The 72,089-nt window shown below is 48.8% G+C and overlaps 2 protein-coding genes across 3 annotated transcripts; both read left to right on the top strand.

Annotated features, from left to right (window-relative positions):
• Positions 1–30,710: 30,710 nt before the first annotated feature.
• Positions 30,711–36,838, top strand: LOC127333160 (putative FBD-associated F-box protein At5g56440). Of its 2 annotated transcripts, none has more exons than XM_051359489.2 (3): positions 30,711–31,706; positions 36,122–36,304; positions 36,479–36,838. In XM_051359489.2, exons 1-3 carry the CDS (start codon positions 30,771–30,773, stop codon positions 36,794–36,796), a joined length of 1,437 nt encoding a protein of 478 aa, XP_051215449.1. In that variant the 5' UTR covers positions 30,711–30,770; the 3' UTR covers positions 36,797–36,838. The 2 variants fall into 2 exon arrangements, with proteins under 2 accessions (XP_051215449.1, XP_051215448.1); XM_051359488.2 differs by having other exon boundaries at positions 36,476–36,838.
• Positions 36,839–71,115: 34,277 nt separating this feature from the next.
• Positions 71,116–72,063, top strand: LOC127328702 (putative FBD-associated F-box protein At5g56390). Its single transcript, XM_051355281.1, has one exon. The coding sequence runs from the start codon at positions 71,116–71,118 to the stop codon at positions 72,061–72,063; it is 948 nt and encodes a 315-aa protein (XP_051211241.1).
• Positions 72,064–72,089: the final 26 nt, after the last annotated feature.

Here is a 72,089-nt window from a genome sequence, read left to right as displayed (position 1 = left end):
TCTCTAGTCCACAGGCCAACGCTTGACGTCGGAAGGCGCTTAGTTGTCGTAGGCGTCCTGCTGGTCATCTCCTTGGTCGTCTTCATACTCTGGCCATTTGAATAGCCAGGGACAAAGCCGTGAGTACGTTGAGTACTCGCAAAGTAATACTAATGTAAGGGCTAGACATTCTAGTATGGTTTGCTAAGCTCTAGTTTATTTGCATAAAGCTAGTTTTATTTCACAAAGTTTTGAGAAAAAAGCTTACTCAAGTGCTAACTAACTCAAGGGGGAACATTAGTGTCATTCCCACCATTCAAGTGGTGATTTCAATTCAAACCACCACAAGTCATTGCACCATCACCTTTCAACATCATTTTCAAAGATATGACATCGGAAACTGTATGGCCTTTCCAACCGTCCGTAACCGTGGACGCGGCTATTCGAATAGGTTTACACTCTGCAGAGGTTGCACACTTGTGCCACAACATTTGATTTCATCCGTCGGGATTTCCCGAATCATCGTAACACGTACGCGGATCATCAACCATAACCTTTCACTTACGAATCCTAGTATGAGCACCTCTCCCCATGAGCTTGGCCTCCCAGTGAAGACAGACAGTCAGCCTGGGAACTGCACAGGGCTTGGGCCGGACATTCACCTCATTTCGCATCATATCATATCGTTCCTTTTGTGGTAGAGGCAGCTTTCGGTGTAACCCCGATGACGCTTGTTTAGAGGGAACCCATACTAAGACGCATAAACTTCCAGTTAAGCCCTACCCATAATCAGGTATTGTGGGGGTACTTAATAATTGGAAAGGTATCGCATTCAAACCAACATCATGTTTTATCAAAAATCACCATCTTCTCTTGGTCATATTCACCTTCAAAAAACCATTCAATGGAATGCATCTTCATTCCAAGGTTTCAAAATCCTTTCAAAATCACAAGGTTCCCATCTAGAGTAGTCAAGTTTAGTTCATTAGCACTAGCTCTAATTCATGAGGGGTGCTCCTTGCTTTGCTTGGAAGAGACTAACTCACTACTCTAAGATCCAAATTGTATTTTGACCAAAGTTAACTATAAAAGTAACTCTTTTAGAAAACAAGTAAAAACTTGTAGAGTAAAAACTTGGGATGGGTTCTCATAATCAAAGATAAGAAACATGGTGCCTTGCCCCAAGGGGCTTTGCACCTTGCAAGAATATTAGCTTGCCTTGGTAGTTCTCAAACTGTTCCTCCTCCTCCTCCTGGTAGCAACCTTCTTCTTCGGCGTACTCTCCGGTGCTACCGTCTAAATTTGAATACGAGTATAATTACTCACTAATTCAATGGCTATTCCATGCATCACAAATAAACACACAAACTACTCTATGCACACCAAATAAATAAACTAGGGTGCATGGGTTGTGGGGTTTAAAATAGAATTTGTATTCCATAAGTAAAAGATAGTTTCCATAGGGTTCTTGAGAAATCATTTCCTCTCATTGAAATCTTCTTAAGATTTAATTTCTCCAACAATCATGGATGAACTCATATTGACCTAAGTCCAATGTTCATCATCATCATTTGGGGAAAATGATTTAAATGAGGTAGGCCACCTCATACCATTTAAATAGCACTACCTTTGATTTAAATCTCAAGTAATTCATATAAGAGAGTTTGGGACCAGGGGTCCAAACATCCCATGAATTCATGTGAGACAGGTTTAAATGAAGTATAAGACTTCACACAATTTAATTTTAATAGTTTTGGATAATATCAACTAGTTAAACTAGTCAAAATATCCATTCATTAAACCATGGCATGATCATGCAAAGTGACCACACCATTTTATTGCATAAACAATTAGTGTAAGTCAAATGTGAGCTATTAGAGTTGGAATTAACTTAATATCTATTTTGGTTGATTTTTAAGAATTATTTTAATAGGGAAAAGTCCCTGGCTTGTTATTTTTGTCCAATTAATTCTACAAAGAAAATGACCATGAGGCCAGTGGCATGTTGTAGAGAATTTCAGTGGCTTTCTAACCCTATAAAATTCACTAGATTTGGTTTAGCCAATTTGAAAAGGTGGAATTTCAAAGTTTGGGCAGTATTGGATTTCATTTGAATTAATTAAACTGGTTTTGAATTAAACAGGCCGGCGGGAAACTAACTGGGCCGAAACGGTTTGAAAATGGCCCAAGCCAGCCCACCACGCGTCTGTGCCCGTGTGGGCTGCCTGACAGGGGGTCCCGCATGTCAGCGGCTTTTAAACGCCGAAGCGGTACGAGCAACGTGGCGCGTTGGATTAGAAGGCGATCCAACGGCGCACGGTCGTCGTCTTCTCCGACGAGAAGCAGAGGGTCTGGCGGCGAGCCTAGGGGGTCGGAGCGCTCACCGTGGCTCCAGCTAGGGTGGGCAGTGTGCTTGGGGACGATGTCGACGACGGCGAAGCTCCTGGTACCGTCGGCTCGTCCTGGGGCGGCTCCAATCAACGGCGAGCTTCGGCGGCGATCACGGGCAGTGAGGCTGCGATTGGGTGGCGTCAGTGGGCAATGTCGAGGGTGGAGTGGCTCTGGTGGTCGAGTGAGGAGAGGGGAAAGCGATGGTGTGCTTGGATTGACGCAGGGAGGTCTCCTTTTATAGGGACGCGAGGGTGCTGCGGGGCCGTGAAGAAGTTGACCATGGCGCGGCTTCTCCGGCGAGCGGTCGAGCTAGGCGAGGTGGTGGCAGTGTTCTACGGCTCCTGGCGATGCTATTGGCGGCGACAATGGGGTCGGGCGGTGGCTAGGTTGGTCGCGTTGCTTCCACGACGGCCGCGGCGCGTACGGGAGCAAGTCATCGTCTCCGGCGCCGGCGGTCACGGGTCTGGGCTGGGCGCATGTCTGGTGGCGTCGCGGTGTCACGGCGGTGCTCAACGTGTTGCAAGCGGGGCCAGGGCGTGCTTGAGGTCGTGGCGCGGCGCGTGTCCAGTGCGTGTCCGCGTCGTGCATCCTTGCGACGTGAGCGGCGTCCAGGGCGTGTGCGGGCGCGCGTCGTCCAGCGTCTGGTCACCGTTCCTTCGACCATGGCGGTGCTAGGGCTTGCTAGGGGGCGCGTTGGCGCACGGTGGCGAGGGGGCCAGGGCGGTGAAGCAATGGAGAGAGGGGGAGGTGGTCGGGCTCGGGCGACATGGCCGGCATGGCCATGTCTAGCCTTGCTCCTCCTCTCCCTAGGGTTTTAATGTTGCCATTCAGGGAAAAAGGAGGCAGGGGAACCATTTGGTGCAAGTTGGGGTAGGGTAGTTAGGGTAGAATCACTATTTGCAATAGTGTGCAAATAGTGCCATATTTTGGAATTTGCAAAATATCCAAAATGGAAAAAGTTCAAATGGTGAATGTTTTTGAAAAGTGAGTGTTGAGATAAGTTGAAATTGACCAGAGGTGAATTGAGGTGGTGGTGGAAAAATTAGAATTCAAAATTTGGCCCAAAATGGCTAAGTGGAGATTGTTGCACTTGTTAAAAAGTTGCAACTTTGGATGAGCATAGCTATGGATCAAGGATGAATTTGGCAGGGTGATCTTCATCAAAGTTGTTCACCTTGATGTTGACTTTGAAATGGTGCCAAGAGTTAGCAAGAATTGGTTTGGGAAAATTGAATTGCAGGGGCTCAAAGTGGTGATCAGACTAAAATTGGCAGATTTGGCCATCATCACATGTGAGTGAGAAATGTGTTTGAAAATCATTTGAATTGTGAACCCTTGATTCCAAAAGTTGTAATAAGTGTTTAATAACATTATTCAACTAATGGTGAAGACCAAATAGGTCTAGGGTCAAAATTTAAAAAAATGCCATAGGGCATATGTGAGGGTTTTTAGGGTTTTTCAATTATTGGAAATTCTTCCTCTTTGATTTATTTGGTTGGGGATCTTCATATGATCACTCTAGGGTTTTTGAGCATATAAAAATACAAGTAATAACAATCATCATGGCATATCACTCAAATGCACAAGTCCTATGCATGGTACTATATGCAAAAGAAAAGTTTTTTTTTTGTTGGTTTGAAATTTTGCTTTCTGGAATCCTCTAACTTTCTTTTCATTGAAATTTGGGGTGTTACAGTGTGAGTGTGGCTGAGCTCAAGAAGTGTTGGGCGCAATGGGGGATTTTTGCAGAGGAGAGGAGATGTGCGGCGTGAGCGAAGGGGCGAACAGAGGAAGAAGATGACCTTAAATAGAGAATCGGCGAATCGACGCACCGTTGGATGGAAAAATTGTGATATGGATGTTGTACACGTGGATGAGGGGTAAAAGCGTATTTTCACTGTGAAGAAAAGGAACAGTCGCTACAGTGCGTGTGCCAGGAAAGGTGGAGGACGTGTGTCCCCCACTCGCACGATGTGTCAACTTGATAAGGATTTTGGGCCCGCAAGACAGAGAGAGAGCGTTGCTCGCATCTTCCCTATACAATGGTCGTGGCTATCGTCAGCACTGACGTCACTTTACCAATGGAAAAAGATCGGCTTTGGTAATTTGAACATTGGCGACAAAGAGTGCTGACTGGTAATTTCGAGAGCTTTTTATCAAATACATGTTTTTGATCAAATGCTCGGGGGCTACTTTTGAATAAGGAAATTTCGGGTATGACAAAATAGAAATGGCGAGAGCCTATGATCAAATACAAGCATTTGTTCATAGCCCCAGCGCCCCCGATGGATATGAAAAGCTCGAGAAAGAATAACAATATAGCGACATGAGGTACTAATTTGTTGAGCCTACAACCAAGTACAAGTCCTTGGCTGTAGCCTCGGGGGCTACTCCCATCGGGAATGCTGTTCGCGTGCCCGATGAAATTATAGAAAAAAAAGAAGTGAGCATATTTCAAGTTATACAAATAACTCTACATATACTCCCATCGGGAAGGCAAGATAAGTCATCCGTTGACTCAATAAAATGTGCTATTCCAACAGCCGAAAAAGCACTCGACAATATATTCTCAGAGCGCCAAAGTCGCGAATAATCTCTGAATGCCGCAAAACTTTGCGAAGGTAAGACCCCAGATCCGTTCTGAGCGGCGTGGCACCGTCTCTGACGTCGGTTTGCTACTTTTTTCCGTATCAACAGATACGAAGAAAAATCCTAACGGACGCGTTAGGTACCCGATAAAATATGACTGGGACTCGATAGAATGGTAAGACCTTAAGCGGCACCTGTCGAAGTTAACACCAGTATCCCGAGATCATGTCTAGGGACGTGATCTTGAAGTAGGTTTTTGCGGATTGCCACTAGCCCCAACTACCATTATCCCTGTACAATATATAATTATGTGTCTAAAGATATGCAATAAAATCGACAAAGTTATTGGATGATTGTAAAGTTGGAGATTTTCCCTGATTCTTCGATTCAAACAAAATCTCGGGGGCTACTGACATAGGCATCCCCAATGGGCCTACCGAAGATGGTACCCGGGGTTTACTGAAGGCCCACAAGTCGAAGAATATGAAGTTCGGAAGCCCAGTTAGTATTAAGGAAAGTTAGAATTGTATTAGAAAATATAGAAACTTGTAATTTTACGGGACGGGTTAGAAACCCTCCCGGACTCTGTAACTTGTGTATTATGAATCCCCCGGCTCCGCCTCCTATATAAGGGGGAGTCGAGGGACAAAGAGAGCATCGAATCCATTGTCAACATAACCCTAGTTTCTTAATCGTCGAGTACTTTTCGGCTGAAACCTTCGAGATCTACTTGCCCTCTACTTCCAACGAAACCCTAGTCTACAATACGTAGGCATTGATAAGTTGATACCTTGTCACAAAGTCTTGTATTTTGATACGTCTCCAACGTATCTATAATTTCTGATATTCCATGCTAGTTTTATGACAATACCTACATGTTTTGCTCACACTTTATAATGATTTTATGCATTTTCCGGAACTAACCTATTAACAAGATGCCGAGGTGCCAGTTCCTGTTTTCTGCTGTTTTTGGTTCCAGAAAGACTGTTCGGGCAATATTCTCGGAATTCGATGAAACAAAAGCCAAAGATCTTATTTCACCGAGGCGGACCAGAACACCGAAGGGGAGCCGGAGAGGAGGCCCAGGGCCCCCACACCATATGGCGGCGCGGGTGGCCCCCTGGCCGCGCCGCCCTATGGGGTGGGCCCCCCAGGCACCCCCTTGTGCCGCCTCTTCGCCTATATAATCTCTCGTGACGTGAAAACCCTACAAAAATTGACAAAACTCCAGAAAGACTCCACGGCCGCCGCCGCCATCGCGAAACTCCGTTTCGGGGGACAGAAGTCTCTGTTCCGGCACGCCGCCGGGACGGGGAATTTCCCCCGGAGTCATCTCCATCGACACCACCGCCATCTTCATCGCCGTTGCTGTCTCCCATGATGAGGAGGGAGTAGTTCTCCCCCGAGGCTGAGGACTCTACCGGTAGCTATGTGGTTCATCTCTCTCTCCCATGGTGTGATCTTTATGTGATCATGAGCTTTGTATCACTATTAATCTATGTGCTACTCTAGTGATGTTATTAAAGTAGTCTATTCCTCCTCCATGATGTAAAGTTGACAGTGTGTGCATCATGTAGTACTTGGCGTAGGTTATGATTGTAATCTCTTGTAGATTATGAAGTTAACTATTACTATGATAGTATTGATGTGATCTATTCCCCCTTTCATAGCTATTGTTGACAGTGTGTATGCTATGTTAGTACTCGGTCTAAATTGCAACGGTCTATTATGCACTCTAGAGGTTACTTTAATATGAACTCCGGATGTTGTGGAGCTTGTTTACTCCGGCTTGAGGGTGCTCTTGTAGCCCTACACAATGAATGGTGTTTGTTATCCAACAAGAGAGTGTAGAAAGTAGCATTTATTTATTCAGTTATGTGATCAATGTTGAGAGTGTCCACTAGTGAAAGTATGATCCCTAGGCCTTGTTTCTAAGCATTGAAACACCGTTTCCAACAAGTTCTGCTACATGTTCGCTTGCTGCCATTTTTATTTCAGATTGCAATTACTACTTATAATCATCCATATTACTTGTATTTCACTATCTCTTCGCCGAACTAGTGCACCTATACATCTGACAAGTGTATTAGGTGTGTTGGGGACACAAGAGACTTCTTGTGTCTTAATTGCAGGATTGCTTGAGAGGAATATCTTTGACCTCTACCTCCCTGAGTTCGATAAACCTTGGGTGATATCCACTTAAGGGAAACTTGCTGCTGTTCTACAAACCTCTGCTCTTGGAGGCCCAACTCTGTCTACAGGAATAGAAGCGTGCGTAGACATCAAGCTATTTTCTGGCGCCGTTGCCGGGGAGGTAAGGTAAAAGGTATTCACATCCTCTGACTACTAAGCTATTTCCTAGCACTGTTGCCGGTGTGTGAGTGCTCGAAGCTATTTCCTTTAGATCCTGCAATTGCATCTTTTTGTTTCTTGTTTTTATTTTTCACTAGTTAGGCATAATGGAAAACAACAGTGAGCTTTTTAATCTATTTCCTGAAATAAGACATGAATTATGTGATGCAAAAATTAAAAAACCTATGGAACCTTATTTGCATGCTAGTAGCAATGTTATTAGTATGAACGCAATTACTGCTAATGCTATGGAGAAGTCTAAGCTTGGGGAAGCTAGTTTTTATGATCTTTGTAGCTTTCCAGTTTTAGGGGAGAAAATTTGCTCTGATAATACTTTATCTCCCATATGTGATGACTCTAATGATGCTTGTGATATTTTAAATCCACCTACTGAAAATATTCCTTTCAAGATACCTATGAAAATTATTGAACTTGTTGTGGATAACCGCTATGAAGGGGATGGAACTGTTCATCCTGGAGATCATTTACTATTTCTACATGAATTATGCGGGTTATTCAAGTGTGCAGGTATTTCTATGGATGAAGTTAGGAAGAAATTATTCTCTATGTCGTTGTCTGGTAAAGCGGCGCATTGGTATAAACTGCTGAAGGATGGGCATTCTCTTGATTGGAAGGATATTGTGCCTCTATTTTATTCTAAATTCTATCCTCCAAGTGAAATTCACAAAGACCGAAACCGCATATATAATTTCTGGCCTCATGATGGAGAGAGTATTGCCCAAGCATGGGAGAGATTGAAGTCTTTAATGCTCAAATGCCCCATTCATGAGCTTCCTGGTAATATCATCATTGATAATTTCTATGCAAGACTTTCTTTTCAAGATAAAACCTTGCTGGATACTGCTTGTTCTGGATCATTCACACACAACAAAGAAGAGTTTAAATGGGACCTTCTTGATCGGATTCAGGAGAATACTGAAGGATGGGAGAACGACAAAGGTAGAGAGTCAGGTATAAATTATGATTATGAATGCATTGAAACTTTTATGGATACTGATAAATTTCGAAATATGAGTGCTACTTATGGTCTTGACTCTCAAGTTGTTGCAAATCTTTATAAAGCTTTTGCCTCTCATTTTGAATTGCCTAGGAATAATTTTGATAAGTATCATGAACCTTTTAAAGACACTTGCATGAAGGATGAAACTGTTATTAATGATTGCAATGAACATGTTCAAACTTCTGAAAATGCTATTTCCTATAAGCATGTTAATTTTTGTGGAGTTCATAGATCTTGTGAAAAGAATAAAACTGAAGAAGAATATTGTATCCATCACAGGAATGAAAAAACTAGAAAGTGGTCTAGGGCTCTAGATGATCTTGGTGAAAAAGTTTGTGCCCTCTATCCTTTTATTTGTGAACTTTGCCATAGAGTGGGTCATTTTAATTTTCAATGCTCCTCCAATGATAATTCGAACATCATGAGTGCTGCAAATTTGTATTGTGATGATGAAATTACTCCTAATCAGCATGTAGAACTTACTTTATTTTTGTGGTGTGAAGAGTTATCAAGAAAAATTTCTTTGTTAGATATGAATGATCTTGATATTAATAGTGTCCTGCATGGGTGTCTTTCTTATTGCATTGATAATTTCCATACAAATACTTACATACAAAATATTTTAGAAGATGACACTTTGCCAAAATATGATAGGACCGCTGTGTGTTTTGAACTTATTAATGAAAAGGAGGAATCCTCCCAAGTTTCTTCTATTGTTTCTGGAAATAAATCAGGTTATGTGGAGAAGCCTCCCATCAAGCCTCTCCCTCCTAAAGAAGGGAATGAGGAGAAGGAGAAGAAGAAGAAGGGAATGAAGAAGAAGAAGAGGGGGAATAAAAAGAAAGAGGTAACGGCATATCCCCGCGTGTATGAGATAACGATAGGTAACCGTAAGTATGTTGCTCCTAATGATTATTATGATAATGAATCTGAGTACAATGATCTTCCTATGCCCTTTACCTACATTAGTGATCATGATTTGAAAGAGCACACTACTTTTGATATTGAAAATCTCTGGGAAACTAATTCTGAAAATGATGATGTTAATAATTGCCATAGTATTAGTACTTTCCATGCTTCTTCCCATAATGATATAGAAAGCTCTAAGCTTGGGGATGAGGTGTTTGAAAATCCTTTTTCTACTGATGATTATATGTTTGATACATCTCCTTCTAGTAACAATGATGGTATGGTTACAGATGAACATACTGTGGAAGATAACTATTCTATTTCTTATGATGACACTATGCCTCCAATCTTTGACAATTATTATAAAGAATGCTATGACACAGGTTAAAATTATCCTTATGAAACTTGTAATAGTTATGTTGGGATTGCCAAAAACCATTCCCTTAGTATGCAACTTGTTTACCATGTTCAAATTCTTGATAATGATCCTGTTTCAATTATTATTAATGAGAAGAGTTTTTCTTATGCCAAAATTAATGATACTTTTATGCATATGAACCATGATAAGAATGTTTTAAGTGATGGGTATATTGTGGATTTCATCAATGATGCTACTGAAAGTTATTATGAGAGAGGGAAACATGGTTATATGCATCTTAATAATATTAAGTTTCCCCTCTTTATGTTGAGAATCTTGAAGTTACTCGTGTTTTATCTTCCTATGCTTGTCACTTTGCTCCTCATGAACTTGTTTATGTACAAGATTCCTTTTCATAGGAAGTGGGTTAGGCTTAAATTTGTTTCATACTTGCTTTTTGATGCTCTCTTTTTGCTTCAACTCTCATCCTTATGTGAGCATCATTAAAATTGCTGAGCCCATCTTAATGGCTATAAAGAAAGAACTTCTTGGGAGATAACCCATGTGTTTATTTTGCTACTGTTTTGTTGTGTCTTGGAAGTTGCTTACTACTGTAGCAACCTCTCCTTATCTTTATTTTATTGCATTGTTGTGCCAAGTAAAGTCTTTGATAGTAAGGTTGATACTAGATTTGGATTACTGCGCAGAAACAGATTTCTTGCTGTCACGAATTTGAGTAGTTCTCTCTGTAGGTAACTCAGAAAAATCAGCGAAAATTCATGAGTGATCCTCAGATATGTACGCAACTTTCATTAGTTTTGAGCTTTTTCATCTGAGCCTGTTAAGTGCCTCTGAAAAATCCGTCTTTACGGACTGTTCTGTTTTGACAGATTCTGCCTTTTATTTCGCATTGCCTCTTTTGCTATGAATGGATTTCTTTGTTCCATTAACTTTCAGTAGCTTTGGGCAATGTCCAGAAGTGTTAAGAATGATTATGTCACCTCTGAATATGTGAATTTTTGATTATGCACTAACCCTCTAATGAGTTTATTTTGAGTTTGGTAAGGAGGAGGTTTTCAAGGATCAAGAGAGGAGGATGATACAATATGATCAAGAAGAGTGAAAAGTCTAAGCTTGGGGATGCCCCCGTGGTTCATCCCTGCATATTTCAAGAAGACTCAAGCATCTAAGCTTGGGGATGCCCAAGGCATCCCCTTCTTCATCGACAACTTATCAGGTCACCTCTAGTGAAACTATATTTTTATTCCGTCACATTTTATGTGCTTTACTTGGAGCGTCTGTTTGCTTTTATTTTTGTTTTTGTTTGAATAAAATCAGATCCTAGCATTCCTTGTATTGGAGAGAGACACGCTCCGCTCGTTCATATGAACACTGGTGTTCTTAGCGTTACTTTTAATGTTCATGGCGAAGGTTGAAACTGCTTCGTTCATTGTTATTTGGTTGGAAACAGAAAATGCTTCATGTGGTAATTGGTATATTGTCTTGAATAATTTGATACTTGGCAATTGTTTTGCTCAAATAGATCAGGTTTAAGCTCTTTCATCATGTACTTTGCACCTATTAATGAAGAACTACCATAGAGCTTGTTGAAATTTGGTTTGCATGATTGGTCTCTCTAAAAGTCTAGATATTTTCTGGTGAAGTGTTTGAACAACAAGGAAGACAGTGTAGAGTCTTATAATGCTTGCAATATGTTCTTATGTAAGTTTTGCCGTACCGGTTCATACTTGTGTTTGCTTCAAACAACCTTGCTAGCCAAAGCCTTGTACTGAGAGGGAATTCTTCTCATGCATCCAAAACCTTGAGCCAAAACCTATGCCATTTGTGTCCACCATACCTACCTACTATGTGGTATTTCTCTGCCATTCCAAAGTAAATTACTTGAGTGCTACCTTTAAAATTTCATTCCTTGTCTTTGCAATACATAGCTCATGGGAAAATAGCCTTAAAAACTATTGTGGTAAAGAATATGTAGCTTATGTATCTTATTTCTTATAAGTTGCTTGTTGAGCGGTAACCATGTTTCCGGGGACGCCATCAACTATTACACTTTTGTTGAATATCATGTGAGTTGCTATGCATGTTCGTCTTGTCTGAAGTAAGGGTGATTTATCATGATCAAATGGTTTGAGTATGCATATTGTTAGAGAAGAACATTGGGCCGCTAACTAAAGCCATGAATCATGGTGGAAGTTTCAGTTTGGACATTAATCCTCAATCTCTTATGAGAATATTATCTGTTGTTGAATGCTTATGCATTAAAGAGGAGTCCATTATCTGTTTTCTATGTTGTCCCGGTATGGATATCCTTAGTTGAGATCTATCAAAAACGAGAAATCAAATGTGATCTATCTCCTTGGACCTTTGTACAGGCGGCATAGAGGTACCCCTTTGTGACACTTGGTTGAAACATATGTTATGCAATGATAATCCATGTAAATACAAGCTAATTAGGACAAGGTGCGAGCACTATTGGTATTCTATGCATGAGGCTTGCAACTTATAGGATGTCTTATGCATAACACATATGAATTATTACTACCGTTGACAAAATTGTTTCTATGTTTTCAAAATAAAAGCTCTAGCACAAAAATAGTAATCCATGCTTCCCTCTGTGAAGGGCATTTCTTTTACTTTATGTTGAGTCAGTTTACCTACTTCTTTCTATCTTAGAAGCAAACACTTGTGTCAACTGTGTGCATTGATTCTTACATGTTTACTTATTGCACTTGTTATATTGCTTTATGTTGACAACTATCCATGAGATATACATGTTACAAGTTGAAAGCAATTGTTGAAACTTAATCATCCTTTGTGTTGCTTCAAAACCTTCTATTAAGAAACTATTGCTTTATGAGTTAACTCTTATGCAAGACTTATTGATGCTTGTCTTGAAAGTACTATTCATGAAAAGTCTTTGCTATATGATTTAGTTGTTTAGTCATTATCTTTACCATTGCTTTGTATCACTTCATTCACTTCATGTGCTTTACAATAGTATTGGTCAAGATCATGTTGGTAGCATGTCACTTCAGAAATTATCCTTGTTATCGTTTACCTACTCGAGGGCGAGTAGGAACTAAGCTTGGGGATGCTTGATACGTCTCCAACGTATCTATAATTTCTGATGTTCCATGCTAGTTTTATGACAATACCTACATGTTTTGCACACACTTTATAATGATTTTATGCATTTTCCGGAACTAACCTATTAACAAGATGCTGAGGTGCCAGTTCCTGTTTTCTGCTGTTTTTGGTTCCAGAAAGGCTGTTCGGGCAATATTCTCGGAATTCGACGAAACAAAAGCCAAACATCTTATTTCACCGAGGCGGACCAGAACACCGAAGGGGAGCTGGAGAGGAGGCCCAGGGCCCCCACACCATATGGCGGCGCGGGTGGCCCCCTGGCCACGCCGCCCTATGGGGTGGGCCCCCCAGGCACCCCCTTGCGCCGCCTCTTCGCCTATATAATCTCTCGTGACGTGAAAACCCTACAACAATTGACGAAACTCCAGAAAGACTCCAGGGACGCCGTCGCCATCGCGAAACTGCGTTTCGGGGGACAAAAGTCTCTGTTCCGGCACGCCGCCGGGACGGGGAATTGCCCCCGGAGTCATCTCCATCGACACCACTGCCATCTTCATCGCCGTTGCTGTCTCCCATGATGAGGAGGGAGTAGTTCTCCCCCGAGGCTGAGGGCTTTACCGGTAGCTATGTGGTTCATCTCTCTCCCATGGTGTGATCTTTATGTGATTGTCGTCGTGGTGAACAGACAGATGCCATAGGATGGCTTGAGTTGGGGCCGAATGGACGCTAGAGGATTCGGGGGAGGGTTTGTGATTAGATGGGATGAACTTCCGGATGGTTTCCTCAAGAACTTAGCCAAGGCTAGAGGTTGAAGAAGAAAGACACAAGGAAGAACTCGCTCTAGATCATTTTCTTTATTGATCTCCACAGGTTACAAGTTTTTGCATACAGGATCTCTCTCTCTCTATCTATCTTCCGCGCCCGTGAAGGAGGCTGCCCCCTCTCCTTATATAGGGGAGAGGGTGGCTTACAGGGCAAGAAACCCTAATGGCATCTTTGACTAGACAAACTACTTTACAAAGTTACTTTAATCATAGGTGACACCGGGGTCTTCTTTAATCAGGGAGGCTGACGTCCTCCGGCTTCTTTGATCGTCACCCTCCTCTTTATCGTCAACCCTTCGTTTAAAGCTACTTTGATTAGCTCATCTTTGTCTTCTAGTTCTGGAAAGAATCTTTGACCACTCCTGCCGACGTGCTACAGCGCGCTTCTTACCGGTGACCCGGTGTCTTTTCTACCCGGTTCCGGTATACTTCTCCTGGGGATATCGGCTTAGCTTCACTTAGCCAGATCCTTATCTGTGTGCTCCGGTATAAACATTAAACCGGTATCCGGATGGTTCAAACCATCCGGTTTGGCATGCCTTTGGCATACCGGGGGTTATCCCCCCAACATTAGTCCCCGAAGCTGGTATAGTCTGGCGGATTCTATCCAACAGACCATGCCAGGTTCCCACATTTTGAATACCGGTTTAATCTATCCGGCGCTTAGCTTAGATCCGGCATCTTTGCCCAGACTCACGTTTTTTCTCTTGCAAGGCATTCTCCGGTATCTTATCCTCCGGCATCTTAGTCATTAAATACCTCCTCGGCGAAGTCGAGAATATCTCGGGACTCGCGCCTGTCAGAGACATGCGCCCTGTGACTGACGCGTCAGTGTCAGGGGTCACTTCCCTTCGGCTTCCGCGCGCGTATTAAATGCTTCACAGCAGAACCCAACCACCTCTCTGGATCCGTGTGTGCCTCCCTGTGGCTTCCCGTTGTTACGCGTGTATCGCCGCGCCACGCGGCGGCTCGTGGAGCGAACCGTCGCGGCCCAGCGGTTTTCGGCCCATTTCTCTCTCTTTCTTTATAAGGGGAAATCGCCCCTTCTTCTTCCTCTTCTCGCATTCCCCACTTCTTCGCGCACAGTGCCGTTGCTCTCTGCGCCTCCGCCGCTTCGTTCACTGCTCGAGCTCCGCTGCCCGGCGAACTTCCGCTACTGCTCCGCCGCACGTCGCCGAACCTCGCCGCGTGAAGTACTTCCGTGGTGCTCCTCTCGTGGTCGCAGCATTGGTGTTTCCTCGAGCTCCTTTCCACCTCGCCGTCGACGGACTTCCTCGCCCACGGCAAGCTCATCAATCCACCGGCGAACCTCTTCCTCCGCGACTCCGCCGCCTCAGGTTAGGCTTAAACTGGACTTACCCTTGTTTTGCTTGCTTTCTAGATCTTGAGTTGGTTGCGTATTTACTTCTTCTTTTCTTCTGCTTTTTCTCTTACTCGTAGATCTTCACGCGGGGGTAGATCGTGGGATTCTTGTTTCTTTGCACCGGATTTTATGTCTAGTGAGGAATCTTCCTCTGCCTCTTCTTCCGCCTCTTCTTTAGCTAGCCGGCGTAGCAGATCCTCCGATGGATTAACCGCTGATCTTGCCCAGATGGATACTGGTTCCGGCAGCAGCCACGATACCGGTAGCTCTAGCGAAGCTTCCGGCGCAGATTCCTCCGGTATCACGCGCGGGGCCTGGATGGGCTCCAACGTTAGCTCGTATGAAATCGACTGGCTTTACCGGTCCAGGAGGATTCCGGAAGGAGTATCTTGCCGGCTCCCTCACGACGAGATTGAACCGGCGCCTGAACCCGGTGAACGCGTTGTCTTTCTCGCTCACTTTGAGCGCGGCTTCGGCCTTCCCGTCTCTGATTTTTTCCGGCGTTTCCTTGATTTTTATCAACTACAACCTCACCATCTTCCCGGCAACGCCATCTTCTACCTCTCTTGCTATGCCACCTTCATGGAGGCTTACATCGGCATTCGTCCCACTCGCGAGACGTTTGCCCGTTTCTTTGCTCTTCGGATCAATTCCGTTCAGGGCAAGGAAATCCCTAAACCCAAACCCCCCGTACAATGCGGGTCTTGCATCATTGGCTCCCGCCAAGGGAGCCCTTTCTTCTATGTGAAGAACAACGGCGCCGCAGATCTCATCGATTTGCCGCCTTTTAATCCGACGCCGCCCAGGAGGGTCAACTGGAGCTACAATCCGAAGGACTCTCACATAGAGACCAACCGGATTATACGCTTCATGAAGCAGTTGATGAAGGACACCAACATCTGCTCCGACGATATTATCCGCACCTTTATCTCGCGGCGGGTGCTTCCTCTTAAGCTCCGCATGCATAAGATGAGCGAGATGTACGGTCCCGGTGATCCTACCAAGATCACCGGAATCCCTCTCAGCAAGAAAGACATCGTCCTCAAGGCTAAGCAGATCTGCCAGACTGCCATGCCGGAAGACTGGGATTGGGGCCTTCGGCCTCTCAGTTCCACTAACCCCCCGACCCAAGAAGTAAGAAATTACGCAACTCGGGTCGGTATACCGGTAACTATTGCATTGTGACTAATCCTTTTTTCTCTTTTGCTTTTCAGGCCAAGGACCGCTTCCCCGGCATCGACTCAGACCGGCGAGGTCCTTGCCGGAAGCGGGCTCTGGACAAATTCGACCCGGACCCTTTCATCCATTGGCAGGACCTGAAGATGGGCCGGACTCCAGCCTCGCGCCTCGGCAGATCTCCACCGGAACCAGCCGGTTCGTCTGACGACCTGACCTTACTCGAGGTAGCTCTTCTTTTTGATCTCTCATATTCTTCTGTTATTGTTCTTCTGTAGATGTTCCCTTAGCCAACATCAACCCACAGGTCCATGAGCATGTCACCCCCCTGCAGGCCGAGGTTGGCCAGGAGTTCTTGGACAAACTCACCGCTGGGAGCAAGAAGAACAAGGCCCTGGCGACAGATGCCGGTTCAAGCCAAGCCCCTCCTGCCAAACGCCCTCGGACTGAGGTCCTTGGGGGAAAGCAAGTTGGCACGAAGCGCTACAAGCATAAGAAGATGCCGGTTTCTTCCGGGTAAGTTCTTTACTTCTCTCTTTGTTTGTTTTGTTTTTGCCAAGTTCTTTTCCGGTTACATTTTTCCAACCCTTTCTTTTTCTCTCTTCCAGCCCCACGCTTAAGCTTGGGTCCAAGCCCGAAGGCTCTGCCGGCTCCGCAAGGACCTCAACTCCTCCTCCTCAGACAAGCCCGGCACCATCTGGTGCCGGCAACGCCTCTGCCTCCTCTCCGGGAGGCATTACAAGTTCGGGGCGCGCGGCCCCTACACCTCCTGATCACCGCGCGGAGGAGGATCTCACCTCCCCTCCTGAAACCCAAGACACCAGCGCCAGCAACACCGGCGCCGACGACAAAGCCACCGGGCGGGCGGAACCTCTGGTTCCTCCTGCCCAGAAGAAGAAGGAGAAGAAGCAGCCAAGCTCTTCCCCCACCAAGGCCGCACCGGATACTTCCGCGCCGGCCTCCTCTGCACCGCACCCGGAAGCTCTTACTCTTGAGCCTACCGGGACTACTCCAACACCGCCACCAAGCCAAGGACCTCCCGCGGCCAAACCACAGCCGCCGCCGGCGACCCCCAAGATCACCCAGTTCCTCAAGCCGGGGGCGTCCCGCGGAAAGGCCGTGGATGGCAGCGCATCAAGCGGCTCGCAGTCTCTAGTGCTGCATGTCGGGCCTGCCGCTGCTGCGGTCCCAGAAAAACCTTCCGGCCTCCTGGGCCGGATTGTTGAGCTGAGGCGCGAGGGCAAGGACCTGGGGCACCTTCTCCCCTATGCCCAAAAATGGAACGATGCGGACATCTCTGCGTCCACCCGCGGCCTGGGGAAGGACCGCCTTCCAGCGCCAGATCCTGCTGGGCCCCGGTCCACTGAAGAACACTTCATGCGGCTCAAGCGTGCCGTGAAGGAGTTTGACAGTGCGTGGTACGACGCCACCAGCAATGTGGTGGTAGGTTTCGCCAACCTTCTTGTAATTTTTGTTGATGCCGGTTTCTTTCTTTCCGGGTCTTGTCTATCCTCCCAGTCCCTGAGTTTTGTGTTGAGAGCGTAGTTCTTAGCGTGAAACTTAACTAGAAATGCGCGAAACTGGCATAGCCAGTCCCCAAGTTTCGTGTTGAGAGCGTAGTTCTTAGCGCGGAACTTAACTAGAAACGCGCGAAACCGGCATAGCCAGTCCCCGAGTTTCGGGTTGAGAACATGGTTTCTTTCTTTCTCACAACTGTCTTGTTTGAACAGAGTACCGCTGATGCCCGGAAGTAGCTCTTCGAGGAGCTCCTCTGGGAGCATCGGGACCTTGCCGAGGCCCACAGCCACTGCCAAGGTTTGTTTCCTTTCTTTTCCTCCGGCATCTTTTTACCGGAATGTTTTCCTCTTTAATACTCGCGAATTTTTGTTCAACAGCTGTCCCGGAAGCTACCCTTGAGGTCCTCAAGGCCCAGATTGCCGCTCTCCAAGGTGTTACTTTTTCTTTTCCGGTTAACTCGTTCTCTCTTCATTTACCAACTGCCACTTTGCTAACACCTTTCTTTCCGGTGCCTAGGTGAAAAAGAGCAGCTCATCAAGGAGCACCAGGAGGCGCTGGACGCCCAGAAGACTGCCTCCAGGGAGCTTAAGGAACAGGCGATGCAGGCCGCGCTCCAGCATAAACAAGCTCTAAAGGACGCCAAGGCTGCAGCCGAGGCCAGGCTGGCGGAGGTTGTGGATGACTCCACGAACTCCAGCACGGTGCTGAGGGCAGAGCTGGAGGAGGAAAGGAAGGCACGGAAAGCGGCGGAGCACCACATCGAGGTTATGACCACTGATCATAAAGAATACGATCGGCTGGTCATGCAAATTGATGCGCTGGCTTTCCGTACGTCCTTGCCTTGACCTTTCTTTTGCTTATAGCTTTCTCTTTTTGAGACTGTGTTCATGTTCCTGTTCTTTCCGGTAGACTGATCTCTGGTATCTTATGCTTATGCTGTTCTCTTCTTCCTGTAGAACACTTCCCAGATTCCCAGGCACACGCCTTGAGAAAGGTGATGGAGGATCGGGTGGCGCGGGAATTTCCCAACATGGACGCGCAATGGGACGGGTACGACTATCTGGTCGCCCTCTCCGCTCGAGTCCAACACATGCGCTCAGTGGACCGGACCCTTGTCGATCTACCGGATGCTGCCATCCAGATCTTCAAGGTGCTGTGGCCTGAAGAGCCCATGCCAGCCAACATCACCCTCACCGCCAACCGACTGAAGGAGGCAGGACGCCGGATTCGTGAGTGGCAGTGCTCCGCGGCTCGTGCTGGAGCTGACACCGCGCTGCGCTCCGCGTGCTCCTGGTATCCGGACTTGGACTTGGACGCGCTCCAAGGCGTACACCAAGATGCTCCGACCGATGTGGACCCGGTTCTTACCGCGAAGCGGCAGGATCGGGCCTACCGGCTCGCTGAGTATGCCGAGGTCCGCACCTTCATCCCTCCCCCTCCTGATGTCAAGGACTACCTCAGCGATGAAGAAGAAGAAGAGGGAGATGAAGATGAGGGTGCCGATGATGTGCCGCCGGAAACTCCTAAGGCCAGCGCTGCTCCCCCTGAAGCCCCTGCTCCTTGAATGTTTGTTGTGACAAGAAGTTTACCTGCTCCTGCTTGCTTCATAGCAGAACTTGTTAAATTCTACCCCGGTATGCCGGGGTTTATGATGTAAGCTAAAACTCATCCTTTTGGTTTGTGGTACTACAATCTATGCCGGTGTCTTGCACACCGGTAACTTATTAAGTTATGTTGATTTGCTACTTAGCACTTTGCTTATCGTTTCGATTTTTGTTTTGCATTGCAATGATTCCGAAATTGTTTCCGCATCCAATTCGATGCACACTTGGCTCTTTTGCTTTGGCTCTGCCTACCTTCTCTGGGCATTTTTGGCGTATGAGCACAAAGTTCTTTTACCAAGCAAGCACTTCTTCGAATTTAGAAATAACTCGAAATTTTTGCAAAAAACCGGTATAACCGGGGTTAGTTAAATTTTCCGGATTGTTCTTTCCCGCTCTCCCTCTCCGCAGTTCATGTGCTTATCCCCTACCGGTTTATCTTGCTTGCCATGAAGCCGAGTTACGGACGACAGCAGAGTCGAAGACTCCGGTAGGGTTTAGCACACTACTAAACCGGAAAGAAAAAACATTCAATAAGCAACCGGTAAACTGAAAAAATAAACATGTTACATACAACCTTAGTAGGGGTAGTCCCCGAGACTCATTCAAGGTTCCGACATCTTTTATTCATAGCAAATAAGGTACAAAAAGGAACTTCTTACACCATAGCTTCAAGAGTAGAAAGGACGTAATAGGGCTACATTCCATGGACGCTTGGTTTCCTCTCCGGACCTGTCCGCCTTTCCTTTCTTCCATTCCTGTGCATCAATCAGGTAGTAGGCATCATTGTGGAGAGCCTTGCTCACAATGAAAGGTCCTTCCCATGGAGGGGAAAGCTTGTGCCGGCCTTCAGTGCGCTACACTAGGCGTAGCACTAGGTCTCCTTCCCGGAACACCCTCGGGTTAACCTTCCGGCTGTGATAGCGTCTGAGGTTTTGCTGGTAAATGGCTGTTCTTGCCAAAGCTTGTTCTCTTGCTTTCCACATCGTTTTCTCGGGCCTCTTTTACCTCTTCTTCGGTATAGAGTTGCACCCTTGGTGAATCATGGAGAATGTCGGTTGGTATGACCGCTTCTGCTCCATAAACCATGAAGAATGGAGTGTATCCGGTAGACCGGTTTGGAGTTGTTCTTATACTCCACAGCACGGATGGTAGCTCATCGAGCCAACACCCCGGCGATTTTTCCACCGCATCAATGAGTCTTGGTTTGATACCGGAGAGTACCAAAGCTTTTGTTCTTTCAACTTGGCCATTGCCTTGTGGGTGTGCGACTGAGCACAAATCCAACCGGATGTTGTTGTCTTCACAAAATATTTTGAACTCACCTTGAGCAAAATTTGTGCCATTGTCAGTGATAATGCTATGCGGGTAGCCGTACCGTAAGATAACGTCTTTTAAAAACTTCACCGTTGTGCGCCCATCACACTTTGCAATGGGTTTCACTTCTAGCCACTTGGTGAATTTATCCACCATGACCAAGATGTGGGTCATGTTTCCCCTTGCGGTTTTGAATGGGCCGACCATGTCTAGGCACCAAACGGCAAACGGCCAAGTTAGCGGTATTGTCTTTAAACCGGATGCTGGGGTATGGTTTTGCTTGGCGTACCTCTGGCACCCATTGCATTTTCTTACCATATCCTCCGCATTTTGCAAAGCCATTGGCCAATAGAACCCATGCCGGAATACTTTTGCCACCAGCGCCCTTGACGACGCGTGATGCCCACATTCTCCTCGGTGAATTTCCTCGAGCATTTCTTTTCCCTCTTCCGGTTACACACACCTTTGGAGAACACCGGTAACACTTCTCTTGTACACCTCGCCATTGATGATGGTGTAAGCTTTGGACCTCCTCTGGATCCTTCTAGACTCATTTTCGTCAACCGGCAAGGTGCCGTTGATCAGGAATTCCTTAATAGGTTTAACCCATGATGGTGCCTCCCGAACCAGGAACACCGGTACGTCTATGTCCATGTTATCCACCACCATTGCTTCTTCCGGTACAGGCACAGCAGCCCCCGAGCTTACCGGAGCAGTCCCCGAGCTTACCGAGACAGTCCCCGGGTTTCCTTCGTCGATATCCATTGGTACAACATGTGATTCCGGTACAAAAATTGATTCCGACTCCGGACTCGGTTTGATCGATGGTGCTTTTAAGTGAGCTAAGGCTATTCCAGGGGGAATTTCTTGCCTGGATGAGCCCAGCTTGGACAAAGCATCCGCGGCTTCATTTTCTGCGCGCGGCACATGGTGAAACTCACACCCTTCGAAGAACCCGACAATCTTCTGTACGTGAAACCGGTACGAGGCCATGTTGGCATCTTTTGCGTCCCAATCTCCTGAACACTGTTGTACCACAAGATCTGAATCTCCATAGCAAATGATCCGGTGTGCATCGATTTCTTTTGCGACCTTAAGCCCATGGATCAAAGCCTCATATTCAGCGACATTGTTTGATGCCCTGAAATGTACCTGTAAAACATACCGAAGATGATCTCCCTTTGGTGAGGTGAGCACCACACCGGCACCTAGACCCTCTTTGAGTTTGGATCCGTCAAAGTGCATCTTCCAGTACTCTACCCTCTGGTCTGGGGGCTTGTATTGCATTTCTGCCCAATCAACCAAGAAATCAGCTAAAGCTTGCAATTTTATGGCATCTCTTCTTTCATATACCGGCACGTATGGTGATATCTGAATCGCCCATTTTGCGATCCTACCGCTAGCATCTTTATTGCACATGATATCGGAGATGGGTGCCTCGCTCACCACCTTCATGGGGTGCTCCTCAAAGTAGTGCTTAAGCTTCGTGGCGGCCATGAACACGCCATAAGTCATTTTCTGGAAGTGTGGGTAGTTTTGCTTTGAGAGGGAGAGCACCTCGCTCAGGTAGTATACCGGCCTCTGGACGGTTTTTCCTTCCTCTTCTCTTTCTACTACCACAACCACACTCACAACCCGGTTAGTTGCTGCTATATATAACAACATGGGCTCTCTTTCCAGCGGCGAAGCCAGTATTGGTGCAGTGGCTAGCGTCATTTTCAGCTCTTTAAACGCCGCGTCTGCCTGAGGGGTCCAGACGAACGTATCTGATTTTTTCATCAGAGCGTATAGCGGCAAGGCCTTTTCTCCTAGCCTGCTTATGAACCGGCTTAGCGATGCCAAGCTTCCGGTAAACTTTTGTACATCTTTGAGCTCTCGCGGTATCGTCATTCTCTCGATTGCCCGGATCTTAACCGGATTCACTTCAATGCCTCGGCTTGACACAAGAAAGCCAAGCAGCTTACCGGCAGGGACACCGAAGGTACATTTGGCCGGATTGAGTTTCATCCGGAATCTTCTTAAGTTATCAAATGTTTGCCGGATGTCATCGATTAAGGTGTTTTTTACCTTAGTTTTTATCACAATGTCGTCCACATAGACTTGCACATTCTTTCCAATTTGATCAAACAAGCATTTTTGCATACAGCGCTGGTACGTTGCACCAGCGTTGCGCAACCCAAAAGGCATAGTGACATAGCAATAAGCCCCGTGTGGGGTAATGAACGCAGTTTTTATTTGATCTTCCTTTTTCAAGGGGATTTGGTGGAAACCGGAATACGCATCCAGAAAGGACAACAACTCACACCCAGCAGTTGAATCAATCACTTGATCGATCCGTGGCAGAGGGAAAGGATCTCTTGGGGAAGCCTTGTTGAGGTTGGTGTAGTCGATGCACATGCGCCATACCTTTGGAGCTTTTGCCTCCAGGTTCTCATCTTTTTTCTTTTCGACCATTACCGGATTGGCCAGCCACTCTGTGTGCGTGACCTCTACAATGAATCCGGCAACCAGCAGTTTTGTCACTTCTTCTCCTATAATCTTCCTCCTATCTTCAGCGAACCGGCGCAAAGGTTGCCGCACCGGCTTGGCATCTTTCCGGACGTTTAGAGAGTGCTCAGCCAGCTCCCTCGGAACACCCACCAAGTCATCTGTGGACCAGGCAAAGATATTCTGATTCTCACAGAGGAAGCTGACGAGCGCGCTTTCCTATGCTTGATCGAGGCCGGCACCTATACGAACGGTGCGCTCTGGGTAAGCCGGATCCAGCACAATGTCCTTTGTTTCATTTGTTGGCTTGAATGCCGGTGAACCCAAGTCTCCACTCATTGCTGCTAAACTCAACTGTGAGGACTGAGCCAGCGCAACCGCAGTTTGCATCCTTCTTTTTTCCTCCGCGATCACCAGTGATTCCGCTAGGTTGGATCCGGCAGATGCTGTTTCCAGTGAGACTTTATAGTTTCCCACCACAGTTAATGGTCCACGAGGTGCCGGCATCTTCATCTTGAGGTAAGCTGTGTGGGTCGAGGCCATGAAGGCCGCCAATGCCGGTCTCCCCAGCAGTGCATGGTACGGACTGTCTAGGTCCACCACTTCAAACTCAACGTTCTCAACCCGGCAATTGTCACGTCCTCCAAACGACACATCCACTCGGACTTTTCCAACCGGTGCGCAGGACAAACCCGGAACGATTCCGTGGAACGTCGTACGAATTGGCTGTAGCATGTTTTCCGTTATGCCCAGCGTATGCATGGTGTGCCGGTACATTATGTTTATGCTGCTCCCATTGTCTATCAGCACCTTGCTGAACTTGACGCGAGTCATTGGCCCTTTCATGATTGGGTCCACCACGAGAGCGTAACCACCCGGATTCGGCATGATTTTAGGGTGATCCTTGAACGACCAGGTGATTTCCTGATCTGACCACAGCATGTATTTTGGTACTGCCGGCATCACCGCGTTCACTTCCATGGAACGGCGACGTAGGCTTTGCTTGTCTGTCGGCTCAGTGACGAACACGACACAGCACACATCTGGATCCTCATAAACATTCCGGCCCAAAGGTGCCGGTGGAGGTGGTTGGCCATAACCTTCTCCCACCTGATTGACTTGCTGGTACTGCTGCCTGTTTGGCTGAGGCTGTACCGGTAAAGCATTTGGTCCCGTAAGTGGCGGTGGTGGCGGTAGCTGTTGCTGGCGCAGCATATCCTGTGACGGCGGCAACATTGTGGTGCACCCTTGTGCTTGCGCGTCCTTTACTGCTCCCTTTTGCATCAAGTACTTGGTCCAAGAACAATCCTTTGTCAGGTGGTTTGATGGGTGAGCCGGGTTTGGCGTGTGCCACCGGCAAGGTTGATCCATGGCGGCTTCCATGGTGTATTTCACGGGTTCTTGCCAATTCTTTTTCTGGCCCCAGGGTTTCTTTTCGACCCATTGCTTCTAAGGACCTGCCCATGGCTGCGATCTGGTTTTCTGCCTCTGGCTGCCGCTGGCATCAGAGTTTTCTTGCACAGCAGCAACTTGCTGCGGAGCGTACCTTCGATCCGGGAAATCTTCCCTTCTCTTGTTGCTCCGGTTGTCCCGGTATTGTTCCTGGCGCTGCTGAGGCAGGTTTATCTGTTCCGACTCAGCTTGCACTGCCGGTTGCATTGGGTCTCCCAACGCATAGTTATCCGCCACACGTATCATTTCCGCCAAAGTTGTTGGCATGTTTCGCTGCAGCTTTTGCCACAAAGGCGAACCTCGCCGGCATCCCTGGCTAAACCAAGCAATGGCTTGTGCCTCTATCATTCCTTCACAAGAGTTTCTAATGGAGCTCCATCGGGTCAGGTAATCCCGGTCTGTTTCCTGCGGGCGTTGCACGCACAAAGCGAGCTGCTGAGGCCTGTTGGGCCTTCGGTAGGTGCTACTGAAGTTACTGACAAAGGCTTCCTCAAAGTCCAGCCAGCCATTTATGCTTCCTGCCGGCAAGTTGTTTAACCAGATTCTTGCCGGTCCCACTAAAAATGTTGGCACAATTCTCACGGCCCAACGCCGGTTTCCTCCTCCGGCTACACATCCTCCACCGCCAGCGACGTATACCGCTGTCACGTAATCCGCGAGCCAATCTTCTGGCTTAGTGGTGCCATCGTATGTTTTGGTGTCACGGGGCAACTGGAAGTTGCGAACCGGTGGTGGTTCTTTCATGATCCTTGGGCCAAAACACTTTGGACCCGGAGGACCTTCCGCCTCTATCATCTCAGATAGGTACACTCTCTCCAGACGGTGCCTCGCATCCCGTTCTGGCAGGTGTCTTTCTCCCACGCGCTCTCCCAAGGGATTCCGGTAAGCGGTGAATCTTGTCGAGTCAGCTTCATCGTAACGTTCCGGTGCCGCGGCCCTTGCCTGCCGGTACCTTGGCGGAGGCATTTCCTCCTCATCATGCACTGCCCTTGCAGCCGGATAGTTTTGCCCGGTTTCATATCTACCGGCATGATTGTTTCCGGCATAGCCTCCTTTGGCGTAGCCTTGATCTGCCCCTCGGCTTTTCCTACCGGCAACGTGTTGCCCGGCTTATTGTTTTCCGGCAAGAACCGGATCGTACACAGTCATCTGCTGTGCGTTCATTTCTTTTTCTCTTCTTCTGTCCGGATGGGGGGACGAAGCCTTCCCATGGGACTTGCTTCCGGCGTTCCTTGTCGAACGCGTGGATTTTGAGGCCGCAGCCTTGTTCAGCTTAGCCAGCTGCTCAGCATTCTGCTGCTCGATAGTTTCTAGCAGCTCTCTAACACGCTCTTGCTGTTTTGCCAAAGCATCTCCGGAAAGCGATTCACATAGCTCTACTGCAGCTTTAGCAGCTTTTATAGTTTTATCCGGGCTACTGTACTTAGGTTTTTCCACGATGCTAACAGATGCAGAGGTACTTTTGCCGGCAAGAACTTCCTTACGCAGATCCTGATCTAGATTGCGAGCTTTAAGCCGGTTCTCCGGTATCCTAGCAGCATGAGCGCTAACAGAAGCAAAGCCATGGGCAGCGTTGTACTCACGTAAGGTTAGGTTCAGCTCGCGCTGCGCCCGGACGATGTCGGCGCCGTTCGCGAGCAGCTTCTGGCGTTGTGCTTCTAGCTCCGCCTGAGCAGCTGCCGGGTCGATGTTTTGCGCGATAGGTGTTGCCAGCATGTTCATCGTCGCTTGGAGTGGTGTTGCCGGTGGTGCCGATGACGCTCCCGCAGCGCCAGCGTCGCGCTCCAGCGGTGGCTTGGCCGCACGGGTCGAAGCCGCACGACCAGCACCTTCATCCACAACTTCTTTTCCTGCACCAACCACGCCAGTCATCATTACCTCGACGCTGCCGGCGGCGTGGCCAGCACAGAGCCACCTTGGCGGGTCCGGTGCCACCAGCACCGGCGAGAGGTGCTGGCGCATAGGGACGGTGCCGAAGTAGACGCGGTGGCTACCGAACTCGATGATGCGGCCGTTCTTGGGGAAGATGCCGCCGTTGGTGAAGCAGCCCGCGTTGTCGTTGATGAAGTCCATGGAGTAGATGCGCTGGACCAGCGCAGACACTGTCCGCTCGCCGGCGACCTCGAGGATGCCCGCCCGAATATGAACTCCTGCAAGCGCCACTTCATGCCCCACGGTGGGCGCCAACTGTCGTCGTGGTGAACAGACAGATGCCATAGGATGGCTTGAGTTGGGGCCGAATGGATGCTAGAGGATTCGGGGGAGGGTTTGTGATTAGATGGGATGAACTTCCGGATGGTTTCCTCAAGAACTTAGCCAAGGCTAGATGTTGAAGAAGAAAGACACAAGGAAGAACTCGCTCTAGATCATTTTCTTTATTGATCTCCACAGGTTACAAGTTTTTGCATACAGGATCTCTCTCTCTCTATCTATCTTCCGCGCCCGTGAAGGAGGCTGCCCCCTCTCCTTATATAGGGGAGAGGGTGGCTTACAGGGCAAGAAACCCTAATGGCATCTTTGACTAGACAAACTACTTTACAAAGTTACTTCAATCATAGGTGACACCGGGGTCTTCTTTAATCAGGGAGGCTGACGTCCTCCGGCTTCTTTGATCGTCACCCTCCTCTTTATCGTCAACCCTTCGTTTAAAGCTACTTTGATTAGCTCATCTTTGTCTTCTAGTTCTGGAAAGAATCTTTGACCAGTCCTGCCGACGTGCTACAGCGCGCTTCTTACCGGTGACCCGGTGTCTTTTCTACCCGGTTCCGGTATACTTCTCCTGGGGATATCGGCTTAGCTTCACTTAGCCAGATCCTTATCTGTGTGCTCCGGTATAAACATTAAACCGGTATCCGGATGGTTCAAACCATCCGGTTTGGCATGCCTTTGGCATACCGGGGGTTATCCCCCCAACAGTGATCATGAGCTTTGTATCACTATTAATCTATGTGCTACTCTAGTGATGTTATTAAAGTAGTCTATTCCTCCTCCATGATGTAAAGTTGACAGTGTGTGCATCATGTAGTACTTGGCGTAGGTTATGATTGTAATCTCTTGTAGATTATGAAGTTAACTATTACTATGATAGTATTGATGTGATCTATTCCCCCTTTCATAGCTATTGTTGACAGTGTGTATGCTATATTAGTACTCGGTCTAAATTGCAACGGTCTATTATGCACTCTAAAGGTTACTTTAACATGAATTCCGGATGTTGTGGAGCTTGTTTACTCCGGCTTGAGGGTGCTCTTGTAGCCCTACACAATGAATGGTGTTTGTTATCCAACAAGAGAGTGTAGAAAGTAGCATTTATTTATTCAGTTATGTGATCAATGTTGAGAGTGTCGACTAGTGAAAGTATGATCCCTAGGCCTTTCTAAGCATTGAAACACCGTTTCCAACAAGTTCTGTACATGTTCGCTTGCTGCAATTTTTATTTCAGATTGCAATTACTACTTATAATCATCCATATTACTTGTATTTCACTATCTCTTCGCCGAACTAGTGCACCTATACATCTGACAAGTGTATTAGGTGTGTTGGGGACACAAGAGACTTCTTGTATCTTAATTGCAGGATTGCTTGAGAGGAATATCTTTGACCTCTACCTCCCTGAGTTCGATAAACCTTGGGTGATCCACTTAAGGGAAACTTGCTGCTGTTCTACAAACCCCTGCTCTTGGAGGCCCAACACTGTCTACAGGAATAGAAGCGTGCGTAGACATCATATGTCCACATGGGTGCCCGGATTCCGGTCCTTCAATGTCTGGAGGAGACGGACGACACCGTCATAGGCATCTAGGAATGTCCCGAATCTGTTCTCCAGTGTCGTCTGTTTAGCCCTCCATGCCTTGCCATATTCAATTTCACACTTATATTGCAGGTGAACTCTTTTCTGGATGGCTTTAACCCCCATCGTTGTATTCTCTACAATCTCATTGTAGAACAGGCGAGCAATCAGAGTGGATGTAAGGTTTCTGTGATCCTTCAGCATACTCTTAAGGACACAGGTGTGCGGCACAAAGTCGCTCACAACCCATGTTGTGTCATACTTCGGACAGTAGCCATGCACCCTTGCTGCACACCACTGTCAAGAATTTCTGACTTGAAACGGTGGTTCTGAATACCCTTTGCGTGTTCATTGCCCACTGAGTGATCGCTTCCTGCAGATGCCTCTTGTCAGCATATCTAGCACTAATTGAGATGGTGTTCATGCTGTACTTCCAGGCAGAATCATGTCGGTCATCCACTATCATTGCCTCCGACAAATCATGGTTTCAAGAAGAGGGGATCGGATCCTCCTCCTCGTTGTCATCTGAATTATCGGATCCACCGGATTCATCTGAGTCAAGCTCATCCTCCACTCCATCCTCGTCTTCCTCATCCATCATGTTCTGCATATGGTCTTCCTCTTCTTCCTCGCTATCAACCTCAGCACTAACATCATGACCACCAGATGCATGGCTATTCTGCCCGGATTGGAAACTGCTGCCTCTAGCATCTGAACTTTGACTGCTCTAGCCTAGATGGAACTCACCCTCGCCTTCCTGGGAATTCACCTCCTTCGCCTCGGGAAACATTAAGGCGATGGGGTGAGTTCCCCTGCGCTCGCTTCTAACCAGTGCACCCACTGAGATGTCCGCTCAATCGGCTTCAACCGCCAGAAAATTTGGGTACTTGAGCTGCTCCACAAAGCATGCACACCAACAGTGTATGCTTCAGGATTAAGCCCAAAATTCACGATCAACCACTCCTTCAACTGACTAACTCGCCATATTTTTGGGTTTGACAAATGCAACTCCTCATACTGAAACTCGCTCAGATCGGCTCCCATCGGAGTTGTTCGGACCGTGCCGTGACAGAAGTAAACAACGAATTTTACTCTATCTGACATATCTGCTCACCTATACAAATTACAGACTCGTCAAAAAATCTAGCACCTACACTTTAAAATAAATAAAAATCTAGCACCTACAGTCCTAAATAAATACTTTCTACCTGTACCTATTTCAGTAACTATTCTGCAAAGCTAACGAACGCAACATGCATGATTACACCATCTAATATCAGGAATTAGGGTTTACCCTTAAGCGTGCCAAACACCTCCGTCAGCAGCTCAGCTCCTCCACCACGCAACAGCTGCACCACCACGCAGTAGCTGCAGCAACAACAACATCACCACCACCACCAGCTCCTCCACCACCACCACCACCAACAGCACCTCCACCAAAACGCCTAAAAAACTAACCCATGTATAGATCAGGTGATTCTACAGCTTTTGGTGTCAAACTACAGCAAATGGCTGGACAAATCACTCAGAAATGAGAGAAAACACTGCTGAGCTAAGAGCAAACGAGAGAGAGAGAGAAAGCAGATGAACTGAGAGCTGGAGGAGGAAGAAGAGATTCGAGGCAGCAGCGAGCTCGGGCGAGGCATCAGCGCGCGGGCGAATTTATTCTCCCGCGATTCGGGTTCACGCAGCCCGACTCAGGGACAGCCAGCCCGAATATCCCGCCTTGGGATTCCGAGCCTAGGCAGCATCTGCTCCTGGCCAGGAGACAGACCGACACGGGCCGCGCGTGGCCAACAGGCACGCTTCGGGGTCCAAGTCCCCGACTTTGACCTCGCATGCCAGATTCCGTCCGCTTCGGGATTCCGCACCCCGATTTCAGTATTTCGGGTTCACACACCCCGACGGTGTATTATTCCTGCAAAAGATGAAAATCGAGTATTATTTCTAGATTTAATAATAAAAAGCGTATTTTTTTTCTTGATCCTGAACAGACCTGTTTCCACGCTAGGGTCTAGGTGCACGTACAGAACGCGCAGGCGCAGCTCGCGAACAGAGTATGGAGTGTGTCAAATGACTCAAATTCCATTGGGTAGAAAAAACAAGGGAAAATTTGCTACAGGACATCGTTATTTTCCGGCGTTTGCTGAAACACACCGCCCAATTATGTCTTTGCCGGTACCATTATAATTTTGTGGTACATTTGCCAGAACACACCACCTAACTTAAAACGGAAAGTTTTGCCATTTGTCTTCAAAACCAATCATCACAGTCAAAAGTGCAAAATTTTCCGTTTTTTGCCAGGTGGTGTGTTCTGGCAAATATGACACATAATTGTAATGGTACCTGACAAAGACACAATTGAGCGGTGTGTTTTGGCAAACGCCACAAAATAACGATGTCCTGTAGCAAATTTTCCCAAATAAACAATTAACGAAGCGTCGGCTACGTTTGATGACGTACCTCGTCTACGCCTCTACGACTACAAACCTGCTGATTCTCTGTCCTTCCGCCGCCGCCGCAAACCCTAGCCAGATGAAGTCGGCGCGCCTGGGCGAGTCCCAGGGCTGCCATGACGCGGCGGACCATATCAGCGGCCTCACCGACGACCTCCTCCACTACATCCTCTCGTACCTTCACTCCGCACCCGCCGCGGCGCAGACCAGCGTCCTGTCCCGCCGATGGCGCAGCGTCTGGAAGCAGATCCCGGACCTCATCTTCTTGGAGGAGTCCTCCCCGGACGCCGTAGACGCCGCCCTCGCCGCGCATACCGCGCCCACGCTGGACAAGCTCGCCGTCGTCGTGGCCAAGGCGTCGGGCCGCGTCTCCGCAGCCCGCGTGGCCGCGTGGCTGCGCTTCGCCTCGCGCCGCGACGCCCAGGAGGCCCACGTCGTGCTGTCGTGCAAGGAGCCGCCACCGTCGGAGAACGAGGAGGAGGAGGAGCTCGAGGTGCCGCTCTTGGAGAGCGCCGTGATGCTCACCGCCAACCTCGTGGTCACCTTCCGTCTCCGTCTCCCCCCGGCCGGCTCGTTCGCCGAGCTGCGGCTCCTGATCCTAACGCTCGCCGCCGTCAGCGGCGACGGCCTCAGCCGCGTCGTGTCGACGCAGTGCCCGTGTCTGTGCGTGCTCAAGCTGGCCATGCTGAACTTGGTCGGCGACATCTCCATCCGCTCCGACTCGCTCAGGGCGATCTCCCTCCGTGTCGTCGGCAAAGAGACCCAGCTCGAGGTCACCGCCCCGAGCCTGGAGTCCTTTGTCGTGCACAGCTGCTCTCATAGACAGGTCCGCATAACCGCGCCCAAGCTGACGGAGGTGGAGTGGGACGACGCTTACGACCCGGACGTGCACCGCCTCCTCGACACCGGCCGTCATCTCCACAAGCTGGTGGTCACCCAGTGGTCCCCCATGCCGCCTCTGCTGGAGCGCTTCGAAAGCGCCGATGAACTCAGTCTACATCTCGCCATTCCACCGGTAAGTCTTTTCTGATCGATGCACCTTGCTGCTGAAGTATCTCAACTTTACCCCTAAATAAATAAATAAAAAATACTCATCCCAGATCTTATGCTTCCATGTTATCGCGGATTTTCTTGAATGAACTGTTCGAATTGCACTATCAAAAAAGCAATTGGCAGGTTTCAACAGCCAGGAACTTGTTGATAATTTTTTTCTTTCTGTCAAGCCATGGGATCCTACATTGCCATGGAGCTTGAAGCATATATTGATAGCAGTTAGATTTTAATTTAATAGCCAACCTCTATTCATATGACATTTGGTAGGCTGTGACTCACCATACAAAGGAAATTCATATTTATTAGTAGAAAAGAAGGCATTGTGCGCCACTCACAACCTGTAGTCATATGGCTAGGCGCCTAGGCTTCAGCCAGTTACAGCCTGGGCAAGATCAGCCATCTTTACCCGCCTTCCAATTTACTTAAAGCTGTGAATCTTGGTCATGCGATCATTGTAACAACATTTTATTGTCCCCCAACTAATCTCCTAAAGATCTCGTAAAAAGCCATCCCAATCTGTTGCAAATTTTAAATATACGCATATTGCAAAAAATCTTGGATATGCAACAAATTTCCATTGTGTTGAAAAACAAAATGTTGAAAATTGTTTGACAACACATGCAACATATTTGAACAACGCAGGTGACAACAACAAAGAAGAACATTTGAACGTGAGAAAATCCCACCAATAGACTTTGCAACATATTGCTCACGGGTACGCAATATATACGCCACTTGCAGCGCGTCAAAACACCGGCCCCAACATAAAAATCCTAAAAATCACTAACCTTCAGCATCAACTGTGGAGGTATTGCCTTCACTGATTCGGGCTCTCCAGTCATGAATCCGGCTCAACAGATAACTGTCATAGACTGATTGAACGACCCTTGAACTGATATCCCTGACATCTATCAATGCTCGATGGCGTTGGTTCAAGCTCTACAATGATTTCAACACCTCCATGGTATAAATAATGCAGGTAATCATCCCTAGGCTAGAGGATGATCGTCCAGATATAAGAGTGGAGGAACGGGAAAGCGAGGAGAGGGGTGAGGTGTAGGCTCTGAAGAGAGATTTGGGGATAAGAGGTACTCCGACGTTGTGGTGAGGTGAGATAGAAGTAATGTATGAGAAGATGGAGGGGAGAGGAGGCTTGTGCGATAGCGACTCATTTTTCTTTTGCATGAGGAGAGCGATTGCTTTCTCCCCATATCATTCTGTTGGATAGAATTGTTTTCAATACTTTTGAACTAATAAAGCCCCAAGCAGTTGTCTAGACACATAGGCTGTTGATAGGTCAACTTAAAAGGCAACAAAGAAAGAAAAAAAATATAGAAAGAGAGGCACACAGCTTGAACGTCAAGGCCCTCATCCACCGAAGTGGTAAAATACAGAGAAGTGGCAAATGGCAGACCCTGAAGATAAAAGGACAAACGAAGGAAGATCACGACTTGTCTACTCAAGTGTCCAAACACCATTGCGTGGCCATCTGGCAGTACCACTAATAGGGCTTCCTGCCTAATCCCCCTTAGAGCATCTCCAGCCGCGTCCCCCAAACCGTCCCCCAAACCGCGCCGGATTGAGCGTTTGGGGGACGCGTTTTGTTCGTGCCGCGTTTGGGGGACGTCGCTCCCCAGCAGCGTCCCCCAAACGCCGCTTCCAAACATTTAAAATAATTTTTTTAGCACATAAACCATTTATATCAAATGTAGCATATGAAAAAAAATGTTTTCGAGGATTGTTTTCAAATTAAATTACAACAAACAATAAAACAAGTAATCAAATATAATAAAAAGGGCTAGATGATGCATCAAGGTGCCACGGTATTTCCTTTGATCCTCCACAAATGCTCAACGAGATCAGCTTGAAGTTGCTCATGCACATTGCTGTCACGGATCTCTGCGTGCATGGCGAGAAAATCAGCAAAATCTGCAGGCAACTCATGATCAACCTCCGCGAGAGGGCCTTGACACTCATAGGGACCAACATGTGACCTAACATGATTCTTGCGGTCATCCTCGATGATTATGTTGTGCATGATCACACAAGCCTGCATCACCTCCCACATTTGGTCGTGAGACCAGCTTAGAGCAGGGTACCGGACAATGGCAAATTGTGCTTGAAGCACACCAAATGCCCGCTCGACATCCTTCCTGCAAGCCTCCTGTCGTGTAGCAAAGTGAGAATTCTTCAGACCTGATGGATTCGAGATTGTTTTGACAAAAGTGGCCCATTTTGGATATATACCATCAGCTAGATAATAGCCTTTGGTATATTGGTGGCCATTGATCTCATAGTTGCATGGTGGAGCATGCCCTTCCACTAGTCTGCTGAACACCGGAGACCGCTGCAACACGTTGATGTCATTGTGTGATCCCGCCATGCCAAAGAAAGAATGCCAAATCTAATCTGCCACAGCTTCAAGCACCACACTGCAATATCCATGACGCCCTTTGTATATACCTTGCCAAGCAAACGGGCAGTTCTTCCATGCCCAGTGCATGCAATCGATGCTTCCAAGCATTCCAGGAAATCCTCTGGCAGCATTTTGTGCCATGATCCTTGCAGTCTCTTCCTCAGTTGGCCCTCTCAAGTAGTATTTGCCAAACTTTCCCACCACAGCTCGGCAAAACTTGTACATGCACTCAATGGCAGTAGACTCACTCATGCGAAGGTAGTCGTCCTGTGTATCGGCAGGTGCTCCGTATGCAAGCATCCTCATGGCGGCGGTGCACTTCTGAATGGATGAGAACCCGAGAACGCCTACAGCGTCGACCTTGAGCTTGAAGTAGGGGTCGAACTCTCGAACGCCGTGGAGGATATTCATGAACAGGCCCTTGCTCATCCTGTACCGGCGCCGAAAATTGTCGGCATGTGTTGCCCCGTCGGCGAAGTAGTCGTTCTGCAGCATGGCATGCCCCTCCATCCTCTGCCGGGGCTTCGACTTCCTTCTTCCCGGCCTTGATCCTCCGCGGCGCGGCCTCTTCCTCTTCTCCGCCTCAGCGTCAAGCATGTCCTGGAGGGACGCGATGATCAGCAAATGCTCCCGCAGGTCGTCGTCGAATGCTTGCTCGTCCTCCAGCAGAAGGGCAACCATCTCATCGTCGCTGTCCATGGCTAAAGCAAAATCAATGGTTAAAATTGCGCCGAGGCAGACGACGCAACAAACAGCGACCAATCGCGCCTACCTGGCAAGTCGTCGAGCACCTTCTGTGCGCGGAGGTGGGGCGGATTTGACGGCGCGTTCTGGGAGGCGCTGGCGACGCGGCGGCGGCGGCACGACCGGCGGGAGCCCCAGCCGCGACAACGGTGCTGACTCGCAGCACAGATCAGACGCCCAAACGGCCGGGAAATCCAGCGGCGGCGGTGGGGTGGGAGGCGCGGGAAGGAAGGAGCGACGAGAAAAGAGGCGCGAACCAACGGTTTATGCAAATAGTCGCCGACATGTGGGAGCCCGCCTCGCTTTTCGTTGTGTCCGGCGTCCCCGGAGCGTCCCCTGTGGGACGGGGACGGGCTCGGGGCGCCGGACACCGTATCGGGCCGCGCCGGACAAAAATGGGCTTTGGGGGACGCGGCTGGAACGCTTTTTTTGTCCGGCGCGCCCCAAATCCCTTTGGGGGACGCGACTGGAGATGCTCTTACACTGGCATAGGGCGTGAATCATAGGAAGCAAGAGAAGCTGAGATCTCTAATGAAATAGCGCCATAGGGGCACATTACTGCATCCGAGCACCAAGGCTTGAGGAAGTGCTGAACCAATAAGGAAACATGGACCATTGGGATGGGGGCAAGATCACGCGGAAGAACTTATGAATGGAGCTGATTGGATCAATTGGATGCCATCATCACATCACATCACATCACACCGGCATATCCACTATTCCAAGACAAAGGCTCCAGGGAGGAGATGACTTGCTCATATTCTCCCAAGCCAAAGAGGGTGTAGGGTTTTCACTTGGGAACCGAAAAGGAAGGGGGACCTCGGTGACACCTCCATAGCGGGAGACGATTCTTGTGTGTGTTGTTGTCATTGTTGCCACAACACACTAGGCAAGGATTTCTCCTGGTCCCCTAGCCCCCTACCTTAACTAAGATTTGGCGTCCCTGGAATGTTTATGATGATGAGAAAATATAGGTTAAGGGAAATTACCATCAGGCAGATGGAGTGAGGTGGGTAAGAGGGTGGCAGTTGGGCCATTGGTTTCATCCTTGTGAGGGTCAATTGAAGTTCCTTTGTTTATAGCTTACGTAACTTATCTGCAATGTGCACAACTAGTTTGTGAAAGCTAAGATGTAGGTGCACTCTAGTGGTGGTAAGCATCCATGTTATTATGTAATTTGCTAGTCTTTATGACATTTTCCTTTGTGTGGTTGTCAGTTCGCATGGGCATACAACATGTTCTTGCAGAATACAAGCAAGATTCCCAAGAGCAAGGTTTTAACGATGGGGCTAAAACTAATGGGACACGCCACTGAGCCGAGCATGTTGCATCTTCTCAGGAGATGTGGTTCCACGACCAAGCTGGTTATTGAGTTGATCCACATGGATACATCCACAAACGTAAGTTTCTGCTTTACTAGTTGGTACACAGTCAAAAGTTTTTCAGTATGTTTGCACGATTACAGGTTTTAACCTGTATGTGCTTTTTTTCGAGATAGATGCATCTACTGTTGTAATTCTACTTATTTGTTGGACTCACAAATGATGTACCTTCTTCTCTTCTGAGATCAGCAGGTATGCCCAACTCTCATCTGTCCTTGCCATCAGCCTGATAGGCTAAGGACCGAAAACGTCGCACTAGATTCGCTCGAGGAGGTAGAGATCCATTTCTTCACCGGAGCTGACGATGAGGTCAACCTGGTGAAGCTGCTACTCATGTGCAAGAAGGATCTCAAAAGCATGACTATTAATGTGGCTGACGATTTTTCTCTGAGCGAAGAAGTGCGTGGAAAGATCCACGGGTTCGCGCACCCGAACACCAAGCTTGAGATGGGCGGTTCTTCGTCGCACAAGAGGGATATCTGCATGTGCAAAGATCACGACTGGTACTGATTTCGTTTTTAAAGTACCAACGGAACGACTGGTATTGATTTTATCTTTTAAGACTGGTAGTAAAATGTATCCCCTACTGGATCCGTTTGTTCTATGACACGCCACTGAAACTTGGTGCCGTGCTTTCGTTCTGGAAGTTCCTTGCAGTTTGAAGTCTAGAGTGATGTAATCACACTTGTTTACTTATCTCTCGTGAATACAAACTCTCTTTGCTTCTTAATTGATTATCCTCCTACGTCAGAAAAAAACACTATGCAGCGTGTGTTGTTTTTTCCAGGAAAATATGCATACACATGTTTCAGCAAAATACACTTCCTGCCTCCAACGATAGATCAGGACCTGCATTTTTTTTCCAGGAACGCGCCAGAATGCAAACCTATTTTTATAGATAGATAAAAACCAAATACAAAGTCCACACTTACAATACACAGGGCTGAAGCCACCTTAGACTAAGGGAACAACTCACAAAAACCCCACGTTTCTAGCTATCCGCCTCCTTGACAATCGGATCAAGAAATAAGGATTTTGTCCTGCTCTTGTTCTTGAAGATTCGATTGTTCCGATCATTCCAGATGAATCTGAGGACAAGCAGAAAGAGGAGGCGCATTTGTGGCAGCTTGGCCGGCCAAGTCACAGTCACCCATGGCCACTACTCAAGGAGACCATCCACACTTGTTGCAAGAAGGGATGCAAGATTTCGCCCTTGAGGACCTCGAACCAAACCGTCTAGAGTAAGGGCATTGAAGGAATAGATGATTGATAGTCTCGGAGTGTTGCGAACATAAAGCACATAAATCAACATTAGATTGACAGTGCATCCTTCTTCTTTCACCAGTCCAGCACCGATTCCACACCACTTTCCACATAAAGATTTTGAATTTTAGGGGCCTTGCACCTCCAAATTGGATCATGCCACAACACAGGGTGCAACCCTCAAAGAAGGCCAAGTAGGCCAACTTGGCCGAGAATTCTTTGGAGGCGGTCGAAATCCACGAGAATGAATCAGTGATATCGTCCACCAAATGGATCCTCGAAATCACATTTGCGAGATGGAGGTACCACACCAAGGTTGGAACCGAGAGTCTCGTTGTTGTGGGTATAGTTTATGGTTATGCCAACAACATGGTCTAGATCCGGCAAGTCCGGGTGGCCCACAGATGGAGGTGTGGCATATGGCCCATCGGGCGGCCCAGTTGCTGTTGATAGAAGATGGATGAAGTCCAACCCAGGAACAGGAGCCGGATCCCAACCGACCTATGTAAGTAGGCGGATCCATGGAGGCCCATGAAGTATCCGGATCCATGATGGCAAGATTAGATCTAGGTGGATCCTTGACTTGCACGACAATGTATATTTCGTAGTTAGGCATCTTGTATTCCGGCTAGGACTCTCCATGTAAACCCTAGATCCGGGCGCCTATATAAGCCGGATCCTGGGAGCCCTAGAGGCACAACCACAACTCATTGTAACAACGCGAAAGCGCCAAGTTAATTCTAGACAAGCATCAGTAGACCCTATCCTCGAGCAGGTGTTCCGAAGCTGGGTAAATCACGTACCACCGTCCCGAGTGCTCTCCGCCTTATGGCCCCCACTTCTTCCCCCTCCGTGAGGATCCCTCCTCCAGGGTACAGTCGAGTAGGCACCGACAGTTGGCGCCCACCGTGTGGCCAGCGGAGTCTGGAGGCCGGAACCGGGAGGGTTCCGCCATGGGAAGCTTCAACGACTCCATCGCAGTGGGGCGTGTTCCGTACGCCAGCAACTTCCCGATCGTCCCTCAGGACAAGTGCTGGATTCCGGCTAGGACCGACCCGGTCAAGCTCTCCATTGTTCCAATCGGCAGTATACACATCTTCATCGGCGAGACCGTTGATTCCGACGGAAACACACTGGTAAGTAACGCTGACGCGACCACCGCTGAGCAGGACGCAGTCACGAAGATCCGATCTGAGTTGCAGGAACATCCTAAGAAAGATTCTGCCTTAGATCTGAAAAATTCAAAGCCCTCCCAATCCGCCCCTGAGCAGGAAATTACGGTGGAAGACCAATGCAGATCAGTCTGGGTCTCCCAAGTCTTAGAGAAGCAAAGGTGTCACTTGATGCACTTCCTCGCTCATACCACAGGAACCGCCCCTCCTCAGGATGGAGCCGGACCTATGCAGGTTGAGGATGCCGGAGACAACAACGCTCCGGGCCAGCAAGAAGGTGCCAGAGACAACGAAGACTCAATACTCGAAAATATCAGCCCATTATCCGGCGATGCATCTTCCATGGACTCGGAAGAGTATAATCGTCTGATGAAGGAGATGGAGGACAAGGAGAAATCTGAGGCAGAATCCACTCCACCCAAGTAGGTCCTTCCCACCGTAACTGGGTTGGATGAAGGTACTGATTCAGAGAAAACTCCGCCCAACGGTACAATTCCGGGCCCGTCAGTTCCGGGTGCACCTCATCGGGTTCGTACCCGTACTGCGCCGGAGCTCCGACAAGGACGTGGCCTTGAATTTGGTGAAGGGATGTCAATGGAGGAGCTCACCAGGATAGTGTACAAGGATGGAGAGAACATCACATACACGGAAATCCTCACTAAACCACTAACAACAGAAGAAGCCGCAGATCCGGAAGCTTTCGAAGCTAAAAGGAAAGAATTGCTGGCCGAAGCTCAAAGGGTCATCAAGGCCGCAACAACAGTCCTTCCGGACAAGATGGAGACCGACGAGATGATGGGAGTGGTCGCGGAACAAGAACAGAAGACCGAGGAATACCTGAACAAAGCCACAGAGCTCCGAGATCGATGGAGGGGGGGGGGGGGGGTAGTCGATAATGCTAAAAAGGAGGCAAAAAAGCTCCGTCGGGAAGCTATTCGCCCCTGGAATATCAATTTTGACAGCCCCACCGATCTTCGGCCGCTTGCGACCCCAAAGGATAACATGAAGATGGCCGTGAAGCTCCTGCCAAGAATGATGAGGAAATCGACATCGGCCACCTCAGCACACTCGTCGGTACAGCAATGCAGCAACAGAGTAAGGCGGATACTTCGCAGGTTGGAGTCCAACCCGGAGGTATGCGTGTCCACCGCGCAGAAGAACGCCTCAGGGAGGGAGCGCCGTGACAAACAATCACGCACCGGATCTACGAAGCGCAGAAGGAAGACCAAAGTACATCCAAATCTAATCCCCATACATTCGGATACCCCTCCAGCAGGGAAGAACAAGGGAAATGATCCGATGTATATTGGCAAGGACAAGTACCAGAACCCATCTCCTCCCCGGAACCAGCGCGTGATGACCCACAAGTATAGGGGATCGCAACAGTCTTCGAGGGAAGTAAAACCCAATTTATTGATTCGACACAAGGGGAGACAAAGAATACTTGAAAGCCTTAACAACGGAGTTGTCAATTCAGCTGCACCTGGAAACAGACTTGCTCGCAAGATTTCATCAGTAGTAACAGTTTTATAGCAGTAGCAGTGGTGAAATATCAGCAGCAGCGTAACAAAGACAGCAGTAGTGATTATAGTAAACAGCAGGATTAAAATACTGTAGGCACAGGGATGGATGAACGGGCGTTGCATGGATGAGAGAAACTCATGTAACAATCAAAGCAGGGCATTTGCAGATAATAATAAAACGGTGTCCAAGTACTAAGCAATCCATAGGCATGTGTTCCGTATATAGTCGTACGTGCTCGCAATGAGAAACTTGCACAACATCTTTTGTCCTACCAGCCGGTGGCAGCCGGGCCTCTAGGGAATCTACTGGAAATTAAGGTATTCCTTTTAATAGAGTACCGGAGCAAAGCATTAACACTCCGTGAACACATGTGATCCTCACATCACTGCCTTCCCCTCCGGTTGTCTCAATTTTTGTCACTTTGGGGCCTCGGGTTCCGGACAGCGACATGTGTATACAACTTGCAGGTAAGATCATAAAACAATGCATATCATCATGAAACAATAACATGTTCAGATCTGAGATCATGGCACTCGGGCCCTAGTGACAAGCATTAAGCATAACAAGTTGCAACAATATCATCAAAGTACCAATTACGGACACTAGACACTATGCCCTAACAATCTTATGCTATTACATGACCAATCTCATCCAATCCCTACCATCCCCTTCAGCCTACAGCGGGGGAATTACTCACACATGGATGGGGGAAACATTGCTGGTCGATGGAGAGGCGTCGGTGGTGATGATGGCGATGATCTCCTCCAATTCCCCGTCCCGGCGGAGTGCCAGAACGGAGTTTCTGGTCCTGAGACGGAGTTTCGCGATGGTGGTGGCGTTCTGGATGGTTTCTGGCGACTTCGACTTCTCGTCTCGCGTTTTTAGGTCGAAGACCTTAAGTAGTCCAGAGGGGGGCGTCAGAGGCTGGCCGAGGGGGCCACACGCTAGGGCGACGCGCCCCCCCTCCAGGCCGCGCCGGCCTACTGTCTTGGAGGCCTGGGCCTCCCCCAGGCCTGCCCTTCTGGCTCCGTGATTCTTCTAGAAAAATAGGCCCTTTGACATAAATTCGGGGGATTTTCCTGAAAGTTGAATTTCTGCACAAAAAAGAGACACCAGGGCAATTCTGCTGAAAGCGTTAGTCCGTGTTAGTTGTATCCAAAATACACAAATTAGAGGCAAAACAATAGCAAAAGTGTTCGGGAAAGTAGATACGTTTTGGACGTATCAACTCCCCCCAAGCTTAGCTTATTGCTTGTCCTCAAGCAATTCAGTTAACTACTGAGTGCGATAAAAGAACTTTCACGAACACATTTGTTCATATGATGTAAATATTCTCATGATATGGACAAGTACTTAGGCAATTCATAATAAGATACATGCAAATAAGATCATCCAATAGCTATGTCAATCATGGAAATGCACCAACAAATTAATAATAAGCATCATGAATCATGTCTATCAGCAGGATTGCAATGTTCATAAAAGGATATGATAAAGTGGTATCTCGCTTGCCCGTATTTGTACAGCAAAACATAAATGCGCGAGCACCTCTGAAGTTCATGGAAAGACTAGAAGTAGAGATTGTCAAAGATAAAAGCATCAAAGTTATACCACAGTTAATCACATTTTGGGACAAGCATATTATTCTAAGAATGACGGTTGTGCTCTCAAGAAAGTGCTCAAAGAAAAGATGGTGACACAACATGAAAGTAAAAGATTGACCCTTCGCAGAGGGAAGCAGGGATTAACATGCGCTAGAGCTTTTCATTTTTAAAACAGGAGTAAAATTATTTTGAGAGGTGTTTGTTGTTGTCAACGAATGGTAATGGGTACACCAACTACCTCGCCAACCAGACTTTCAAGGGCGGCTCCCATGAAGGACGTTATTTCTACCAGCAAGGTAGATCATCCCTCTTCTCTTTTGTTTACACACGTACTTTAGTTTTATTATGGGTGACACTCCCTCCAACCTTTGCTTACACAAGCCATGGCTAACCGAATCCTCGGGTGCCTTCCATCAATCTCATACCACGGAGGAGTGTCTATTTGCAAAATTAAGTTGCTTACTGATGAATCAGAGCAAAATGTGTGAAGAGAATTATTAATGAAGTTATTAGTTGGGGCTGGGCACCCCGTTGCCAGCTCTTATTATGCAAGTCTGTCAAAAGTAAATGACAAGGTCGAAGGATGAACACCACATTCTTCCTCATGAGCTATAAAACATTAACACAAATTGAGAAGCATTTTGAAGGTTTAAAGGTAGCGCATGAGAATTTACTTGGAATGGTTTGAAATGCCATGCATAGGTATTTATGGTGGACACTTTGGAATAACTTGGTTTTCAGGGGTTTGGAAGCACGAGCAGCGTTCCCGCTCAGTACAAGTGAAGGCTAGCAATAGACTAGGGAACGACAATCAAGAGAGCAGTCACTGTCATAATCATGCTTGCAGCAAAATAAATTAACGGAGGCATAAAAGTGATACAAGAACTCTGAGGCAAAGTAAATCATCAAGGCTTAATTGACTTTTGTTCAGTCATATGCATGCATGAGCATGTGCCAAGTCAATTCGAATGAATTATTCAGAGGAGGATACCACAATGTCATACCTATTTATGAATAAAACAATGCAAGCAAACATACATGACATGCTACTCATATTAATAAACTGGAGCTAAACATGAGAGATCATGAACTACTAGACTTTATTAAATGACATATACCTCACATGAACCAACTAAGCATGCTCACATGGATGAGTATATGTACAAAAATGAAAACAAATAGAGTTCATACCAGCCTCTCACCACAGTTGAATTGTCGTAGATCGTCATTATTGCCTTTCACTTGTGTAGCTTGAATAATATGAAATGAAAACCACGCTCCAGCCACGGAAGACCATTGAACTCCAAAATGAACTTTACAAAACCAAAGAAGAACAGTAAATATTTTTGGTGTTTTCAGATTGGAAACAAGAACAAAAGGAAACAAGCAAACAAAGCAAAATCTTTTTGGATTTTCTTATAGTAAACCAACGATAGCAAACAAAGCAAAATAAAAGCAAGAAACCAAAATAAACAAATGGTGAAGAGAAACAACAGAAATATTTTTGGTCTTTTTGTGTTTTGGGAAAGAAACAAAGCAAAAACAAGAAAATGAAAACTAGAAGAGTCACATAAACACAAAGCAGCAGGAATTCGTCAAACTTGACAGCAGTGCAGTAATCAATTTTTAAGAAATTCTTCCGCTGCCCAGCTCGAAAATTGTTAAACTAATGAAAGTTAGATAACAACCTGGGGAACATGCACAAAATTGGCTTCGCAAAATAAAGTTCTGGCTGTTTTTGAGAATTTTTTTGGTATCAGTCCAGAATCTGTTTTCAGGCAGCGCCTCCCCAAATATCATCTCCCTCTTATTAGAAAACCACCTTAAGAAACTAAACAAGTATGTACAAGTATCCAGCAACTATAATATGCAAAGAATGAGTGATGCCGGTATACCTCCCCCGAAGCTTAGGCTTTTGGCCTAAGTGGAGATCAATCCCATGGTGCTCATGAAGTGGCACCTCCGTAGTACGACGAAGATGGATCCTGTTCTGGCTATTAAATTTATTATTACTGGGCAGAAAAAGATTTTGAAATTTCTAAACAACTAAAGAACTTTGCAAAACAAAAAGTGCTACAGCAAGTAGAACAAGTGGAGGAAGAAAAAAAATGTTTTTTAGCTCCTCTCTGCATATAAAAAGTATTTGTTAACAAGGTTGATCAAGTCTTGCCACCAAATAAATTTTACATAGCATAAGAAGAAATAAACCTCAAATCAATCATGTTACCTTGAATTGTATTGATATGGATCCAATCATAATATTTTGATATCCTTCTTTAGGCTCATATATAGGACAATCAATAGCTCCAACTTTGATAGTTCTCACATTAGAAATGGTATTAACTCCACATACTTTATCAATCTTCTTGGGGAAATAAACGGTATGCTCCTTGTCATCGACATTGAAAGTAACTTTTCCTTTATTGCAATCAATAATAGCCCCTGCGGTGTTAAGAAAAGGTCTCCCAAGAATAATAGACATATTATCATCTTCAGGCATTTCCAAGACAACAAAATCAGTTAATATCAAGTAGTTATTAGTAACTTGAACAGGAACATCCTCACATATTCCAACAGGAATAGCAGTAGATTTATCAGCCATTTGCAAAGATATATCAGTCGGTATCAACTTATCTAAATAAAGTCTCTTGTAAAGAGAAAAAGGCATAACACTAACACCTGCTCCCAAATCACATAGAGCAGTTCTAACATAATTATTCTTAATAGAACAAGGAATAGTCGGTATACCTGGGTCGCCCAGCTTCTTTGGAACTTTGCCATTGAAAGAGTAATTAGCAAGCATAGTGGAAATCTCCTCATTAGGAATTTTCCTTTTGTTAGAGACAATATCTTTCATATACTTTGAATAAGGAGGCAATTTAATAGCATCAGTCAAAGGGATTTGCAAGAATAAAGGTTTCATCCAATCGCAAAATTTATTATAGTGTTCTTCTTCCTTTGATTTTAGTTTCTTAGCAGGAAAAGGCATTTGCTTTCGAACCCACGGTTCTCTTTCATTACCATGTTTCTTAGCAGTAAAATCTTCTTTAGTATACTTTTTATTTTTAGCATGCTTTTCAGGTTCATCTTCAACCTCTTCTTTATCAGAAGCATCATTTTTATCATTATCCTTATCATGTTCATTACCACTTTCAGTTTCAGCATCAGAAATAGAAATACTATTAGGATCATTAACAGGCTCAGAGGATTCTACAACATTTTTATGTTTTTTCTTCTTTTTCTTAGAAGGAGCACTAGGTTCAATTCGTTGAGAATCTTGTTCAACTCTTTTGGGATGCCCTTCAGGATAAAGAGGTTCCTGGGTAGAAACACCGCCTCTAGTTGTTACTTCATAAGCATGTTTTTCTTTAGAACTATTTTTTGACAAGTCATTTTGCACTTTAGTGAGTTGATCAATTTCATTTTGAATCATATGAAAATGTTTAACAAGCATCTTAACATCATTGGAGGTTCTCTCCACAATATCATGCAAATTACTAATAGCTTGAGAATTTTCCATTAGATGATTCTCTACTCTCATATTAAAATTTTCTTGCTTAACAATATAATTATCAAACTCATCTATGCATTGAGCAGGAGGTTTCGAATACGGAATATCTTCCCTAGTAAAGCGTTGAAGAGAGTTTACCTCAATCATGGATGAAGGGGGAATTATCTTGCATAAATCTTCTATGGGAGGTAAATTCTTCACATCTTCAGATTTAATACCTTTCTCCTAAAGAGATTTCTTGGCTTCCCTCATATCTTCATCATTTAATTTAATCAAACCCCTCTTCTTCAATATCAGCGTCGGGGTTGGTTCAGGTGTAGTCCAATCATCATGATTCCGGCCTATTTTAGCCAATAATTCTTCAGCTTCTTCTGGAGTTCTTTTCCTGAAAACACAACCAGCACAACTATCCAAATATGCTCTAGACTCAACGGTTAGTCCACTATAAAATATATCAAGTAAATCATGCTTTTCCAAATCATGTCCAGGTCGAGCTCTGATAAGAGAGCAAAATCTTGCCCAAGCTTCAGGCAATTTCTCTCCATCTTCCTGGTCAAAGCTATAAATTTTCTGCAAAGCAGCATGTTGAGCACTAGCAGGAAAGTATTTCCGAAAGAAAACATCAAGCAAATCACCTGGACTATTAATAGAACCAGGAGGCAAACTATTATACCAAGTTTTAGCATCATCCTTTAATGAGAAAGGAAAAAATTTAGCAACAAAATAAGTACGCATCTTGACATCATCAGAAAAAAGCTACTCAAAGTAGAAAGTTCATTCATGTGTTCTATAGCACTTTCTTTTTCAGTACCACAAAAGGGTGTTTTCTCAACAATAGCTATATGAGATAGATTAAGAGAAAAATCATAATCTTTATCCTTAATGCTTATAGGAGATGTGGCAAATTTAGGATCAGGAGATAGCTTATATCTAACAGTATGTTGTGCAAGCAACTTTTTAATTTTTCTTGCATCAGTAGTAGAATTGCATTTATCGATAAAATCATCATCAAGTTCCACATAATCTTCATCAGGATCATCACTAGAATATTCAACAGACTCAGGTGAATTAACAGGTGTAGCAGTATTTTCATTAGGAGTTTCAGTATTTTCAATTTGTCTAGACCTAGCAATTGTAGCATCTAGAAAAGATCCCAATGAACCACTATCATCAAGCACAGCAAAAACATCATCAATATTATAAGAATTTTCAGATTCAGCAGAAGTACCAGCAAGTGAAGCTTGTGGTGGTGAAACAAGTTGACTTATCACAGATGGTGAATCAAGAGCAGCAGAGGTACTCAGAGTTGTACCTTTTCTTGTAGTGGATGGTAATATGGCGACTTTAGGATCGCGAGATTTACCCATGATGGAGAATTAGCAGCAAACAATATCAATCCAAGTGAACTTCCAAATAAAGCTATGCTCCCCGGCAACGGCGCCAGAAAATAGTCTTGATGACCCACAAGTATAGGGGATCGCAACAGTCTTCGAGGGAAGTAAAACCCAATTTATTGATTCGACACAAGGGGAGACAAAGAATACTTGAAAGCCTTAACATCGGAGTTGTCAATTCAGCTGCACCTGGAAACAGACTTGCTCGCAAGAGTTTATCAGTAGTAAGAGCATCCCCACTCGTTGGCGCTCCCCACGCCCAAATCCGGCGAAATTTTCGTCCGGATTGGAGGAAGATTTGGCGTGGGGGGCAGTATATTTCTAGTCGTGTGCTCCCCAAGCGGCGTTTCTCGGGGAAAAAGAGGACGGCTCGGGGAATCCGGACGAAAGAGGAGACACGTGGGCGTGGACGGTTGGTTTAGCTTCATCCGGAGTCCCCGGGAGACCCCCGGGAAACCGAGGATGGCATGGGGAGTCCGGACGAAAATAGGCTCAAATCCGGATCAAAACGAGGAACCGGGGGCCCGACTGGGCCGTTTTTTGCCGTCCGGATGAAAAAAAGTGGCCGTGGGGGGCTCTGTGGGGAGACGAGTGGAGATGCTCTAACAGTTTTATAGCAGTAGCAGTGGTGAAATATCAGCAGCAGCGTAACAAAGACATCAGTAGTGATTATAGTAAACAGCAGGATTAAAATACTGTAGGCACATGGATGGATGAACGGGCGTTGCATGGATGAGAGAAACTCATGTAACAATCAAAGCAGGGCATTTGCAGATAATAATAAAACGGTGTCCAAGTACTAAGCAATCCATAGGCATGTGTTCCGTATATAGTCGTACGTGCTCGCAATGAGAAACTTGCACAACATCTTTTGTCCTACCAGCCGGTGGCAGCCGGGCCTCTAGGGAGTCTACTGGAAATTAAGGTACTCCTTTTAATAGAGTACCAGAGCAAAGCATTAACACTCCGTGAACACATGTGATCCTCACATCACTGCCTTCCCCTTCGGTTGTCCCAATTTCTGTCACTTTGGGGCCTCGGGTTCCGGACAGCGACATGTGTATACAACTTGCATGTAAGATCATAAAACAATGCATATCATCATGAAACAATAACATGTTCAGATCTGAGATCATGGCACTCGGGCCCTAGTGACAAGCATTAAGCATAACAAGTTGCAACAATATCATCAAAGTACCAATTACGGACACTAGGCACTATGCCCTAACAATCTTATGCTATTACATGACCAATCTCATCCAATCCCTACCATCCCCTTCAGCCTACAGTGGGGGAATTACTCACACATGGATGGGGGAAACATTGCTGGTCGATGGAGAGGCGTCGGTGGTGATGATGGCGATGATCTCCTCCAATTCCCCGTCCCGGCGGAGTGCCAGAACGGAGTTTCTGGTCCCAAGACGGAGTTTCGCGATGGTGGCGGCGTTCTGGATGGTTTCTGGCGACTTCGACTTCTCGTCTCGCATTTTTAGGTCGAAGACCTTAAGTAGTCCAGAGGGGGGCGTCAGAGGCAGGCCGAGGGGGCCACACGCTAGGGCGGTGCGCCCCCCTCCAGGCCGCGCCGGCCTACTGTCTGGGAGGCCTGGGCCTCCCCCAGGCCTGCCCTTCTGGCTCCGTGATTCTTCTGGAAAAATAGGCCCTTTGACATAAATTTCGGGGATTTTCCTGAAAGTTGAATTTCTGCACAAAAACGAGACACCAGGGCAATTCTGCTGAAAACAGCGTTAGTCCGTGTTAGTTGTATCCAAAATACACAAATTAGAGGAAAAACAATAGCAAAAGTGTTCGGGAAAGTAGATACGTTTTGGACGTATCAACGCGTTCCACGGCCACCTTACCGACAAAGTCCCGCTGGAAATGCCAGACCCCATGGGCCTGGCGGAATTAAAATCCGCGACAATGTTGAGCCTCAGAGGACCCGTAACAAGGAACGCACGCCTGAACCCCGCACGAGCCGGAACAAGGAACGTGTGCCTGAGCCCCGCAGGAGCCGGAATGAGGGAGCCAACCGCTGTAATGGCGAAGGCAGCCACCACAGCCGGAGTCAACAGCGAGAAGGACGCGGAGAATCTGATGGCAGAAGCAAGAAGTCTCAACGGCCCCCGCACGGATCTCCATCACCACCACCCAGTGGCGGAGGTGGAGGCGGAGGACGGAGATCACGCTCTCGTTCAAAATCCCCCTGGTCACAAGCAGAACTCACACGATGCACGGGAACGTCTCAACGAATACATGATTGAGTACATTGGCTCAAAGTGTTTTGGCAAGAGGATCCGCGAGGAGAAAATGCCAACAGGCTTGAACCTCAAGTTACCCGGAAACTTACAGCATTATGATGGCAGTGAGAGACCCGATACCTGGATCGATGACTACTTCAATGCAGTCAGCTTTGCCGGAGGGACCCCAAACATGGCTTGCCGCATGCTCCAGTTGTACCTTGTTGGTCCAGCCCGGACTTGACTCAGCGACCTCCCGGAGAACTCTATATTTTGCTGGTTTGAACTGAAGATTGCCTTCGAAGGACACTTCAGGGGCACCTACAAGAGACATTCCACGACTAGTGACCTGCAAGCTTATATCCAGAAGAAAAATGAAACCTCTCGAGCATATCTTACTCGGTGGTTAGAAACAAGAAATGAATGCGGGAACATAGACAATCGCATAGCTATGCTAGCCTTCATGGGTGGCCTGCAGAGGGGAGGTTTGCTCCGGCACAAGGTAACATGCCTGTACAATGACCAAAAGCTAACCCTGGACAAGATGATTCCATCGCCAGCACTCACACCGCCACCGATGGCGATGTAGGTACAGAACTTGCGGCCACAGCCCTACCCCTGCACCACCAGAAGAAGAATCGCGATGGCAACAACAACAAGCGAAAGAATCCCCCTGAAGACCAGAAGAGCGACGAGTCCGACATGGTTTCCATGACGTTTCAACGCGGTGGTCAAGGAGGCGGAAGAGGCCGCGGTCGTGGTGGCGGAGCCGGCAGGGGCTAGCAGCGTGCTGACGAGGTCACTGTCGTTGGGTTTCGTGCTCCCCAAACCTATGAAGAGTATAGGGATATGCTGTTTTTAGCCCACATTGATCCGGCTACTGGCAAGTCCTCTCACACCAATCGTAACTGCAAATGGCCGGTTCAATGATCTCACGACATACCCGGAAGCAGGATACAAACATGCTAGGAAGCACTGCCTAGGCGGCAAAGGAGGCAAGGGCAAGAACAAGGACAAGGACAAGGACAAGGACGAGGATAACTCTGAAGCAATGGACGAGGAGGGAGCTTCGTCGGAAGCGAAAGAGGGTGCTGCAGCTAACACCTCCAACCCATTTATGAAACAAAATGCTAGTGCATGTCACACCTTCCTCGGAACTCCAACAGTTCGGGCGAAGAAATCCACCCTCCGGACCCTGAACGCCACGCTTCCGGCTGTGCCGCAGTATGTCAGGTGGTCGGAAACTCCCTGCACATTTGACAGAGCCGATCATCCGGCCGACATACGTAAGGAGTGCTACGCTTTGGTTGTTAGTCCCTGCATCGACGGGTATGATTTCTCCAAGTGCCTCATGGACGGCGGAGCCAGCCTAAACATAATGTACCTGGAGACTCTAGAGAAGATGGACCTTACCAAGTAACAGCTCAAGCACAGCACCACGTAGTTCCATGGTGTGGTTCCAGGTAAAAAGGCAAATTCCCTGGGCAGCATCTAACTTCCCATGGCCTTCGGCGATGTTAACAATTACAGCGAAGAGATGATCACGTTCGAGGTTGTGCCCTTCAAAAGCTCCTACCATGTAATTTCTGGCAGGCTCACCTATCACAAGTTTCACGCTAGGGCGTGCTACTTCTAAAATAAGCTGAAGATTTCGGGTCCTAAAGGTATGATTACCATATCCAGAGACTACAAGAATGCTCAGGACAGCGAAGAGGGCGAAGCAGCCTTCGCGGATTCAGTGATTTCCGGATCGGAGCTGCAAGGCTACAGAGCCGCGGTTGATCTGTCTGAGATGCATACCACCAAGAAGCAGATCTCCGACCAGAAGACCTCGTTCAAAGCTGCGATAGATACCAAGAAGGTTGACCTCAAGGAAGGCGACGCCACCAAGCAAGTGTCTGTCAGAGTTGGCCTGGACCCCAAATAGGAAGACACACTCGTCGAGTTCTTGCGAGCTAACATGGATGTCTTCGCATGGAAACCTTCTGACATGTCCGGAGTACCAAGGAAACTCGATGAGCACTACCTCAACATAAATCTGGGTGCAAAACCGGTGAAGCAAGCTATGCAACACTTTGGATATAAGAAGCGTCGCGCCATAGAAATGGAATTAACAAAGTTACTAGAGACAAGATTTGTAGTAGAAGTTATCTATACTGATTAGGTCGCAAACCCCATCCTTGTACCCAAAAAGAATTCTGACATACTAAGAATGTGCATCGATTACTCCGGCTTGAATAGGCATTGTCCGAAGGATCCGTTCCCCTTGCCGCGCATTGACCAAGTCATTGATTTGACGGGAGGGGCGGAACTTATGTGTTTTCTTGACGCATATTCCGGGTATCATCATATCCGGATGAAGAAGTCCGACCAAAAGGCGAACTCGTTCATCACATCTTTGGGCACTTACTGCTATGTCACCATGCCCTTTGGTTTGAAAAATGCAGGTGCCACCTATATATCAGCGTACGATGCAGTGGTGCTTGAAGGACCAAATTGGCCGGAACGTACACGCTTACGTCAACGACATCATGGTCATGACCCGGAAAGGACCCGACATGATCATCGAACTCAAGGAAACCTTTGAAAATCTCCGACGGTACAAGATGATGTTGAATCCGCTAAAGTGCATATTTGGTGTACCAGACAAAAACTCCTTGGCTTCATCGTGTCTCACATAGGCATTGAAGTAAACCCGGAAAAAATCAAGGCTATCCTAACATCAAAAGGCCAACTTTTCTCAAAGATGTGCAACGATTAACTGGTTGCGTCACAGCAATTAGTAGATTTGTTAGTCATTTTGGCGAGAAGGCACTACCTTTGTACAAGCTACTGAAGAAAATAGACAATTTTGTCTGGGACGACGCCACAGATGCCACTTCAGGGGTTGAAGGACATACTCTCCTCCCCACCAATTTTGGCGGCTCCGGAAGAGTCAGAGCCTCTGCTCCTCTAATTGGCAGCTTCCAATAAGGTTATCGGCCTCGTCATCGTGGTGGAGTGAAAGGAAGAAGGACATGAGTACGGAGTCCAAAGGCCCGTCTATTACATTAGTGAGGTCCTGACGGAATCCAAACAGAGATACCCTCACTTTCAGAAGCTAGCCTATGGAGTATTCCTAGGTAGCCGTAAGCATAGACACTACTTCCAGGAGCATCCTATGATAGTTGTGAGCAAAGCTCCATTATCAACCATCATCAGCAACTCTGACGCAACGGGGCGCATAGCGAAGTGGGGAATAGAACTTTCCGCCTTCGACATCAACTACAAAGCCAGAACTTCAATCAAACCTCACAATTTTGCGGATTTTTTTGTCAATTGGACTGAAGCGTGGAGGGCATGCCTGTGCCGAAACCAGAAGCTTGGTCATGCACTTTGACATATCTAAGCAACTCCAAGGCTCAGGGGCTGGAGTTACCCTGAAGTCATCTCCGGAGAAGAACTGTAGTACGTTCTGCAGATTCACTTCGAAACTACAAATAACATAGATGAATATGAGGCTCTACTACACGGACTGCACATCGCTAAGGAAATTGGGATTAAGCACATCATATGTTGCGGAGATTCTGACCTGGTGGCACAACAAGTAGCCGGAACCTGAAACGCCAGAAACTCCATCATGGCGGCTTACAGAGACGAAGTTGACGGGATCACCAAGTGCTTCCTCGGATACGAAGTCAATTACGCCAGGAGAGACGACAACACAACGACAGATATGCTGGACAAGCTCGGATCTGGCAAGAGACCCATTCCGCCTGGAATTTTACTTGCGCACCTACGGACACCCTCTGTGAAGGGAGCTAACCCGGAAAACCCAGATGTGGCAGTGTCACCGGCTAAGGAGGTGATGGTTATCACTCCGGCATGGACCAAGCCTTACCTAGACTACCTCATCGATTAGAAGCTGCCGGAGGATGAAGTCCTCACGCGACAGATCATCAGACGAGCAACAACCTACACAATAGTGGATGGGCAGCTCTACAAGAGAAGCGCAAACGGAATTTTCTTGAAGTGTGTCTCAAACGAAGATGGCATTGCAATTCTTAGAGAGATACACCTTGGTGATTGCGGGCATCACGCCGCTCCCAGATCCCTCATTGCAAAAGCTTTCCAGCAAGGATTTTTCAGGCTAACAGCTAAAGAAGATGCTGAGAAAATAGTCACAAGCTGCCGCGGCTGCCAGTACTATGCTACACAGTCAAATGCTCTGGCTCAGGAGCTAAAGACCATCCCTATCACTTGGCCGTTTGCAGTCTGGGTGCTCGATATGGTCGGAAAGTTCAGAAAATCATCTCCTGGTGGTTTTGAGTACCTCCTGGTCGCTATTGATAAGTTCAATAAGTGGATCGAGGCCAAGCCAGTGAGAAAAGCCGATGATACTACGGTGCTAAAATTTGTTTGCAGCCTCGTAGTGAGATACGACATCCCACATAGCATTATTACAGATAATGGCACGAAGTTTGCGCAGGGAGAACTAAAGGAGTACTGCAATGATATGGGGATCCGAATAGACCTTGCCTCTGTGGCACACCCAAAATCTAACGGGCAAGTCGAGTGAGCCAATGACCTTATACTAGCCGGAATCAAACCTCCCCTTGAAGAACCGCTACAGCGAGCAGCCAGAGCTTGGGCTGAGGAGCTAGACTCTATTCTGTGGAGCTTACGAACAACCCCTAACAAGTCAACTCGTTTTACACCTTTCTTCCTAGTATACGGATCTGAAGCAGTGTTACCCTCTGATATCATCCATGATTCTCCGTGAGTTTCCGTATAAACTAAAGAAAGTGCAGATGAGGCTCGACAACTATCTGTTGACCTACTCGAAGAAGCTCAGAACCTAGCTGACCAACGCTCCACCATCTACCAGCAGAAACTCCGACGCTATCATAGCCGTTGAGTTCAGAACCTCTCGTTTAAGGAAGGTGACATGGTTCTCCGTCTTCGGCAGGTGAAAGAGCATAAGTTGCAATTTCCATGGGAAGGACCTTTCGTCGTGAGCAAAGTGCTGCACAATGGATCTTACTACCTCATTGATATTCGCGAGTTAAAGGATATACCAGCCAATTGGCATCGGAAACGCAAGAGGGAGGATCCGGGTGACGTATACGATGAAACAGACTGTCCTTGGAATATAGTACAACCACGTCCTTTCCATTCTTAGCAATTTTCGCATTACATACATTGTAATAGTTATGATACATGATCAATGAAATAAAGCATATGGTGTAGGGATTCGTAGCATAGAACCCTGGAAAATAACTTCCTATATATGAATCTTATTCTCTGTACCATTCCAAACCTCCTCGTGATGTCATGGATCCCATCTAAGACTCTGAACAATATTCGAACTCCATTCCATAGTCCATATCTACTTAAAAAAACATCGAACCTTAAGTGTGTCATCATACGGTTCGTGAACTATGCAGACGTGATCGAGACACTTCTCCGATCAATAACCAATAGCGGGACCTGGAGATCCATAATGGCTCCCACATATTCAACGATGACTTCGTGATCGAATGAACCATTTACATATGATACCAATTCCCTTTGTCGCGCGATATTTTACTTATTCGAAGTTTGATCGTCGGTATCTCTATACCTAGTTCAACCCCATTACCGATAAGTACTCTTTACTCGTACCGTGATATGACATCCCTTGTGAGCCAGTCACATGCTTGCAAGCTAATTGGATGACATTCCACCGACAGGGCCCAGAGTATATCTATCCATCAGTTGGATGAACAAATCCCACTATTGATCTACGTGCTTCAACCTATACTTTCCAAACACTTAATGTCACCTTTATGACTACCCATTTACGAAGTAGTGTTTGAGGTCATCAAAGCATCCATCCGGTGTAGGTGATTAACACGATCTCATGGTCAAAGGATTAGGTTACTATATGTATCTTAAAGCTTGAAGCAAAACGAACTTAATGACTTGATCATATGCTATGCTTACTATGGGTGTATGTCCATCACATCATTCACCTAATAACATCCAATGTTCATGATCAGGAAACCATGATCATCTATTAGTCAACAATCTAGTTTAACAAGAGGCTTACTAGGGACTCCTTTATGTTACAAACACACAAGTATTAATGTTTCCGGTTAATACAACTATAGCATGCGATGGAAATATTTATCATGAAAACTAAGATATAACAATAAACACTTTTATTATTGCCTCTTGGGCATATCTCCAACAGTCTCTCATTTGCACTAGAGTTAATAATCTAGTTTACATTTGTAAAGATCTAACACCTTGGCCTTCTGGTGCTTATTATGTTTGCTTATGGGAGAGGTTCCAGTCATCGAATCTGACATTCTTAGAAACGTATGTATTTTGCAGTTCATTTGCGTCTCTACACATCACTCAGTTTTTCAATGAGTCGGCATTGAACGTATATGTTTGGTTTTCTGGTGGACCCTTAATTCCGCGGTCTAAAATATGTTACCAATATTGTCACATACAATATAGCTTCATAGTTCTGACACTACCGGAACTAAACCAAGTTCTCAAAGAACTCCTCGACTCAAACACCCCCGTTCATTGTCAAAACAATGATATACTCTGCCTTCATTTGTAGAATCCGTCACAATATTTAGAACTTATCTAAATCTAGCAGAGACGTCTGCTAGCCCATTGAGCTACCTTTTAATGAACACATTAGCCTAATTGATATTGAAATTCCTTTTTTATATGTGACCAAACTAATATCGGTGTAACACCTTACATCGATTTGTTTGTCATTACCCCATATAAAACTATATATTTATATCCTCGACTCTAACAAAGCACTCAGGGATATTCTTATCGTTGTCCAATGATCATCATATGAATCATTCTGATATATGCTCGTAACACCTTAGAGCATAGGACATCTGATTCTTTACATATTATTCGTGATCTAAAATCACTCATGTGTTTTTGCTCATTGAGTGTCAAATACACTTAAGTCTTGTTTAAACCTCCACATGGAAAAGAACACCTTCTTTACGTTTTCATATTAAACTACTTCAATATTCATTCTATGTACTTTAACTTAAACTTATTATGCGCTTCAATCTATCTTCATAGATCTTGACGCTAAATATGTTTTTAGTCCATATCCTTTTATTGAAGTTAATTTTTAATGAAACCTTCTAATCACATCAAGTACATGATTACATTATTTTTAATCAACGATATGTCATCTACATAAAGTATTATAAAGATGTCTCAGCGCTCCCACTTAATTTCTTGCAAATGCAAGCATCTTCATCATTTCTGATGAAATCAAAACTCTTTCATTATTTCATCCAGTGAAGATTCCAACTCCACGATACTCACTTCATCCAGTGACATTTGTATACCTATCTAGTATTCTACGGACTAGAAAAACTCTGAGTTGTATCTTGTATACACCTTCAATACACACTTCTGTTAAGGAATGCATTTTACCATCCTACTAACATATATCATAAAAGAAATATGTAGCGATTACTAGAACAACCCGGATAGACTATAAGCATCCCTGTTGAAGATCTAATCTTATCGCAGTCAACTCTATGAAATTTGTCGTAAATAATCTTTTGACAAGTAGAGCTTCCTGAAGGATATTATATCCAAGTCTATTAATTTTACAGATTCATTTACTTTCAAAAAGTATTTATTCATTCAAAAGGTTTACCAAGCTCCAAGCTTGGTTATAGATACTATCTTGGATTTCATGGCTCTTAGCCATTTCAACGGAGTCAGGGCCCATCATAGCTTCTTTGTATGTAGTTGGTTTATCATTGTTCAAAATCAATCCTTTGTCCACAAATCATTTATTTGATCACAAAGTAAACCATACCTACAAGGTTCAATAGGTACCTCGATCTCCATGACTATAACACTTTGTAGACATGGGAGCCATGATCGCCGTGGCCGCTTCCGGAACCATTTCCAATGCTGCGCTACTCTAATCATCATGCTCAGGGTCATCTCGCCTGATCTTATACCTCAATGCACTACATACAGGGCATGCATTTAAATTCTCGTACTCCTCGCGGTAGAGGATGCAGTCATTGATGCATGCATGTATCTTCTGCACCTCTAATCCTAGAGGGCAGAGAACATTCTTTGCTTCGTACGTACTAGAGGGCAACGTTCTCCCCTGGAAGCATCTTCTTTATTATTTTCAGCAACTTTTCAAATCCCTTGTCAGAAGTACCATTCTCTGCCTTCCATTGCAGCAATTCCAGCGTGGTACCCAGCTTTTTCTGGCCATCTTCGCAATTTGGGTACAACATTTTGTTGTGATCCTCTAACATTTTCTCCAACTTTAATATCTCCTTTTCACTTCCGTAGTTTATCTTCGCATCAAGAATGGCCCAACCCAAATCGTCATCGGGGTCATCAAAAAACGGCTCATCAAAAATAGGCTCTTATTCAGCTTCGTCTTCCCCATTCTACTATCACCGTCTTTAGTGAACATAGGATAGTTGTCACTATCCTCTTCTTCTTCGTTGTCTTCCAATATAACCCATCTTTCTTCGTGATTGGTCCAACAATTATAGCTGGACATGAAACCGTTCTCCAGCAGGTGGACGTGAAGGGTCTTTGAGGTAGAGTAATCCTTCATATTCTTACAGGAACTACATGGACAATAGATGAAACCATTTGACCGCCTGTTTGCCTCAGCCACATTGAGAAAATAATGCATGCCATTAATGAAGTCGGGATGGCACCGGTCACCATACATCCATTGTCGACTCATCTGCATTATATAAGTATATCAAAAATCATTAATTACATAACATCATGGATATATGAGTGACCAACTTAATTAATATTCAAGTTCATCACATAAAACTAAGTTTTTTTTAGAAAAAAGAAGAGGCTCACTGAGGTGGTATGGTGCCGGCTAGGGGACAACGCTAGCGATCGACGGCGGTGAGGATGGGGATGATACTAAAACCTACAAAACATACTTTAATTTGAGCTCAAATTGCATATAAAAAATAAAATCCCTAACTTAGGCATTTCATCGAACACCTTGCTAGCACTAGAAAAATAATACGAGTTAAACTAGCAATGAAATGAGCTAAATTAGGAACGTCGGAAGAAAGAATGATATTGCTAACCCTTGGATAGACGGGTGCCGTTAATCTTGTTAAAATGGTGGAGAAAAATGGATATTTGTTGGAGTGTGAGAGGTGCAAAATATTTGGAAATGTGAGAGGACAGAAGTAGAAGGAAAAATGAGAGATGCAGGGGTCGGGTGCGCTGAAGAAATAGGGCAGAGACCCTTTAGTACCGGTTTCTTAGATGAACCGGTACTAAAGGTCCAGCCTTGGCCCCACCTGAATGTTCTAGGACGTCGCCTAGAGGGGGGGGGGTGAATAGGCGGTGTATAAAAACTTCTACTTGAGAGCTAAACTAGGCGGAATAAAACTAAGTGTTTACTAGTTTAGCTCAAAGCCTATCAACTAGGGGTTTGCCTAAGAGCACCAACAACCTATGCTAGCAGGATGAGCAACAAGGTCATAACAAGATAGGTATAGCATCAAGCATGATAGATATCACAATGTAAAGCGCATAGGTAAAGGAGCTTGGGTTGAGAAGTAACCGGTGCATGAGGAGACGACGATGTATCCCGAAGTTCACACACCCAAGGGTGCTACGTCTCCGTTGGAGCGGTGTGGAGGCACGAGGCACTCCAATGAGCCACTAGGGACACCGTATTCTCCTCGAGCCTTTTCTCCAAGGAGGAAAGCCTCGATCCACTAAGGGACCCTTGAGGGTGGTCACTGATACGTCTCCAACGTATCTATAATTTCCGATGTTCCATGCTAGTTTTATGACAATGCCTACATGTTTTGCTCACATTTTATAATGATTTTATGCATTTTCCGGAACTAACCTATTAACAAGATGCCGAAGTGCCAGTTCCTGTTTTCTGCTATTTTTGGTTCCAGAAAGGCTGTTCGGGAAATATTCTCGGAATTCGACGAAACAAAAGCCAAACATCTTATTTCCCCGAGACGGACCAGAACACCGAAGGGGGGACGGAGTGGAGGCCCAGGGCCCCCACACCATAGGCTGGCGCGGCCTAGAGGGGGGCGCGCCGCCCTATGGGGTGGGCCCCTAGGCACCCCCTCGCGCCGCCTCTTCGCCTATATTATCCCTCGGGATGTAAAAACCCTACACCAATTGACGAAACTCCAGAAATACTCCAGGGACGCTGCCGCCATCGCGAAACTCCGTTTCGGGGGACAGAAGTCTCTGTTCCGGCACGCCGCCGGGACGGGGAATTGCCCCCGGAGTCATCTCCATCGACACCACCGCCATCTTCATCGCCGTTGCTGTCTCCCATGATGAGGAGGGAGTAGTTCTCCCCCGAGGCTGAGGGCTCTACCGGTAGCTATGTGGTTCATCTCTCTCTCCCACGGGGCCGATCCCTGCGGTGCCCCTGCGCATGAGGCCGCCTGCCACCTCGGCGACTTCTGCGCCCAAGGGGAAGAAGCGGGCCAGCAACCGCTCCACGGCCGCTTTGGAGGCGAAGGTGAAGAAGCAGCGCCGGCAGGGGCCCAAGAAGGTTCCAGAGCAGGCCGGGTAAGTCTTTCTTCTTCGTTGTTTGATTCCTTTTCTTTCCTTTCTTTTTGTATTTATCTTCTCTTGTTTGTCCGCCTAGGGCTGCCATCAAGTTCACCCTAGTCCCGCGGCAGAGGAGGGAGCCGACACCGCAGCCTTCAGCGCGTGCGCCCACGCCGCCCCTCGTCGTCGTGCCGCCTGTGGCTATGCCGCCTTCCGCGGGGGCGTCTTCTTCGGCTGTGACTCTTTCTACAGCGCCTGGCCGCGGCGCCCAGGGTGAGCCGGCACGCCGGCCAACTCTTGATGACCTCTTCCCGCGCCGCGCTCGATTTCTGGAGCCTGCGGCCGGAGCGGGCAGGGGTGCGCCGCCTGCGACCGGAGCCGGAGCTGGTGGGGCTGCGCCGCCTGCGACCGGACTCGGCGGTGCCGCACCCAGCGTCGTGGTGCTGGAGGATAGCCCGGAGGGAGCGCATCAGGCGCCGGAGACGGCGGCCCCCACCGGGCCGACTGCTTCGACTGCGGCGCCTCCATCTTCGGAGCCGTCGAGGGAGGAGCCGGCCGGGAAGGAGCCGGCAAGGGATGAGCCGGCGCGCTCGAGGGACGCCGGCTCCCGGGCGTTGGTGGGGACGGAGGGCCCGCCGGAGCCGTCTGAGGGCCTTCACGTGGCCAAGGGCGTCCTGCTGCTGAACGTGGCGTCCGCCTCCGACTCCAGCCTTGGCTCGGCTGGCACCATGGAGAAGGCGTGGCACCACGCGGATGCCTGCGAGGTGACCAGCCGGGAGGGGCATCCAGGCGTGGCGCCCATGAAGATGTTCTTCTCCGGCTTCCGCGCCAACCTTAAGGCCAGGGCCGCTGAGACCGCCGCCAACCTGGCCAAGCTGGAGGAAGCTGACAAGGTAGGTGTTTTATCTTTTTTGCAATTTTGTTGTTATCCTGGTAGCCCTCCGAGGCATGGGCCGGCTGCTTGGAGCCGGTCCGGGTTTCGCCTAGATATCTGATTCTGTTTTTTCTCAGACGGTTACGGAGCGGCGTACCGTCTTGTAAAACCAGGTCGTGACCCGCTACCACAAGGCCAAGATTGAGCAGGCCGGCTTGGCTCGTGAGCTGGAGGCCGCCAAGGGTAGGGTTTTCTTCCTTTTGACTTGATTTCTTTTTCTTTGATTTCACTCGGCTAACGACTTTTCTTGCTGACTTGCAACTGAAGCCGCCCGGGTCCCGCAACTGGAGGCGGACCTTCGTGCCGCCCACGCCCAATGCTCCGAGAGCGAGGAGGCGGGCCGGGCTGCTGCCGCCAAGCTAAAGGTGGCTGAGGGGGAGCTGACGCGGCTGCGCCGGCTTGAGGATAATCATCTCAAGGAGCTTGCCGCCCTTAAGAAGGCTGAGGAGGAGAAGGTGGAGGGCCTGAGCAAGCGGCTGGAGGAGGTGGACCAGCAGCGGCTTGCACTTCGCCAAGAGGTGACCGCCAAGTCTGAAGAGCTATCGGCCACCGCCAAGCGGTGGGTGGATGAGATTGGCCGACTCGACCGCGGCTTGGCGGGTGAGTCCTTGTATTTTCTCTTTCCTTCCCCTTTGCCGGCTTTCGGCTGTCGGCTGCCGGCTTAGGTTGGCAGTTGGCGGCATAAACTGATTTTTTTGATATCTCCATCTTCGGGCTGGGGGCAGTCGGCTCATGCCGGCTGCCGCCAGTCTTTTTTTCTTTTTAACTTCGAAATCTCCATCTTCGGGCTGGGGGCAGTCGGTTCTTGCCGGCTGCCGCCAGGCTTACTTTAGAGCTTCGGAATCCCCATCTTCGGGCTGGGGGCAGTCGGCTCATGCCGGCTGCCGCCAGTCTTTTATTTTTATTTTCCTTTTAACTTCGAAATCTCCATCTTTGGGCTGGGGGCAGTCGATTCTTGCCGGCTGCTGCCAGGCTTACTTTAGAGCTTCAGAATCTCCATCTTCGGGCTAGGGGCAGTCGGCTCATGCTGGCTGCCGCCAGTCTTACTTTAGGACTTCGAAAATTTGCATTTTTCAGCATTTTTCCGGCTTCGATAGATTTCTGACATGCGTCTTCTTTGCAGCGGCCTCCCCTGAGGCGCAAGATGCGGCGCTAGCGGCAGTTGGTGTTGCGCGCGATGCCCGGAGGCGGGAGACCGGCGAGAGCAGCGCGGAGTACTTCACCATGGAGGACTACATGGCGTCCATGGCCGCCCGCGTCGTGCCCATCACGAAGCTTGGTTGGGAGCTCCGGAAGGCGGCGGAGGAGCTGATCCGGCTGCTGTGGCCGACTGAGACGCTGCCGCAGGACCTCTCCAACCTCATCACCTGGCTGGAGAAGGCGCCTGACCGCTTCCTCGACTGGAAGGAGTCCGCTGCGCGCGCTGGAGCCGACATGGCGCTATCCTTCGTGCTTTCTTGGTACAGCGAGGTCGACCTCGACCAGCTTGAGTGCCGGCGGGCTGGCGTGGAGGACGCACTCCCGGCCGAAAACAAGGCTGCCCGGCTTGCCCGAGCCTGCGCCATTGCTGACTTCGTCGACAAGGGCGTCTTCATCGAGGATCCGAACCCGCCGTCTGAAGACGAGGGCGATGAGACAGAAGATGAGGAGGCGGAGGACGTGCCTGAGGAGGACCCAGCAGCCGGCTCCGCTGATGCTCCCCCGGCTGGTCCTGATCCAGCCGGTGCTTAGATGTACTTGTCTTAGATGTTGCTTTTGCAAGACAATTCGTTAAATCCCCGGAATGCCGGGTGCATATGTATGAATATTATTATCCTTTTATTGAGTCACACTTTAATGTGTTTGTTAATCATTTGTGTGCCGGCTTGCTTTCTTCCGACTTGTTCGCTTTTTCCCATCCGCCCCACTCTTTGGCTTTGCTCTTGCCGGTCGTACGTCCGACTTGCGATCCATCGCTGGATCAAGAGCGGGCCGCTGGGTGAGGCCGACAGTATTTCAGTCGAACAAGCCGAGTTCGGCAATCCGGCACTTTTTATGAAAAGTTGCAAGTCAATTCGCTTTCACTCTTTCCCTTAGCCGTCTTTCCCGTGCCGGCTCCCTAGGCACTTACTCCCGCCAGCCGGACAGCCGGGTTGCGGTCTGTAGCTGGATCGGAAGCCGGCTGTCGGAAACCGGATCACGTTACTAAGCCGGCCGCGTGAGAGGGTGTTAGCCAATCGGCGAAACAAAGTAGAGTACGCGAAAAACTTGTCGGAAACGGCGCTCTTGGCGCTTGCTTTTTCATAGCTTACAAAAGGAGTACAAGGGATACATACATTCCTGCTCTCAAGTATAAAATGGGCGGAGCAAGTTGACATTCCAGGGACGTTTAGTCTCCTCGTCAGCCTTGTCCGGCTTGTTCTTTCTAGCCTCTTGGGCATCTATGAGATAGTAGGAATCATTGCCTACCGCCTTGCTCACGATGAAGGGACCCTCCCATGGGGATGACAATTTATGCTGTCCGGCTGTCCGTTGGATCAGCTGGAGCACTAGGTCTCCTTCTCGGAATGCTAAGGGCTGGACCTTCCGGCTGTGATAGCGTCGGAGGCTTTGCTGGTAAATGGTAGATCTGGACACGGCCAGCAGTCGGGCCTCTTCGACCAGGTCGACTCCATCTTCGCGAGCTTCTTTAGCTTCAGCTTCTGTGTAGAGCTTGATCCTTGGCGCGTCGTGCTCGATATCAGTCGGCAGTACGGCTTTGGCCCCGTATACGAGGAAGAATGGTGTGTAGCCGACTGAGCGGTTTGGCGTTGTGCGCAGGCTCCACAGTACATTGGGAAGCTCTTCAATCCAGCAGCCGGTTGCCCGCTCGAGCGGCTCCACCAGCCGAGGCCGGATGCCGGCTAGGATCAAGCCGTTGGCCTTCTCCACCTGCCCGTTAGACTCCGGATGCGCCACAGAGGCTAGGTCCATCCGGATCCCCATTTCCTCGCAATAGCGAGAGAAGATGCCTTGGGCGAAGTTGCTGCCGTTGTCGGTGATGATGCTGTGGGGGTAGCCGTATCTCACGATGATTTCCTTGAGGAATGTGACGGCTGTGGAGCCATCCAGCTTCTTGATCGGCTTGGCTTTAATCCACTTGGTGAATTTGTCAATCATCACCAAGAGATGTGTCATGCCGCCTCGCGCCGTTCTGAACGGGCCCACCATATCCAAGCCCCATACGGCAAACGGCCATGTGATGGGGATGGTTTTCAAGGCGGAAGCCGGCGAGTGCCTCTTCTTTGCGAAGCGTTGGCAGCCGTTGCACTTCTTCACCAGTTCTTCTGCGTCCTTGAGCGCAGTCGGCCAGTAAAAACCGTGCCGGAAAGCTTTGGCCACTATGGCTCTGGAGGAGGCGTGATGGCCGCACTCTCCTTGGTGGATTTCCCGCAGGAGTTCAATCCCTTCAGCCGGCTCGACGCACCGCTGGAACACCCCACTTACGCTGCGTTTGTACAGCTGGTGGTTGATGATGGTATAGGCCTTGACCCTTCTCTCAATCTGCCTGGCCTGGACTCTGTCATCAGGCAACACACCGTCGGTGAGGTAGGAGAGGAAATCTTGTGCCCATGAAGGTAAGCATCTTATCTCGAATACGCTAACCAACAAGGCCTCCTGCGTGGGAGCTTCCGGATTCGACTGCTTGGTCGCCGGGTTCGGCTCGGAAGCCGGCAGGTTCGGCAACACCTGGCGGAATAGCTTGCCGAGTTGAGCCAATCTTGGATAGGGCGTCAGCCGCCTCGTTGTTTGCTCGTGGCACATGGTGGAATTCGCAGCCGTCGAAGAAGCCGGATAGCTGCTGGACGTGGAAGCGGTATGAGGCCATGTTGGCGTCCTTCGCGTCCCAGTCGCCAGATGCTTGCTGTATAACCAAGTCGGAGTCGCCGAAGCAGAGTATGCGACGCACGCCTATCTCCTTGGCCAGCTTCAGCCCATGGATGAGCGCTTCGTACTCCGCCACATTATTGGATGCGGCGAAGTGGATCTGCAGGACGTAGTCCAGCCGGTCTCCCTTAGGAGAGGTGATGACGATGCTGGCTCCCAAGCCGTTGCGCATCTTCGAGCCGTCGAAGTGCAGCTTCCAATGTGTGGAGTCAGGCACAGGCGGCAGGTATTGCATCTCGGCCCAGTCGACGAAGAAGTCCGCTAGGATCTGCGACTTGATGGCCGTGCGTGCCTCGTAGAGGATGGTGTGGGCGGCTAGCTCCAGAGCCCACTTGGCAACCCGGCCGTTGGCGTCCTTGCTGCCAATGATTTCCGCCAAGGGTGCCGTGGCAACCACCTTGATGGGGTGCTCTTGGAAGTAGTGCTTGAGCTTCTTGGCCGCCATGTACACGCCGTAGGTGACCTTCTGGTAGTGGGGGTAGTTTTGCTTTGATTGGTAAAGCACCTCGCTGAGGTAGTAGACTGGGCGCTGAACCAGCTGCTCCCTGCCGTCTTCTTTGCGCTCCACCACCAGGACGACGCTAACCACTCGATTGGTGGCAACGATATACAACAGCATCGGCTCCATTGAAGCCGGCGTTGCGAGGATGGGCGCGGTTGAGAGCACGCGCTTTAAGTCACGAAAGGCTTCATCCGCCTGCAGTGACCAGACGAATTTGTCCGATTTCTTCAGCAACTGGTACAGGGGCAGTGCCTTCTCCCCCAGCCGGCTGACGAAGCGGCTCAAGGAGGCCAGGCAACCAGTGAACTTCTGGACGTCCTTGAGGCACTGCGGCAGTTCCATCTTCTCCAGGGCACTGATCTTCTCCGGGTTGGCTTCAATTCCTCGCTGAGAGACGAGGTAGCCAAGGAGTTGGCCGGATGGCATGCCGAACGTGCACTTGGCCGGGTTGAGCTTCATCCGGAATCTTCGCAGATTGGTGAAGGTTTCTCTCAGGTCATCAAGGAGGGTAGTCGTCTCCTTGGTCTTTACAACGACATCATCCACATATGCGTGAACGTTTCTGCCGATCTGATCCTGCAAGCATTTTTGCATGCACCTTTGATAGGTGGCGCCTGCATTTTTCAAGCCGAACGGCATAGTCGTGTAGCAATAAGCCCCATACGGGGTAATGAACGAAGTCTTTATTTGATCATCCAGATTCAAAGGAATCTGGTGGTAGCCTGAATAGGCATCTAGAAAAGACAACAGTTCACAGCCGGCAGTCGAGTCTATGACTTGATCTATGCGCGGCAGGGGGAAGGGGTCCTTCGGGAACGCCTTGTTCAGGCTGGTGTAGTCGATACACATGCGCCAGGAGCCGTTCTTCTTCAAGACCAGGACCGGGTTCGCCAACCAGTCTGGGTGCAGTACTTCCATGATGAAGCCGGCTGCCAGCAGCCGGGCGATTTCTTCACCGATGGCCTTCCTTCTTTCTTCGGCAAAGCGCCTGAGAGGCTGCTTCACCGGCTTGGCTTCAGGCCGGACGTGGAGGTGGTGCTCAGCCAACTCCCTCGGCACACCCGGCATGTCTCTTGGAGTCCATGCGAAGATGTCCCGATTCTCACGGAGGAAGCTGGTGAGCTCGCTTTCCTATTTCTTGTTCAAGCCGGCACCGATGGTGATGTACTTGTCCGGCTGCGCCGGGTCCAGCAGGATCTTCTTGGTGTTGTTGGCCGGCTGGAAGTGAGTCGTCCCAGCCGGGTTGCCTGCAGCCGGCATGTCCGTTTGCGCGGCCTTGGCCAAGGCGACGGCGTCGTGGATGAGCTGCTTCTCGGTGGCGATGACCAGCGTCTGAGCCATCTTGGAGCTCTGCGTGGCGCAGTCCATGGAGCGGCGATAGTCGCTGGCTATGGTGATGACCCCTTTAGGGCCAGGCAGCTTCATCTTCGGGTACCCATAATGGGGCACCACCATGAACTTGGTCAGGGCCGGCCTGCCCAGGAGCGCGTGGTAGGGACTGATGAGGTCCACCACCTCGAACTCGATCCTTTCGGTGCGGAAGTGATCCGGCTTCCCGAACATCACCTCCAGCGTGATCCGGCCGATCGTCTGGCAGCAGTGGCCCGACACGATGCCATGGAAGACGGTGGGGGTGGGACGCAACTCGGCTTCTTTTGATGCCTATCTTGCGGGTGGTGTCGCGGTAGAGGATGTTGATGCTGCTGCCCCCATCCATGAGGACGCGCGAGAAGCGCACGCTGCGCCGGGTTGTGCCAATGGTGGGGTCAAGGACCATGGCGTAGCTGCCCGGCTTTGGGAGGACAGCCGGTGTGTCGCGGCGATCAAAGGTGATGGCCTGCTCTGACCAGTTTAGGTACTGGGGGACCGGCGGTATGACCGCGTTGACCTCGAGGGAACGGCTCTGCTGGCTCGTCTTGTCCTCGGGCTCGGAGGTGAAGATGATGTAGGTAGCATCTTCGGCCAGATATCGGCCATGGTGCACTTGGTTAGCCTCGTGGTGCTCGAGGTTGGCGTTCTCTGCGCCGGCTTGGCCACCCGGCCCGCCGGCTGGAGGGGGCGGGGTTGGAGGCGGGAGAGGTTCGCCGCTGGTCAGCCGCTTCATGAAGTGGCAGTCGCGGGTGGTGTGGTTGGAGGGGTTCTTGCCGCTGTGGTACTTGCACGGCGAGTCGAGCATCTGCTCAAACGTGAACTTCAGCTTCCAGGGCCTGTCTTGCTTCTGGCGCCGGCTGCCGCCAGCCGCGTTATCCGACACGGCTGCCACATGGGCGGAACCGTACCGGCGGTCCGCTGGTCGCTGTGCCGCTTGCCGCGGTAGTTGTCCCGCCGGCTGCCATGAGAGACGCCCTCTGCCGGCTTGTTCTCCGCTGACTTGTGGTGGTCCCTCCTGGAGGGAGCCGGCGATGCTTCAGTCGGCACCTTGCCGGCTTCTTCAGCCAGCGCGTACTTGTCGGCGATGGCCATGAGGGAGGCCATGGTCTTGGGCTCGCTGCGGCGCAGCTTGTGCCACAGCATGGTGTTGGGCCGGCAGCCGCCCATGAAGAAGCTGATGGCCTGGATCTCGTGCACGCCCTCGCAGGAGTTGCGCGTCTCGCACCAGCGCGTTAGGTACGCACGATCCGTCTCGTCCGGGCCCTGCTTGCACATCTCTAGCTGCTGGGGGCGACCCGGCCGGCGGTAGGTGCCGGTGAAGTTGCTGATGAAGGCTTCCTCAAAATCAAGCCAGCCGTTGATGCTGCCGGCTGGCATGTTGTTGAGCCAGGTGCGGGCGGAGCCGATTAGCATCAGGGGGAGTATCGCACCGCCCAGCGCTTGTTGCCCCTGGCGATGCTGACTGCGGTGGAGTAGTCCAGCAGCCAGTCCTCTGGCTTGGCGGTGCCGTCGTACTTGGGGGTGTCGCGCGGGAGTTGGAAGCCGTCAATCATGGGCTCGTTGGCGATGCGGGCCCCGAAGCACTATGGGCCGGCTGGCCCCTCTTCCTCCGCGATGCGGGATTCGACCAGCCGGTCAAGGCGGTCTCTGGCGTCGGCGGGCTCGATGCGGGGGCCCAACCGGGAACGTACCGACTGGCGAGTGCCGGCTGGCTCTGGAGCCGGCCGGTGTTGGCGCCTTGGCGCTGCCTGCTCAGAGTCGTGCTCCTGGTTCCGGCTTGGTGGTTGCCAGCTGCGGCCGCTGTGGCCGCTGTCCAGCCGGCTTGTCCGTCTTGAACCTGCGTGGGTGGCGCGGGAGTCTTTGCGCTGGCTTGGCCCTGGCGAAGAGGACTCGGCCATGTCCCTGGGGGCGTCCTTGCTGTTGCCTGCAGCAGCGCGAACGTGAGGGGCTCTGGGAGCGCTGTACCTGGGGTCCTTGGTCTGCTCGGCTGGAGCCCGGCACAGCTCAGCTACCCGTTTCGTCTGGCGGCGCAGCTCTTCTCCTTCGAGGAGGCCCAGTTCTTCCGCAGCTGCTTCAACTGCGAGGATGTTCTTATCGGGGGTGTTGTAGATGGGCAGCTCCATGGATGGAGCCGGCGCTTCCGCGCCGTCACGGTCGATCTCGGCGCCTAGGCCGCCTCCTCGCCGGCGGATCACGCCGGCTCGGCTGGGGTTGTTGCCGCCTGGCGTGAAGCCATGGGCGCGCTCATACTCGCGCCGGGTGATTTCCAGCTGGCGCTTGGCGGTGGCCAGCTCGTCAGCCTGCTTGAGGAGCAGCTGGCGATGCGCCTCCAGATCCGCCTCGACGGCGGTGGCATCGCCGCCTGCGGTGAGCGGAGAGCTCAGCTTTGCCCGGACTTCGTCCAGCCGGGATGGTGGCGGGGGCTCCTTTGGGCCCGAGCCGGATGCGTGGGGGTCGATGTTGCGCTCCAGGTTGGGGCCGCGAACGCGAGTGGACTTGGTGGGGAGCTCCTCGCCAGCCGTCATGACTTCGACGCAGGGGCTGGCGGGAACGCTGCTGGCGCCGGCTCCTGGAGGAGGGCTTGCGCAGCGCAGCACCTGCCGCGGGTAGCGCGGCGGTGCGACGGTGGCGACGTAGACATCGTGGCCGCCGAAGGAGATGACGTTGCCGCCGGCTGGGAAGGGCCGGTCGGCGAAGCAGCCAGCGTTGTCGCTGACGCAGTCGAGGGAGCCGAATCTCCAGATCAAGCCTGAAGCGACTCGCTCGCCGGTGGTGATGGTGAGGCCCGTCCGGATGAAGACACCGGCCGAGGACGCTGAAGGCCCCACGGTGGGCGCGAAATGTCGTGGTATCGTCACGGCATATGCCATAGGATGGCTAAAGAAGGTGGTTCCTAGATGGTCTCACGGCGGTATCCGGATGCGGGTATGGGGACGAGTGACACGGTCGACGTACCCAGGTTCGAGGCCCTCCGATGGAGGTAACACCTCTACTCCTGCTATGAGTGTATATGGTGATCACATAGTACAATGGTGCTCCTTGAGCTGTATCCGGCTTGCCCTGGGAGGCTAAGGTAGACGAAGGTCTCTCTCACAGGGCAGCGCTAAGACTAGAATGAAGTGAGGATGATCGATCCCCCACACGAGAGGGGGTAGTGCAGCTTATATAGGCGCTGTCACTTTTACATAGAAGTCCCTATGGTTTATCGGCCGGCTTGGCCGGCTCCGGCTTCCGCTCCTTCCCGAGGCGTTGACGTCAGTAGCCGTTGAGGCCTCATGGCCTGTCCCATCCGACTGCCTGAGTCAGCGGTATGGAGAGGAGGTGTCTCTGTCGCCATCACGCCCTGTAGCCGGTACGGACCGACGTATGCCATGATGGCCTGTCCGGCGCGTGGCACTATTGCTCCACAGTGCCCCGCGCTTTACGGGAGATGAGGTCAGCGTGGACCTGTGAACCCGGACCACCTACCCAGTTCCTTCTCATGCAAGACTCGCCAGCCTCGAGTCGGTCTAGGGTGTAAACCCCAGTCGGATATGGCTTGTAGAAGCCGGCCCAGCCACAGCGCAGACGGCCCAGCCAGGCCGACTAGGACTTAGAGCCAGCCGGCTTCCGGACCAGCCGGCCATGGCTCCAGCCGGCCGCTCCTCAGCTGGCCTTTGCCGCGAGCCGGCCAGCCTCCAGCTGGCTGCTCCGCGCCCATTGCCCTACCCGGGGTCTTCCCCCCGACAAGAGGACGACGAGAGCTATCACTACAAAAAGAGTGAGTGATGATTTTCTCATGGTCATAGCGGTGTAACCTCTCAATATGGTATATCGGGAAAATCATCACCCTCGCACATGCAACATGCGATGCATCCGGAATCCGTTTTCGATGAGCTAGAGCTTGTCATTAGAATGAACACAAGCTCTCGAACATCTCACTGATAAGAACCAAGAACAACCAAGAAATACGATGCAATGCATGCAAGGTTTGAGCTCTCTCCGATGATGCGATCCACTATCCTATCGAGTACAAACCTTATCCTTGCGCGTTCCTCTCGAGTCGGCAAGCTCCATCTTCGCCCTCTTCATCATTGTACATGCCACCGTCTTCCTCCAACATACACGCCACCGTCTTCTTCGATCTTGTACGCACGCCACCGTCTTCTTCGTACTCGATCTTCTCCATCTTGCAACCTTGAAACCAACACATGGCTATGGACACGACCTAAGATAGATTCTCAATACAACCGTTAGTCCATAGGGATTGTCATCAATTACCAAAACCACACATGGGGTAATGGACATGTTCTTTCACCACCTCCGCCTGAAAACTGGGCTGAAACCCTTTCGTACCGGTTCGTAACACGAACCGGTATAAAAGGTCCTCAACGAACCGGTATAGATGTTTCTCGTCCGACTGGGCAGAGGAATCGGTACTAATGCTCCCTTACGAACCGGTACTAAAGGGTTAGACGCATGCCTATTTTTCTACTAGTGTATGTATATGTTTTAGGTTTTAAATGTATTCTAAATCTTGATGTATTTTACGCCATATATTTTCGCTATAATTTGCAGACATAAACGTCGACGCCACCCATCGATACTCACTCTATTTATTAGTTTTGGCTAATTTAGTAGTACAACTAATATGAAACGGAGGAATTATCTGAGTAAGACGTGTCTAAGTCTAGAATTTTGTCCCAAGTCAACTACGTAAGAAATAAGAATACGAATATGAACGAAGTCTGAATAAACTGATTCGCAGGTTTCATTGGAGTGGAGATGGGGGTAAGACAGATCTATGCCAGGCCTAGTTGATCCCGCGGAGGCACAGACTGGCGACCTGCCGCCGACGTGGGGATGGATCGCATCAGCGACCTCCACGACGCCCTCCTCCACAACATCCTGCTGCGCCTCCGCTCGGCCCCCGCCGCCGCGCGCACCAGCGTGCTCTCCCGTCGCTGGCGCCACGTCTGGGTCCACCTCCCCGAGCTCGTCCTCCACGGCCGTCACGCGCCGGCGCCAAAGACCTCGTTCCTGAACTCAGTCGACGCTGCCCTCGCCGCGCACTCCGCCCCAGCCGTCCTCAACCTCGAAATCGACGTACCCTTCCCATGCTGCTGCCTCTGCCGCGCCAACCGCATCGCTCCCTGGTTGCGTTTCGCCTCGCAGCGCCTCCAGGGCAAGATCTTTCTCGGTTTGCCTCGATGCATCCACATGCCCTCCCAGCCGGGAGTTTGCCCAGAAGAGCTTGAGCTACCCCCGTGTGACGGAGCGACGGGCATGGAGCTGTCCCTGCCGGAAAGCTTCATCCTCCGGTTCGGGCTAGCAGGTTCGTTCGCGGCTCTGACTGACCTGACGATACACTCGGCCTCCATGGAAGCCAGGGATCTGGAGGCCCTCGTATCCTCTCAGTGCCCGCGTCTGACGACGCTTGTCCTGTTCAACGTCGCACTGGTCACCGTCTCTGGCGTCTTCATACGATTACGGTCTCCCTCGCTAGAGCGCCTCTGGTTCTACGTTAATAACGAGAAGAGCCACCACCTCGAGGTCGCCGCCCCTGAGCTCCGACTGTTGTCTGCGCCCGTCGTCGACGCTCGTATCAGTGCCCCGAAACTTTGCCATGTTATTTGGTTCAGCGATGATGCCTACGACCCGCAACGGTACCAATTTATAGATGCTGGCCGTCATCTCCGGCAGCTAGACATCCGGCGATGGTCTAGAAATACACTAGCCTCGCTGAAGCGGCGGTTCGATTCGGTTGAAATTCTTGGACTGTCCTGGTCCAGTCTTGAGGTGCGCCTGTAAATACTATATATGCATTCTTGGGGTGA

Source organism: Lolium perenne, chromosome 2 (genome assembly GCF_019359855.2).
Source record: "Lolium perenne isolate Kyuss_39 chromosome 2, Kyuss_2.0, whole genome shotgun sequence".
NCBI lineage: Eukaryota > Viridiplantae > Streptophyta > Magnoliopsida > Poales > Poaceae > Lolium > Lolium perenne.
This window is presented reverse-complemented; position numbering and strand designations above follow the sequence as displayed.

What these genes read in the sequence shown, in the direction of transcription:
- LOC127328702 (XM_051355281.1), top strand. Translation starts at nt 71,116, where the DNA reads ATGGATCGCATCAGCGACCTCCACGACGCCCTCCTCCACAACATCCTG.
- LOC127333160 (XM_051359488.2), top strand. Translation starts at nt 30,771, where the DNA reads ATGAAGTCGGCGCGCCTGGGCGAGTCCCAGGGCTGCCATGACGCGGCG. An exon ending in TACATCTCGCCATTCCACCG is followed by an intron (nt 31,707 to 36,121) that starts GTAAGTCTTTTC and finishes TGTGGTTGTCAG; the next exon opens with TTCGCATGGGCATACAACAT. An exon ending in ACATGGATACATCCACAAAC is followed by an intron (nt 36,305 to 36,475) that starts GTAAGTTTCTGC and finishes TTCTGAGATCAG; the next exon opens with CAGGTATGCCCAACTCTCAT.